The sequence below is a fragment of the Macaca fascicularis genome, chromosome 10 (genome assembly GCF_037993035.2).
Source record: "Macaca fascicularis isolate 582-1 chromosome 10, T2T-MFA8v1.1".
NCBI classification, from domain to species: Eukaryota; Metazoa; Chordata; class Mammalia; order Primates; family Cercopithecidae; genus Macaca; species Macaca fascicularis.
Window position 1 is genome coordinate 14,357,771 of NC_088384.1, and position 70,775 is coordinate 14,428,545.

The following is a 70,775-nucleotide window of genomic DNA, read 5'->3' on the forward strand; positions in this document are numbered from 1 at the left end:
TTCTATCTTTAGACAGCATTGCCTGCTGGAAAGTTCTTTTGCCTTTCCATGGGCTTGTCAGAACCAGCTTGCCTACCCCTGCTTTGTGGAAGCCCCATTGGCTGTCCAGCCCCTGGCGATGGCTCCTGTGCCAATGTCCCGGGGATGGTGTCCTAGGGCCCTCTGAGTGACCAGCTTCCCTGGCTGGCCCTCCTTTCCTCCACTGGGACAGGGACAGAGGTGGAGGGCCCAGGTGGGGTCAAGGTGGCAGCCGCAGTCACAGAGAGGACAGAGCCCACTCACGAGTTGGATCATGAGTTTTATTCTCTCTTTGGAGTGACTCTCAGAACAGCCATTTACGCCCAGAAAATCCATGATGCCATCCCCTCCATGATGGAGGAAGCTGAGGACCAGAGAGGGGAAGGGAGTCGACTAACGGAGTAGCCAGTGTATCCCAGGGGCAGGACAGAATCTCTGACCCCTGACCCCTAGCCCAGTGCTCCTTCCACCACCCCTGGCTGCTCCTTCATGGACCAATGAGGTGACAGCGGCAGGGCTTAGTTCCCAGGCTGACAAGAATCTGTGGATGTCCTCAAATGTCCCACAAGGTCTCCTCCTGCAGACGCCCAACCCAGACCTTGTTTGGTGCAACATCACTACCCGGTGCTTGCAGACCTCCAGAGACAGGAGTCTCACCACCTTGCAAGGCAGTTACTCCATCCTGACCCTGCGGAAGGTGTGCACATGTGGGGGTGGGTGGGGACGGAGAGGCGCCTCGCAAGCTGCGGTTCCTTCTGGGGGAGCCCCCTGCTTCCTCGCCTACTCAGGCTGGCAGTGGGGCAGAGGCGACATTTCCTGCTCCCCTGCCAAGGAATTTCCCTCTAGGGGCTCCCCTGCGCCTGTGTGAGGGGGTGAGAAGTGTTTCCTGTTAGTGGACTCCTCCTCCAGGCAGGCCTCCCTGGAGACAGAGCTGGCTGCTCGGGTACTAGAAGTCAGCTCTACTCTGACGATACTGCTGCAGAGGGTCTCGAGATGCTGGGACCTGCCGGTCTGCCCCTTATCACCATGGAACTGCTGGTCAGTGGTCTCAAAGGAAAGCCATGGCTAAAACTCTGCCTCTCCAAGCATGAGTTAGTTCTGTGTTACTTGCTGGCTCAGCCACTGCCTCCAGGCAGCCCTCCTGGTAACCACAGTGCACAAAACTCTCTCTTCTTGGCTTCTTGGATATAGCACCCATCCTGCTTGAGTCCCATCTGTCTGGGATGTTCTCCGTCATTTTCTTGAGGGTCCCACCTGCTCCTCTCCTCAAAATGAACATCCTTGAAGGTGGAGTCTATACTGCTCTTCTCTCCCCAGCAACCTTGAATCCAGGGTCTGCCCTGGCTCCGTAAACAAGGGCTGCCATCTCTAGCTGAAAGCTGGGGCACAGGGCTAGCAGGGGCCAAGAGATTTCTAGTCCAAACACTGCAATTTTGCAAGAACTAGAGACTGGGCATGACTTGGCAGAGGGCACACAGCGAGTCAGAGGTGGAGCTGGGACTGAGCTCGTGGGGTCCGGGCTCCTAGGGCAGTGCTCCCGGAGTTCTGTCCTGCGGTCCTGTCCGTGGGTTTGAGCTGTGTGTGTGCTGAGCTCTGCTTAGGCAGAGAGGGTCAAGCCCGACCTGAGGGCAGGGGAGGGGCTGGCAGAGATACCCCTGAAAAGGAAGAGCCTTGCCAGGGAGAAGAAGCACTTAGGGACCCCACAGCTCCTCCTACGTTGGGGCTGACAGCATCTGAGTGCAGAGAGCTCCTTCAGAGCCGAGGACACGGAAGTCCAGAGAGAAGAGAAGATCCAGCATTCTGGGGCTGGCTTTCCTCTGGCTGCTCTCATCACCCCTTCCTGTAGTGCATTATAGGGCAGGGGCTTGCAGCTCGGTGCCCAGGCCAGGGGGCCTCATTGCTGGACTCAGCCCGCTGCAGCTCCCACCCACCCTCCTGAGCTCTGCCTTCCCCACTAGAGTCAGCTCAAGGTAACGGGGTAGAGCAGTGATGTCTGTGGCCCAAAAGAGTGTGCTGGGGTGGGAAGTGGACCTCCAGGCACTGCAGGCGATGGGACTCTCAGGATGACCAGACCCCAGTGCTACCTCCAGGAATCTCACTGCTTGCTGGCAATCTTCTTCTTCCGAGTAGAGACCAGGTCATAGAAGGGGACACGGGTGATGCTGGCTCTAGAATGAGAGTGGGAGGAAAGATTTTAGGGCTGGACTGGCCGTCAAGGGGGTCTGGTCTCTCAGGGCTTGTATCAGGGGCATGAGACTCCCAGGGAGGCGTCAGCCTGCTCTGCCGCAGGGGAAAGGCCAGATGGCCCCAGCAAGGGCTGTGCCAGCCTTGCTAGCCTAGCTCAGGGTCCCATGGGCAGGGCCAGAGTGGGTGAGGCCTCTGATCAGGAGCCGAGAGCCTTGGGAATTCTATCCCCAAATGTCTCTGGGCCCCTCTCCAGGCTCCCATTGTAGACCTTCGGAAGGTAATGGGAAGAGCTTGGGGTGGAGCTGGCAGACCTGCCTGTTGGACCCTGCTCTGTCCCTGGTTCTGTGGCCTGGGCGGGTCCCTCCCATCTCTGGGCCTCAGTTTCCTCATCTGTAAGAGGGAGGTGAGAATGGGTCTGCCTGGCAGCCTCACAGGCTGTTCTACTACAAGGCCCGGGTGAAAAGAGCCTGCAAGTCCCCGGGACACGGCCCCTGCCCAGCAACCACTTCTGCCTTCCTCTGGCCACCAGGCCTCACCCTCGCCAATGTCTTGGGCTGGCTCAGAGTCAAGCCTTGAGTAGGTTTGCCATCTTGCCCTTTACCAGGTGCATCTTCCTCGTGTCTCTCCTGTTGGTGGCACCACAGAACCAGTCCCTACACTTTGGCTTTCCTCACCCAGCCACCCCTCCCTATTTATCAGTCTATGGCTCCTCAGTGCCCCAGGAGAAACCGAAGCTCTTCACCACAGTGGCTGTGGCTTTGCCATGCTCAGCAGTTTCAGCTCCCATACTGCTTAGCCTCATTTGGACTCCGGGATGCTGTGCAGGTGGCCTGCCTGCTGATTGCCCACACGGGTCCTTTTACCTGGAAGTTTATCTGGAAAGCCCGTCCCTCTACCTCCACCAGGTCCTTCCCAGGCCACTTTGGATAGTGAAGCCAACAAGAGCACTCACCATGTGCCAGGCAAGGGCGGGGCAAGAGTTTTATGTGCAACTCTGCTCTATTCTCCCACCAACCCCATGCAGTGGGTCTCTCCCTTCCCTGTGTCCTGGGGCCTGGCCTGGTCCCGGGCACACAGAAAGTGCCCATGGAATACGGGTGGAAGGAAGGGGTTTGCTGGCCAGAAACAGGAGGGAGAGACTGGAGTTAGCCCCCTTTAAAGAAAAGGAAGCAAGGCCCAGAAGAAGCAGGGCCTTCTGGAAGGTGATGGAAAGCCATCCCCAGACCTGGGCACCCCTTACCGGATGGCCTCGATCCACTGGTCACGCTCCTCGGCACTGGTGGCTGAGATCCGGTACGACTCGTGCTTGCCCTCCACCACCCTGCCGTCACCATCGGTCTTGCAGGCCTTGATTTTCTGGCCTCGGCAGCTGGGGTTGTAGAGCTCCAGGCAGAACTGTGGAGAGGTGGCCAGGCAGGGGTGGGAAGAGAGGGAGGCTGGGTGAGCTCTCCAGGAGGCTCAGACGCTGGTGTCCCTGATCGGTGTGACAGCCCTGTGACAGGCGAAGGGGCAGGAGCTGCTCCTGCCACACTGAGCACTCTCTCTGTGCCAGGCTCCTGAATCTGCCATCCTCCCTAACGTCTCTATGTGACACGTGGGCTCACTGAGGTTCTGAATGGCGTGGTGCTTACGCAGGGCCATCCAGCCAGTCGGGCTGTGTGGGACAACAGGGGACAACCACGTCCTTGGACCGACATTGATCTTTTCCCACTGTCCATGGGCCCAGGAGGGAGAGAAGGCGGCCCTGAGCCATAGGGAAGGTGTGAGGGACACAGCCTGGCTTCCTGGAGAGCCCAGCCTCAGGCCCTCTCCCCACATTCTGTTCAGGAAATTTCCCAGTGACTCCAGCCTCTGAGCCCCCCAGCCTGAACACCTACTGGCTTCTTGGGGTCATCCACCTTCTGCACGGAGAGGTTCTCAAGGGGTATGATTCCCCGTGGCTCCTTGTCCTACAGGGAAAGGGGAAGGAAGGTCAGGGTCAGGAAGTGGAACCCTGAGGCCCAAGACAGGGCGTGAATGTGTGGGGTTCCCCAGACTCAAAGAGGAGCATGCTCGTCTTCCGAGACTGTCCAGCCACGGGGAGATGGAAGTTAGAAGCAGCATGTGAAGAGCTCTGGCTGGAAGTTAGGAGGCCCAGCTTTAAGCCTGGGCTCTGCCTAGGACCTTGGCCCGTCCCTCCTCAGTGTACCCGTTTTCCCCATCTGTAAAATGGGCGTGGAGGGGAACTGAGTGATCTCAAAGGATCCAAAGCTGTGTTAGTCGACTGCTCAGCGGGCGTTGGGAAGGGAGTCGTGCGGGGAGAGGCGGGGGCAGGGGAAGGCCCAGGGGACCCCTGCTCACAGCGGTGAACTCGAAGTAGTACAGGCAGTTGTCAGTCAGGATGAACCAGCGCCGTTTCCACGTCTTCACGCGGCCCCCTGCGCAAGGCCAATGTAGCAAGCTGGTCAGTCCTCCTCCTGGGTCACTGACACCTCCCCCAGGGAAGGGCAGGGCCTCGGATGCTTTCCCCTGGACCCCCAGCTGAGTGCCCTAACCCTCATCCACCTTCCCCCACATCTATCCCTTTCTCAGACAAGAACCTTAGTGGCTCCTGTCACCCCCAGGCTTCCCTGGAGCTGTTTGAGCTGGCGTTTGGGTGGCCTCCGTGATCAGGTCCTAGGAATGATCTTCCTGGCTACCATGTTCCATTGCTTCATTCCTTAGCTTGATCCCTGCCTGGCACTGTGCTAGTGCTAAGCATTTCATCCTTCATTTGCCAGGCACTGCTCTAGAGGTTTTAAAAAATATTACTTATTAATCCTCATAACCATGTATGAAGAGAGGACCATTGTTAACGCCATTTTACAGACGAGGAAACAGTCATGGAGAGGTAAAATTGCCTGCCCACGGTTCAGCAGCAGAACTGGGATTCGAACCCCAGTGTCCTAGTACCAGAGCCCAACTCTTGGCCATTTTGCTGCACATTTAACCCTCCCAAAGATCATTCTTCCCATCTTACAGCTACAGAAACTGAGGCTGAAGAACCTGCCCGTCAGCACTTGGGTGAAGGAGCTGGGATTTGGGCCCAGGGCTGTGTGACTCTGAGACCCCCTCTCCCATCTGAGTTGGGATTTATGACATAGAGCTTCTCAGGGGCAGACAGCACGTGGCTGGGGCAGGACAGGAGGCCAAGTGCTCTGGAGGAGGATGGACTGGGGTGTGGTGTGGAGAGTCAGAGGACTCGGGGGCTCCTGGGGGCACTGGGCAGGACTGGCACAGGGCTTGGTAGACAGGAGGTTCTGGAGGCTCAACGTTGCTGGAGGTGAGCCAGGTTGAGACCTCTGCTTCAACGTGAGGCACCTGTCCTCACCTGCCCTGGAGGTGCTGTCCCCGGCTGGGCTGTCCCTGCTGGAGAGGCTTCAGGAAGTGTGTGTGGGAGGCAGGGGCAGATAGCCGGGCACTGGGGTTCCCCTGCTGGACTGTGCAGCCACTGTTACTGCAGCACCCACCCCAGCTGCCCTCTGCAGGGTGCAGGTCCTCCCTGCCCCCAGTCAGCTTGAAAGGAGCCTCCCTCTAAGCCACATCCTGTCATCCTTCCTCCCCTCCTTAGGGACACCTAACCCTCTGCCCCCTCAAATCTGCCCCTGGCTGGCTGTGTGGCCTCAGGCAGATCCCTGACTTTACTGTTCGGCTGTAGGGGGGACCAGCCAGCACCTTGCCTGAGCTCAGTAGGTTCTGAACAAATGGTACTTCTTGCTATGACTTCTCTCCCCATTCCTTTGGGGAGAGAGAAACAGAACTGCAGCTGAAGCGTTTGTCAGTGAGTCGGTCTGCCTCTCGCCCGGCTTACAGCTCAGCCCCCTCCACTGGCTCCCTTCATTCTCAGGACAGACGGATGGATGGGGCAGGCAGACGGCTGCACTGGGGGCCAGGAGACCTGGAGGCTGTCCAACTCCATCCCCCAGGATGCATGTGAGCCTCGTGTCAGTCGTGTGTCTGTGCGTGCATAAGTGTGCATGCAACGACGTGTGCTCACGCGTGTATCAGTGTGCATGTGACGATGTGTGCCCACGCGTGCACGAGTGTGTGTGTGACAATGTGTGCCCGCGTGTGCGTGAATGTGCATGCGACGACGTGTGTCTGTTGGCTTCTCACCCAGCTTGAGCAGCCAGCCCTCCCGGTCTGGGTTGAAGAAGGTGTGAGTGAGGTCATTGCCGTCGTCCTCAGGGATGGAGAAGGGCTCACTCTTGATGCTGTCGAAGAGGTTCTGCCCCAAGAGAATGGAGAGAAAGACCTGGCTGTGAGTCCGCCCGAGTCCAAGGTCTAGGCCTGGCCTGGCCTGTGTGGCCTTGAGCAGGTCACTCACCTGCAGGCATACTCTTTCCTCACCTGTTAGTTTATTGTGGCCCCCTAGGCTTTTCTTGGTGAGCCCCTCTCTGGTTCCCTTCATTCAGCCCGGGCCTGGCCTTGCCTCCCCGCCACCCTCGTCATGCTTCCCTCTGTGCTACTGCAGGGCAGGTGAGCAGGGCTCAGCCCCTCAAACACATACATATACAAACGTGCATGCTTACACACACACACGTGCACACTCACACACACATGCACACACACACACATGCACATGCGAGCACGTTCACACACATGCATGCACACTTATATAAATGTATGCTCACACATACATGCACACTCACACATGCACACACATGCACGCTTACACACATGCACACTTGTATGCATGCACACACATGCGCACACATGCATGCATACTCACACACAAGTGCACACTCACACACATGCATGCATATTCACACGCAAGTGCACACACACACATGCATGCTTACACATATACATGCATACTTACACGTGCGTGCATGCTCTCACACATATATGCACACATATACATGCATGCTCACACATATACATGCATGGTTATGCACACACATACATATACATACACACTCACACATACATGTACACACATGCACACTTACACACATACATGCACACTTATATACATGCATGCTCACACACATGCATGCTTGCGCACACATACATGCACTCTTATACATGCACGCACACTCACAATATACATGCACACATATATACATGCATGCTCACGCACACATGCATGCTTACACACACAGACACAGACACACACAAACACATGTATTCTCTCTCTGTCTCTGGGGCACAGCAACCTTGGCAAAAGCCATGGGAGGAGGGTCCTCTCTTGCTTAGGTGTAGCAGCAGGGACGTCCCTGAGTTGAGGGGCCACTGAGGAGCCACCAGGGAGGAGGATATAGGCCACTTCATGTTGAGAGGCCCAGCTGAGGGAGAGCCCAGGGTGGGATGCTGGCTGTGACTCTCAGAAACCCCTCTCCTAAGCAGACCTATTCTGGATGGGCCAGGGTAGGGTCTGGGGAGCTCCTAGAAAGCAGACTGCAGTTCTCCATGGAAGCCTTTCAGGCAGTAAGAGCTGGTGACATGTGTGAGAGCAGCCTTATAGAGTAATGAGCTCTTTGTCACTGGAAGTAAGTATGTCACTGGAAGTAAGTAAGCCAGGTCTGCAAGTTCCCTGTGGGCAAGGTGTGGCTGGCTGCTGGCGCCAGATCACCCCGTGTGCTTTGAATCTCCTGCCATGAGATACTGCGTTCTATGAGCAACCTGCCTAGGTTTCCAAGTGTTTGGAGAACCAGTCTAAACTGTCCATTTCTGCATATTAAAAGCAAGCGCAGTGTTGTCTCAGAGGATGAAATCATTTCCTTTCGCTGTGTTTGTGTGTGCTGCTGCTCAGATGTTTCTATTCAGATGCTTTCTTTGAGATTTTAAATGAAAATTCTCCCAAATACTGTCTGATTCTCTCAAAGTTTTAGAAATGGGGCTTGCTGGTTCTTTAAGGTCTTTTCTGACCTCAGAGCTCAGGGGTCCAGAGTCAGGGCTGGGGCTGGGAGTGGCTTCCCTGGGCTCAGTCTGGCTGTGGGGCTATGGGGGTGGGGAAGAGCGGGCACCAGTTTCTCTCTGGGGATCCCCTACATGCATCCCCGGGAATTCCCAGGTGGCACTGGCTGGTTGAACAAGGGCTTGAAACAGGAAGGCCCCATCAACAAAGCTGTCAGCACAGACAGATATTTGCAAGCCCAAGGAGCTCTGCAGGGGGGTACACAGCGGGTCTTGACCGCCACAAAACCCACAGGGGGACCCAGCAGCTTCTGCGGTCACTGTATCAGCCTGTGCATTCTGCCCCCGCAAAGAAAACGGCTGAGTCCACCCACATTTCCTGTCCCCTGTAAACACCAACCTCTTCTGCAAGAAAACGCCCTGCACGCACTGCCGCCAAACCCCTGGGCCCAGCTGTTTTCTCCCAGCTGGGTGGATGTGCAGAAATGCAAGGGCCTCCTCCTTCCAGTGGCCCCGCTGACTCAGTGTCCCTCCACCCCCACCTCCCCAGTTTCCCTCTGGGGTGTCTCTGCTCCTCTCTGTTCTGTTCAGGTCACTCGGCAGTGTTGACACCCACAGGTCCCCAGCCCCAGGCTCCAGGAGGGGGTGAATGACTCACATCTGGCTGATTAGAGCATTTCATTCTGCTAGCCGCGGTTCAGGGAGTTCAGTTCAGGCCCAAGCCAGCCAATAAGCATTAATCCTGGGACTTTAGCTGAAACCGCTGAGGAGGAGGACTGTGAGGGCACAGGAAGGCCAGGCCATCTCTGCCACTCCTGGGCAGAGCTGGTTTAAGAGAGAAATTAACACAGAGGAGGGGGTTGTTGAGAGATGGGGCAACTGGATCAGGCCCTGATGTCACTGGGCATCTGGATCTAGCTGAGCCTGAAGCCAACATTTCTGAAGGCAGATCGATCTCTGATCTTTTCAGTGACATGAATTAAGATTCCCCTAGCTAGGAAGTAACTGGTAGCTGGAAAGCACAGCCAAGTCCTCCATCCCCAAGTCTTGCCTTATGGCCTCTGCAGAGGGATAGGCTCTGAAGTCAGTCATGGGTTCCAATCAGGACTCCAACTATGAGACCTCTGGCCAGCTACCTCTCATGGAGCTCAGTGTCCTCTGCTGTAAACTGGGGATGGGATGACTTAATACGAACATAAAGTACTTAGCACTGTGCCCAGTCCACAGTCCATTCTGACCGAGGGGTCTGGGCAAGGACCCAGGAGGTGCAGGGCTGCCTATGGCAGAAGATGCCCAAAACTGGGAGACTGTTACCCTGTCTGGGCCTCAGTTTCTCCAACTTTGACATCAGAGAGTGGAGTTCTTTGTCCTCTCATCCCCTGTGCCGCCTCCACCATAGCTCCCCCTCCCACAGCCCTCAGGGTGGGTGGTTCCTCTTCTAGCTTTTCTCAAGGCCTGCTGAGTGCCAGGCGCCTGACAGCTTCTCAGAAAACGATATGAAGCCAGCATCATCAGCCCACTTTGCAGATGAGGAAACTGAGGCTCACGTCCAAGGTCACACAGACGTAAGGGCAGAGCTTGGATTTGACCTCCCATCCCTGTGAGTCTGAACACTGTGCCTTTGCCTTGAGCTTCTTGGGAACTCTGCCCCCTGCCCCATCTGGATGGCCAGAGCAAGGTTGGTTCAACCCTCCTGTCCCCCGACTACCACTGTGCACCTCTCCACAGCCTTTCCCAGCTGTGCATCCTTGTGGTCTGTGTACCCTTGGAGTGACCTCTCTGGGTCATATCTATGTAGACTTAATTTTGCAAATTGGGTCACTTAAAAGCATTGTGTGTCCTCCTCACTTAACGGGCCCAAATTGGAGAATCCTTCTGCCAAGTGGTGACCTTGGACTGTCTGAAGGTACTTAAAACTGAATCCTTGCTTCATATATGGGGAAAATGAGGCCTAGGCAGAAGGCAAGAGGATCCCCAAATCCACGCAGCTGCCTGTGTGGGAAGCTTCAGGATTGAGTAGCCACTCCAACTACACCAGGCACTTGGCTGAACACCTTACACTTCTGCACTAATCCTATGAACTGGGGCTCACAGAGGTCAAGCCACTTTCCCAAGGTCACACAACCAGAAAGTGGGGTAGCCGGGGCTGGAGGTGGTTCTGACTCTGGTGCTCTGTTCTTTCCCCTAGTCTGTGTCTGCCTCTCTGGGCTGCCAAAGAGGATAATAAGGGCTTCCTAGGCCTCCTGGGCAGATTTTGTAGCTAAATTGAGATAATAGACCCCAAAGCCTGGTGAGAAGAAACTTACAAGTTCCATACAAATGTGGTGCATTGTTATTAACAAAAGGCTGGAATTGGGAAAAACAGCTAAGGAGGGAGATGCTGAAGAGGGCTCACTGGGAGCTGGAGGCAATAATGTGGCACCTGGGAGAGCGGCAGGACCAGTGCTGGGAGGTAATTAACTCATTCCCTGCCAGACAAGGTGTGCCCGCATAGCACCACGAGGACCCCAGATGAAATGAGTCACCAATGTTCAAATGCCTTTTAAAATGTTTCAGGCATTTTACTAAGTGCTGGGGCTTTTTTCATTATTAATTATTTTTAATAGTGACATAAGCCACAGGCCCTGCTTTAGCTGGGGAGCCATGCAGGGGGCAGGTATTATAGACCTGGCACAGGCTCTGCCCGTAACATTTAAAACAGTTACTCCCCGTGGCAGATATTATTATCCCCACTCTCCTGGCAGAGGGGATAGTGGCTTTGACTCCAGTGAGTCATTGCCCAAGGTCACCTAGCAGGCAAATGGGGAAGAAGGGTATAGACCTGAGCTCCAACCAGCTTTCACGCTCTCATGCTGTGCAGTGGCTCCTCTCTGATGCCCTTTCTCCTCTTGGGACCAAGCAAGAGGTGGGTTAAGGGTGAGGCAGTTCTCAAACACCGAGGGGGCACCGGAATCATTCCAGATCCAGGATCCACCCCAGCCTTGGAGGCAGGAGGTATACGTATATTCGGTGCCGAGCTGGGACGTGGTGTTCGCGCCCCCTCCGCCCCTCCCCTGCTGGACTCTGACCATGGAGGAGATTGAAGCTCATGGGACTCTGGAGCATCTCCAGTCCTTGAAGTGAACTTGTCCATTCATGTTTCCTAAGCCAGGCTCTGAATCTCTCCTTCCTGTTCTTGTAAATTCCCCCTGGCTCCCTGTGGCCCGGAGGAAATAGGCAAACTCCTGAGGCTGTCATTGGAAGCCCTGGACACTCTGGCCCCACCCTGTCACCCACTACTGTGCATATATACCACACCTCGGCCACACTGGACACCTCTCCTTCCCCAACCAGGACACGGCTCCATTCTGGCCACTTCTTCTTTATGAAATCTCATTTCCCAGCTTCTTTGGGAAGCTCCCATGTAACCTTCAAGGCCCAGTTCAGAAGTCACCTCCTCTGTGGAGACTTCCAGGATGGCACCCTTCCCTGCCCCCAGAGCAATGACAGCCGCAGTGACAGCAGATCTGCGTCTCCAGAGCTCCCTCCCCACAGCCAGCACGGCATGAATCATGCAGCCTTGTAATTCACATGTGTACGGTCCTCCCACCAGACCCTGAACTTGGTCAGAGCAGCATATGTGGTTGATTCATCCCTGTGGCCCCTGTGCTGGGCGCGGAGCCTGGCATGGTGTGGCAGGGGTGCAGGCTATTTGAGGAAGCAACTGGAGGTTTGGTGCCTGCTGGGCTCCCCAGCTCAAGTAGGGCCTTGTGGGAGACCTCAGTTTCCTCCTCTCTAAAGGACAGAGGGCTTAGAGCAGAGACTGAGGGTTTCCAGGCCTGACACGCTGAGCGTCTAAGAATCTCTATTCTAATAAGTAGACCTGGGCTGTGTGAGGTACCCTTTTGGGAAGATGTGAACAATGGCTGCCCAGAGTCCCCCAAAGGCTTAAATCTGGGTGGACCTCCTGGGTGGTCTATCTCGGACATCCTTCTCAAAATGGGGGCCTCTCTTGGGCAGGTGGGTTTCAGCACCAACGTGCTTTGTGACGGTGCCTCTCAAGACTGTCATAGCCTGGGTGGGCCACATCAGCAGAGTCCCCACTGGAGGCTGTCTATCTCAGAGGAGCCCCTACTGGGCCGTCCACTAAGGACAGGTCCCTCCTGGATTCCCCGGGCCGGGCTGGGTGGGCTGCGCCTCTCTCACCCGCAGCTGGTCCTCAGGCAGGTCACTACCATTGTTGATGCCGCGGTTCATGGACACAAAGCGCTCAAAAGGTGGCCTGTCCCGGACGTTGGGGTTGTGGAGGCTGGTGTTGAGCATGATGATGGAGAAGGACAGCACGTAGCAGGTGTCTGCGGAGGGGAGAGCGGTCACAGTTCTGGCCCTGGCCACTCTCCCTGCCTCTGCCCCAGCCCCTTCTAGGGCCCAGAATCTGCCATGGCAAGTCCCCGAAGGTCCACCTTGTCCCCCTGACTTAGGCTTTGAGGCCCAGCCTCCCCTCCCCTCCCACTCTTGCTGGTCCCCACCCCCTCTTAAACTATCCTCAGCCTCTCCTTCTGAGTCCCTTCCCACCTCCACGCTTCAGCTCCTGCTGGACCCCCTGCCAGGCCTGCCCTTCCTTCCCTCCTCTCCACTTCAATCCTCCTTCTCGTTCAGCTCGGGGCTTCCTCCCCGCAGAGCCCTTTCAGCCCCCTTCCCACTCTATTCTCTGCGTCTCGGAACCCAGAGAACACTCATTGTTAGCAGCGCTGTTCAGGGCTGAGCCACTGCTGCTCTGTAATCTTGCTGGCCTTCCTCCTGAGCCTCAGCGCCTCTCCCATTATTCAGACTTTCAAGTGCTCAGGAGGGAGGGCTGGGCTGTTGGCTGGGGAGGGAGGTGATTGCTACTCTGACGGAGTCTTTTGTCAAGTATTTGGGCCCCGGATCCAGAGCCAGGGAAGTTCAGCTGCGTCTCCAACTCTCTGGTTGACCTTGGGAAGTACTTGACCTCCCTGACCTTCAGCTTCCCCATCCTTGACATTCAGAGGTTAATCTTTGAAGTAACTGCCTGTTCTGGAACATCAATGATTCTATCTCTGATGGCAGTGGCACCGAGCATTGTTGGTGCTTGCCCTGTGCTAAGCTCTCACATCCCCATGCCCAACCTATAAGGCAAGTCCTGTTGTTACTTCCACTCTACAGATGAGGAAACCGAGGTACAGGAGGTTAAGCTATATGCCCAACAAAATTAAGAAGTAATTGGACCGTGATTCAAATCTGGTGCTTTAAGATGCCTTCTTTCCTACCCACAACTATTTATTAAGTACATACTCTGTGCTGTGGGCCTGGGAGTCATTGATGATGAGTCTGATAGGGTCCCTGCCCTTGCAGGATGTTTAGACTTGTGACAGATAATAAACAAGCAAACACTAAGTGAAGATCTAACCACAAAGTAGAGCAAATGTGCTGGAGGGTTTGTCCATGGACACAGCCAGGAGACAGCGTGCTTGCAGACAAGTCATTTCATCTCTCTGAAGCTATATTCCATACGTCAGGGAGGGATGAGAAGACTACTGACCTCAAACGGTGGATGTATGGATTGAGTGACTTTGGCCGGGTGTGGTGGCTCATGCCTGTAATCCCAACACTTTGCGAGGCCAGGGTGGGCGGATCACCTGAGGTCAGGAGTTCGAGACCAGCCTGTCCAACATGGTGAAACCCCGTCTCTACTAAAAATACAAAAAATTAGCCAGGCATGGTGGTGGGCACCTATAATCCCAGCTACTTGGGAGGCTGAGGCAGGAGAATTGCATGAACCTGGGAGGTGCAGGTTGCAGTGAGCTGAGATCATGCCATTGCACTCCAGCCTGGGTAAAAGAGAGAGACTCTGTCTCTCAAAATAAAATAAAATAAAAAAAAATAAAAAATAAAAAAATGATTGAGTGATTTTGCCTGTGTAAAGCACTCAGTATATAGGGATTACTTAATACACAGGGTTGGTTATTGTTGTTATGATAACTAGATCCAGAGAAGAGGCCAGGAAAAGTTGGCCTTGATGGTCCCTCACCCACCCTGTCCTCTGGATGTCTTCACATGGGCATTGGGTTAGCCCTGGGAGAGAGGGCTATGGAGGACTGACCTTTGTGGATCTCCTTCTATGCCCCTTTTTGCCCCTACACCCTGCCCAGGCCGTTTCATGCTTCTGGGCCTTTGTTCCTACTGCAACTCCTGCCAAAAAGGCCCTTTCTCCGCTTAACCTCCTGGAAAACTCCTATTCATCCTTCAAAACCCCATTCAGACCTCACTGTCTCTGAGAAGCCATCTTGGACATGCTGATTGCCCTACTCCTGCCCTCAGACAGGGTTGCTGCTGCCTTAGCCTTAGCATCCTGTGCTATCATCTCCTGCCTCCTCTCCTAAGAACTGTGTCTCAAGGCAGCTCTGTCAGACAAGCACCCAGCAGCAATGAAGTTGGTGCTCAGCGAGGGATCATGAAGGGGTCTGGGCTGCCAGGATCTGGGTACTTGGGGGAAGCTTGAGGGGGTCTGCGAAATCTATGCCTGGCAATGATGAAGAGGTCCTAGAACCCTGGGTCCCACTCCCCTCCTGGCACCTGTGGACTGGAAGACGCCGGGGTTGCAGAGGCAGTATCGAGTGGCAAAGGCCTCCATCATCCGGTCTATCTTCTGGGCCTCGCCCGGCAGCCGGAAGCTCCACAGGAACTGCCTGGGGGAGAAACAGGGCCACGGGCAGTGGAGTGGGTGGGGGACTCTCAGGGGCCCCAGACAAGCTGCCCTGTCTCTCTCAGGTTTAGTCTCTGTATCCTGTAAATGGGGGAATCTGCAACTGTCATCTGGGCTCACAGGGAAGTGGGATTGGCACCAGGGAGTCCCAAGCACGCGGGCGGTAGCCAAGAAATGCCTTTTCTTGCAGAATACGGAACTAAGCACACGCCCCGCTCTGCACATCTGAATCCCAGCACTGACGGCAGCCTAGTCTGCCTCAGCTGGAAAGGCGGCCTTTGCCTGGCCTGGGGTCTGTGGTTCCCCACACCTGGCCTTTGGGCTCTGAGATCTGGCTGTGGGACACAGTCGAGGAGGGGTGAGGCGGGGTTTCCCCTTGCTAGGGCTCCCTTTCTTGGAACCTCGACTTCCCTCTAGCTCTGGAAGTTTGTGGTTTCCACAGCTTCAAGCTAAGTTCTCTGAGGGTGGGAACTGGGCCTGTATCTCTCACTTTCCTGGTGGGCTTCACACGGTCCTGGGCCCCTAGCAACGGCTCAGTAAATAAGTGAATGAATGAATGAATATGTGAATGAATGAATGAAAGAATGAATATGGGAGACTCCCAAGTCACCCACCCCTCTCCCTTAAAGAGCTGGGAGTTAGAGAACACTGGATGGTGATGGCTTCTTCCTTCTCTGTATTGTAAACTTCTAGTCACCCTCCAAAGCCCAGATCAGATGCCCCTTCTCGGAATCTGAGTTTTCGAGCAGCATCAAGACTTACTAAACACTTACTGTGGACCAATTCTAAACCTTTGCTCATTTAGTCTTCACAACCCTATGAAGTTGGTACTATTATTATCCCCATTCTACGGATGAGGAAACTGAGGCACAGGGAGGTTTACTTTTTATTTTTTTTTATTTATTTTTTTTTATTTGAGACGGAGTCTCGCTCTGTCGCCCAGGCTGGAGTGCAGTGGCGTGATCTTGGCTCACTGCAACCTCCACCTCCTGGGTTCTGGTGATTCTCTTGCCTCAGCCTCCCGAGTAGCTGGGATTACAGGCACCTCAGCCTCCCGAGCAGCTGGGATTACAGGTGCCTGCCACCATGCCTGTCTAATTTTTGTATTTTGTGCGTGTGTATGGCTTGCTCGATGTCACATGGGGGTGAGCAGCAGAGCTGGCATTTAAATTGTATAGTCTGGCTCAAGAGTTTGTGCTTCAAACTGATAATTGTACTGCCTCTGTAGTTGTAAAAATGAGTACCAACAACGGTACCCTAATTAGAAGCTAATAAGTAATAATAAATGGAATACCTACCAAGCAGTCTTATAAAATAAATAAAACATGCACTAATCCAAAAAGTAGGAGAATGACTGTAATAAAGTAATAATGATTAGAATGATTAAATACGGGCGTGATAGAATTCTAACGTAGCAAGAAGGCAGCATTTGCAAGGAACTAGGCCCTTTCCCAGGCGGTCCACCTCAGCTCTGTGAGGTAATACTATCATTCTTGTCATTCTTGTTCCTCGCCTCCTCTTCTTTGCTCCCAACCCTTTGTGCTATTAGCTGTGTGGATCGCGACACCCCCAGCCACTGGGGCTGTGCCAGTCTTGAGGGCCGGGACCCTGCTCCAGGACTACTCACCTGAGGGCCTGGACGAGGTTGAGGTTGGCGAACTCATGGCAGTCCACGAAGGCCTGGAGGACCTGCAGGTTGACAGGGTCCCTGGGGAGGGGCGGAAGGGAGGGTGAGACACACTCGGATACTGGCTGGCCCCCACCTCCTGGAGGGGGTTGAAGTAGGGGAGGGAGAGGAGCAAGACATCTGTCCTTCTGGGGTCCAGCTGCCATCTGGTGTGTTCACATCTGTCCCACCCGTATCACACCCCGAGGGCACACCCTTGTCCTCCCACGAAGAAACACACACCTTCACTGTTCACCAGCGCTGGTCTGGCCCGGGAGGGGAGCCCTGGCTTTGCAGCGGCCTGCCCTCAGTCCAGGCCTTCCTCATTTCCTATAACTTCCCACCTGGCGACCTCGCAGAAGCCACTTGACCTTCCCAGTCCCAGCTTCCTCATCTGTACAAGGGAGAGAAACTGACCTCCCCCATCTCCTCCCTCTCCTCAGCTCCTGAAGCAGGAAGTTGCCCTTCTCACCATCTGCATGCCCTGCTCACCCCAGGAGGGAGGGGTGTCCTTGGGAGCTGGGGAGAGGGCTGTTGACTCCCTGGTCCAGCTTCACCCCTATCCCCTTGACCGCCCCTCAGACCAGTCCTTTGCCCAGAGCCCTCTCACAGATCCTCACCTCCTCATCCACTATATCCTCCCTCTCTCCTCCCATCCAGCCTAGATTCTTGAGCCTGTTTCTGACCCCAGGGCCTTTGCCCTTGCTGCTCCTGGACTGCTCCTCCTCCACTTGTCTGTACTGATTTGGTCAAATGTCACCTTCTCCATGAGACGCTTCCTGCCCACATTATTCTAAATCACGGCCCCAACCTATGGTCCCCAGAGTGTCTTCTTTCCTCTCTCTCTCTCTCTCTCTCTCTCTTTCTTTCTTTTCCGAGATGGAGTCTCAGTCTCCATCTGTTGCCCAGGCTGGAGTGCAATGGCACGATCTTAGTTCACTGCAACCTCTGACTCCCAGGTTCAAGCGATTCCCCTACTTCAGCCTCCTGAGTATCTGGGACTACAGGCACCCGCCACCACATCTGGCTAATTTTTGTATTCTTAGTAGAGACGGGGGTTTCACCATGTTGGCCAGGCTGGTCTCGAACTCCTGACCTCGTGATCCACCCGCCTCGGCCTCCCAAAGTGCTGGGATTACAGGTGTGAGCCACCATGCCTGGCCGGTCCCCGGCATTTCTGACTTCCTTTCCCTGCTTGATTTGTATTCCACAGAGCTTATCATTCTCGAACATATTTTGCATCTATTGAGACCTGTCTCTCCCATTAGTGTGGACCTCTGAGGATGAGAGTTTTGTCTGTCTTATTCACTGGTGTACACCCAGGGCTTAGGATGGTGCCTGGAATGCCGTAGACCCTAAGCAACATGTATTTGTTGAATACATTACTAAATGAATGAAGGCAGTCAGGCTTTGACTCAGAATCTGGAGGGGATGATCCCTGAGCCCCTCAAGCCCTAGGAGTAATGACTTTCCTAACATAACTCATCCTCTCACCTGTACATTCACACACCTGTACACACCTGCACACCTTCATTTCCTGCCTCCCTTAGGCTCCACTCCTTCTTACCTCTCCCCCAAGTAGGTACCAATGGCTGTCTTGTTGAGGCCCTCGCCTTTATACAGGAACCGTGCGATGTCCTGGATGTCGGGGGTCAGCAGCTTGTGCTCAATGAAATACTGGATACCCTGGAGGGGGTACAGAGAAGCTGCTGCACGGAAGCAGGCCTGGGAGGGGGAAGGGAGGAAGGAGCTCCCGTGGCCAGAGCCCTGGAGCCTGGCATTCTGGTGTTGGCACAGTCTGTTCTGGGAAGTTGTGATCTCCTCCTTCACAGGAGCTGCCTTTGTGAGGTGGTGAGTTCCCCATCACTGGAGGTGTGCAAAGAAATTCAGGCCGGGCGCGGTGGCTCAAGCCTGTAATCCCAGCACTTTGGGAGGCCGAGATGGGCGGATCACGAGGTCAGGAGATCGAGATCATCCTGGCTAACACGGTGAAACCCCATCTTTATTAAAAAAAATACAAAAAACTAGCCGGGCGAGGTGGCGGGCGCCTGTAGTCCCAGCTACTCGGGAGGCTGAGGCAGGAGAATGGCGTGAACCCGGGAGGCGGAGCTTGCAGTGAGCTGAGATCCGGCCACTGCACTCCAGCCTGGAGGACAGAGCGAGACTCCGCCTCAAAAAAAAAAAAAAAAAAAAGAAAGTCACCCTTCCTGCCATGAACCAGATTCATGCCAGGTACTCCCCAGGGTCCCCTTCAGTCTGACATTCTTTGATTATATGCTTCAGTGATTCTAGGAATTTGTAATTCTGAGATTCAATGATTCAGCCATTTCTTTTGTTCCCCTAAAACTCATATTATTTAAAAATAGCGTTTCATTCTTTCACACAAGTAATCTATGTCTATTGTATAAAACTTAGAAAAAACCAGCTCAATCCAAAGGGGAGGAAATTGCCTGGGCCTTACCGCTCGGAGGCAGACAGCTTCCATTGTGGTGACCTTCCTCCCCTTTCTGTATGAAAATGGGCTCAGACCATGCCTGTTGCATTTAAATCTGCTTTTCGGATTTGACAATATCACAAACATGTCTCCTCACCACCGAGGCACTCAGAGTTTGTCATCCTAGTTTTAGGAGTTGGAGGTTAGGGTCTCTGGCTCTCCATGAAGATTCCTCTGTGTTCCACTGCTGGAAGGTGGGCACGGGCCACGAGGGCCGAGTGACAGGCAGAGGATGCAGAGGACACCCCGGGTGCTGGGTGGGGTGAGAGTGTGAGCCTGCAGGGGTCTCTGTGGATGGGAGCAGGAGTCCAAAGGTCTATGGCCATGAGAGGTGAATGGTTATAACACTTTGGGCCTGTGATGCTGACAGGGAGCCTTCTAAGCCAGAGAGAGAAATTTCCAGGGACCCCAGCTTGGTGCTCTCTGCTGGCTGCCCTGACTCCACCTCGGTGTATCTGCCTGCGGTTTCCTTCTGTCTCTGTCCTTTCAGAAAAGGAAGCCCAGCTGCTACCTGGCGGGGTGAGGGGTGGGGCTGGGGTTGCTCTGAGGCCAGGGGGCTTGGGAGTGGTGTGGGGGAGCGAAGTAACCCAGCCCTGAGCTGCTGCTCGTGCTAGCAGAGGAGTGGGTGGTGGGACCACAGGACTGGCCTTCCCTGAGCCCAGGGCTGGAAGTTGCTTCTGGAGCCTGAGCCCCAGATCCAAGGGCTCCACTGTCCCAAGCCACATTCATGGAGAAGGAAATGGAGGCCTGGAGTGAGGAAGGGACTAGGCCAAGTGCACGGATATCATGGCCTCCTCCATGCTCCTTGCTCCTCCTGCTCCGGGGCTCTTATGCCTTAGAGTAGACGGGGCCCCCAGCCACAGCTGGCCATGGGGCACTGGACAAGATGCTCAGCTCTGCTGGGCCCAGCTTCCTCCTGTGGAAAGGGGTCTTGTCGCCGAGGGGAGTGAGAGGACACCAGCCAGGTGCTCCCATGCAGTCCCCATACCCTGTGGCCTGGGCCCTCCACAGCCGCCTACCTTTGCAGGGTCCATGTTGAACTTCTTGCGTCCAGTGCACAGCTCCTTCTCCTTCTGGGCCATCCGGCTGTGGACATGAGGACGTCAGCTTAGGCTGCACCAGGACCCTGAATTACCCTCTCCACTCCCCAAGGACCCTTGCCTCAGCAGGAGCCCATACGCTCTAGGGACCTTCAAGTGGGGCCCCCAGGTCCTGCCTGGGAACCATCTAGCGGGGAGAGAGAAGTGCAAGGCCTGGCTCCTCCCAGAACTCTGCAGCTGACTCCTCTGATGGGCCCAGCACGGGTATTTAGCAGCTCTCAGGACCCCGGAGCTGCCGCGGAGGAGGGGCCCTGTGCAAGAAACCGGGGGAGGAGCAAGGGCTGAGCGCGCAGGCGCCAGAGCCAGGCTCCTGGATGCGAATCCGAGATGGGCTGCTTTGGTGGAGTCATTTCCTCTCTCTGGGCCTCAGTTTCCTCATCTATAAAATGGAGGTGACACCACCTGCCTCCCAGCGTTGTTGAGAGGTTAAAGCACCTAAAACAGTGAGGCTTACGTGTGTTATTTGTTATTGTTGTGGCTGGAACAGGGGAGCTGGAGAAACGGCCACTTTGTGTGTGTGTGCATGTGTGTGTGTGTGTCTGTGTGCATGTGTCGCTGGGGGAGGGGAGGAGGCTGGACAGGTGGAGACCTAACGGGTGGCAGGTGCAGGAGGGGAAATTCCTAGGCCCTGGGACCCTAGGAGACCGTGTAGCAACCAACCTTCTTGTTGCACAAATGGGGAAACTGAGACCCAGAGAGGGACAGGATCTGTCCCAGGTCACAAAACAGTGAGAATTTTCCATAGAGGCGGTGGGAGTGGCCGGCTCCGGGTTAGTGGTGAGACGGGTGGGGTGGGGCCAGGCTCCTGTCCTCGTGGGGCCCTGAGCTTCCTTGTCCTTGCCCTTGGGGCTGAGCTTCCCTTCTCCTCGCCCATCCCAGGATGGATGTGGCCAGTGATCATCCAGGGCTGGACCACAGTGGGTCCGGAGAGACTTTGGGTTGGGGGAGGGGAGGACGCCGTGTCTCTCAAGAGAGGGTCAGCCTGGAAGCAGGGACCCACGCTGGGATGGGGCCTGGGTCACCATGTTCCGGTCTCGTTGCTGCCTCCTACTCCCGGGCCAATCCTTGATTTCACCAGGCCCAGGGGTCGGGGGTGGCCCCTGCTCATTCAAGGTGTATGACATCCTTGGGAAGCAACCCTGGCAGTTTCTGGGGGTCCCCACCCACGCCCCTCACCTCTCCTCCGCGCTCTCGAAGCAGTCGATTTGGGCAAACACATCTGCGATCTCATCCTTCAGCTTCTGTGGGGTGGCAGGGGCAGGACAGGGAGAGTCAGGGGTGGAGGCCAGAATCCTGGGGGTTTAAGACCCTAGTGACCACTCCTGGCCCTGGGCGTGACTCTCAAACCTGGCCCCTCTCCCTGACCTCTGTCCTGAGTCCCTAGTCTGAGGGGCCCTCCATGGACAGGTCCCCTCCCTCGATGTCTCATAATTTCAAAGTCCCATGCTAAACTATCACTTCTGTCTGCACCCATGCCTCCACTTGCCTTGGGGAGGGGGAACCCCCAAGCCCCCACCCCTTGCCCATCCTATTTCCAACCTTCCCATCTCTCCCCTCTGCAGCCATGAAGTCTGTTCTCCAGCTGAGCCTACCCGACAAGCCGGCCTCCCCGCTGCCCACCTCCCCCCTGCCCACCTCCACCCTGCCCGCCTCCACCCTGCCCGCCTCCACCCTGCCTGCCTCCCCCGGCTGGTGTCTTTCTGGTGCACTGCATGGAGCCGGCCCTTCCCCTGCTCAAATCCCTCCCATGGCTCCCTACTGCTTCCTCAGCTTCTGCCCCAGCTTCTCTCTGGCTTTCCTCCACTTACTCTGTTGCTCACCCTTGACGAAGTGCCCGCTACGTGCCTGCCAGGTACTATGGGGACACCACGCACAGGCAGCATAGGCACTTTCTCCAGGGACTTTGCAATTCCCCTGGACTTTACAGAAGACACTGAGGCGTAGAGAGATGACACGACATGCCCACCGTCTGACTCCAAACCTGTGCTTCCCCCAGCTCGACCCCAAGCCCATTTCATCTTGACCCTGCAGGAGGCACCCAGTGGCAGAGGGGACCCCCTAACACCTCCCCCTGTCAATCACCAGCACCCCCTGCAGGACAGCAGCATGAGCCCCTGGCAGGCACTCCCAAGAGGCACCCAGCCCTTCTCCCCAGGATCTGTGGGGTGCTGGTGAGGGGCTGGCTCCAGGGGCTTGTCCTGAGACTCAAGGCCAGCATGGGACTTGGGAGCCTGTGTCTGAGCCCTGTCAGCTCCTGTTCATGCCATCTTGGCAGAGCCACTGAGTGGTTGCCCCACAAATACAATGGGGATTTATTTGCAAGTATCAACTGAGCACCTATTAATGCTGCACCCTGCAGGCGGGGGATGCAGTGGTGGGCAAGACAGACCTCGGCTCTGTGTTCATGGAGGGCATAGTCTGGTGGGGTTGGGATCATGGGTGGTCGTAGGGCAATGACCATGCAGAGCACCATCGGAGCAAGGTAGAGAAAGCCTGGTACATAGTGGGTGCTCAATAAAACACCAGCTGAGTGAATAATTTTGTGCCTTCATTCCTCACTGAAATCCTAAGTTTATGTGCATGGGAGTGGGGGTGGGTACAGCCGCTGCAGACCAGGCAGATGAGACTGCAAGTGCAAAGGCCCAGGGGCAGGGCTGAGCAAGGCACGTTCCAGGAACAGAACCCAGCCTGTCTCGGAATCTGCCGACCCAGATGAGCTGACGTCTGAGTCTGATTGGTGAAGTGGTAAGTGCCGGGCACATACTGGGAGTTATCATGACCAGGTGGTCTACACTCTGCAGGGGTGAGACCTGGCTGAAGCTCCACCACTGGGGTCACTGCCTGTCCTGTGACAAAGCGAGTAAAGGCCGGGATGGGGCTGGGCACACAGTGGGTGCCTAATTGGATCGCTGCCTCCCTCCCCGGCTCTCCTGGTCCTCCCTGGGTCTCAGGGTGTCTGTCTGCAGGCTTGCTGTTCTCCATGCTCCTGGCACTGGGAACAAGGCTGATATGGGCCAGAGTTGGCCACACTGTCTGACCAGCAGGAGCTGGTGGGGCATGTGCAAGCGTGCAGAAGTGTCTGCTTATGGACGCATGCAACGTGGCGTGTGTGGGCATGGACACGTGTGCAAGCGTGTGTGGACACGGGTGTGCGCTCACCTGGATGTCCTCCAGGAGCTGCTTCCGGTGCCACTTGATCCTCTGCAACTCTTCTGTCTCCCCGCTGCTCAGCTCCGCGGGCTCTACAGAGAGACAACCGGCCTTCCCCATCACTCGGCTGCAGCCACACCCACTTGCCCTCACTTCTGCAGGGCCTCCTTCCCTCCAGAAACCCAGGATTTGCCCTCTTCACAGAGGCCCACCTCCTCCAGGAGGCCTCCCCTGACTGCCCTGTCTAAAGCAGCCCCTGCTCCCTCCCCTCCTGCCCTGCTTCCTGTTTCTCCCACCCCCTGGATAGACACCCCCCGAAAGGATCTTGTTTCCTTTTATCTTTTCTGTCCCTCCTGTTAGACTCTTGGCTCCATGACAGTTCAGCTGTTCTATTCTTTTGCTCACTGCTGTGTCCCCAGCACCGAGAAAAAGTCTGACCCGTCGTAAGCACTCAGTTAAACACTTGCTGAAGGCATGCATTCCTTCCTCGGAACTTGAATCCCCTCCTCCACTGACTCACGGGCTCATTATTTATTCACTTATTTATTTGAACAACCAGGAAGTGGCATACCATTTTCCTCACATCCCATTGGCCAGAATGCAGTCATGTGGCCACACCTAGCTGCAAGGGAGGCTGGGAAATGAGCCTGTGTCAGGGTGGTCCTGATGTCCTTACTATGTAAAATGGGGAGGCTGGATTTGGGGGATATTTTGTAGTCCCTGCCCCCAGATACTGAGGCTCAGAGAGGTGAGGTGACTCAACCAAGGTCCCACAGGGAAGTGGTCACTGAGCCAGGATGGGATCTTGAATTGGGCTGACTCCAAAGCCTGTGCTCTTTCATCTCCACTTGGAAATGAATACATTAAATAAGATTTGTATGTGCTGGCATTCTATGCAAGGTGCTATGATGATGCCCACAACTAGGTCAGCTGTCCTATCTTCACGCTTCCTGGTGGCTTCAGTTTCATCCACAACACTCTCCTTCTCTGAGTAATATGGCCTCCCTATTACTCAGAGAGTCCTCATCCTGGGCCTGGGGACTCTACAACCTCTCCAGCCTTGGCGGTGAGACTTATTCCCTGCCATTCCCAACAAGAGCCTGCCAGTCCAGCCTGCCAGCTCCTCTCTGTCCCAGAGCCATCCAGGACTCGGTCCCACTTCCCTGTGTTTGCCCAGGCAGCTCCTGTACTCTGGCATGCCTTCTCCTGTCTGCCTGCCCAGATCCTCGCTGACCTTCAAGTTCCAGTGTCGGGAAGTGCCTGGCTGCATTTCTTAAAAGTTTTACAAGGATAGACATCATTTCCCCCAAAAGAATGCAGAGGGAATGTTGAATGCTCCCTTTCCCTACTTCTCCCTCTCATGACTAAGCAGGCATTGTGGATGTTGAGATTGAAGCCCCATGTGGAGATGGCAGGACACCAGGCTAGATGGAGCCCAGGTCCCCAGGCAGTGGTGTGGAGAAGACTCATCATATTCACCTGGACCACCTATCCATCTGAACTTTTCAACGAGAGAGAAATCAGTTTTGAGAACGTTTTGGTCACTGTTATTCTGAGTCTCTTTAAGCAGCTAAACCTGACATATATCTAATACAGCATCTTCATCTGTGGAATATGAACCATAACCCTTGCCTCAGAGGCAGCTTTCAGCAAGGAAAGAGCTAAACTTTGTCAAACACCCAGCAAGAATCCAACATATGCTGAGTCCAACATGCGTACAATGGGTGCTGTCTGCATCCACCCTCCTCTTCAGGACCAAGGCACCATCCCCCCAGCTGCTGGGAGGAAAGCCTGCTGATGGCTCCCAACTGACTCCCTCCCCAGACACTAGCCTCAGCCAAAGGGAGGTGCCTCACCCAAGAGTCCCCCCGACCAAGGGCAGGCCCTGCAATAAAAAGCCAAGACCGCTTGCCTGGTTTCAGGACCTGCCCCAGTTTTCAGATCCAGAACCTTGGGACTGAAGGAGAGGCTGGGTCCCAAAGGTAGAGTCCTGCAACACTGTGGCAAGTATATATGGCAATGACTCCCTGGTTCTTCCCTAAAAACACCTGTGGCCATTAACTCCAGTAACTGTATGTGGGGGAAAGGGGAATACCCAAACGTTCTGAGGATTGTTGGACACAGGGTCCAAGTTGACATCAGTGCTCAAGACTGAAGTGTCTTCAAAGCCACATTTGAGTGGGGGTGCATAGAGACCAGGTGATAAATGAAGTCTTGGCCAGGTCCAGCTCACTAGGGGTCTGCTTGATTCATGGCCACTTTCCTGGTCTACAGATGTAGAATTGGAATGAACATCCTTGGTTCTTGACCCCATATTGGTACCTTGGCCCACAGGGTCAGAATCATTGTAGTGGGAATAGCTATTGGAAAATTCATGAAGCTGACCCATTGTCCCCACAGCGAAGAGAGTAAACAAAAAACTATATCCTGAGGGGAATGTCAGGTGTGGATGCCACTCTTGAGACCTAATGGATGCAGGAGCAATGGCCCTCGTCACATTCCCAAGCACTTCCCCAGTTGGGAGGATGGCCTGCTTCTTCCAGCTGCTTCCTTTTAGCAGAGAATTATATACTATGCAGAAAACAGTTCCTGGAATGGCACCGGGTCCTGGTAGAGATAGAGTGCCAGCTTGCAGAACATCGTGTAACTAAGTAGCCCAGATGGCTCCATCTGACCCACTAAGTCAGAAGGTCAAGCGAGACCAATAGTAACCCTTTGTGAGTGGTACATCCAGGAGCAGGTGTGAGCAGAGACAGAGGGCTCCAGTAGGCTCCAGGGATAGGTGGCCCAGACCCTCGTGACACCCGCTGCTGGTGCACCAGGGCCTATCCCTCTGCTTACACCATGACCCACATGGGTGGGTCTCTTACGACTTTCTGACAATGGAGGAGAATGCCAAGGTTGGCTGCAGAATGAGTTGACTCAGAGTTTGGGCACAAGTGAAAACCGGGTAGCTACTGAATTACAGCCCTGCACAAAGGTGTCCTGGAGAGACAGTGGTGAGGGCAAGTCCTCCCAGGGGCCAGGGCTTCAGGCAGGGCACCTGGCCATCCACTTCTTGTGGAAAGAGAAATGGCTTCTTGAAGTCAGAATATCCATGCATCATGGGCAGTGGTGAATGGCTTGACTGCTTTGTCGGAGGCCAGAAAGAAGGAAGATGGGAAGATCAGAAAGTCAGGAGAAGAGGCAGGTGGATGACCCCATGGGAGCAGAATGTCCACTCTGCCGGCAACAGGGACGCATGCTGAGCCCGTCGTTTCTCCAGAAGACCAGGGAGCAAATTGATTCCATGAAACCCCTTCTATTCTGCAAAAGTGAACCATCCATCTTGCCTGGAGTCAACACGTGTTGGAAATGTGTTTGCCTTTCCTGCCCACAGGGCCTCAGCCAGCACCACTATCCAGAGGCTCAGGGTGTTTGACCCGCCAACACAGCACACCGCGTAACATCACAGAAGACCAAGGGATGCTCTCGACAGCAAAGGTGGTCTGAAGTGAGCATGTGGCCATGAGATCCACCGGTCCTCTCTGGCATTTCACTGGAAGGTGCTGGCCTGATGGAGTGGAGGGATGGGGCAGCCTTGGGAAGGTGTAGCGGAGGTGTCAGCCTGGAGGTGATATCCTGCTTGGATGGGGCACCATATGCCCTAAATCTACCACCACTGTGTGGTGCTCTGTCTCCAGCAGGCGGTCCACAAGGGTCCAGGAACCAAGGGGTGGGAGTGGGAGTGGCCACACCTGCCATTCTCCTAGTGACCCACTCTGGAGTTTCCTTTTTTATTTTATTTTATTTTTTTGAGACAGTCTTGCTCTGTCACCCAGGCTGGAGTGCAGTGACATGACCTTGGCTCACTGCAACCTTTGCTTCCCGGGCTCAAGGGACTTTCCTGCCCCAGCCTCCCCAGTAGCTGGGATTATAGGCATATACCACCACACCCAGCTAATTTTTTTTTTTTTTTTTAGATGGAGCCTTGCTCTGTCACCAGGCTGGAGTGCGATGGCACGACCTCGGCTCACTGCAACCTCCGCCTCCTGGGCGCAAGGGACTCTCCTGTCTCAGCCTCCCAAGCAGCTGGGACCCCAGACATGAGCCACCACATCCAGCCAATCTCCGTATTTTTAGCAGAGATGGGGTTTCATGGTGGCCAGGATAGTCTCGATCTCTTGATCTCACAATCTGCCCACCTCAGCCTCCCAAAGTGCTGAGATTACAGGCGAGAGTCACCGCACCCGGCCAATTTTTGTATTTTTAACAGAAACGGGGGTTTCACTATGTTGGCCAGGCTGGTCTCGAACTCCTGACCTCAGGTGATCCACCTGCCTCGGCCTCCCAAAGTGCTGGGATTACAGGTGTGAGCCACTGTGCCTGGCCCACTCTGGAGTTTCTTTCCTCTGAAGGTCTAGAGGTCCTGTTTCCAGGAGGGAGTTGGAGGGGGGAGGACACTTTATAGCAGGGGACAAAGCAAGAGTCTTGTGACACTTTAAGCTCACAAACACCTACTCCATGCCAGTCTCTGTATAAGTGCTGTCATTTAATCTTGAAGTAGGTATTTTCCAGTTTGAGACACTGAAGCTTAGGAAGGTGAGGCATGGGAAGTGGCAGTGCTGGAATCCGCACCCTCTTTTGCTGACCCCCACGCCTCTGCCCCAGGAGAGATGGATTCTGAAACTGTTTGGGACATGCAGGGATGGAAGGTGTAAGGGGCCACCTGTGTGGAGACGCAGAGCAGGGACAGCCGGCGAGGCAGTGCTAGAGGCTGGCTCCGGAACTCTTCCGGTAGGAGCTGGCGGGGAGGCCGTTGGTCTCATCCACAGAGAAAAACCAATCACCTCGGGTTGCCTTGGAGGTGGACAATCCGATTGTGCTTTGTTTGTTGGTTTTATACACTTTTCCTGTTGGCCTGGGGTTGTGTTTCTGCTCGGGGCGCACCTGCTGGAGGAGGCCGAGTGGATTCCAGACTGGCTGCTTGTCTGAGAGAAGCCAGCGTGGGCTCCAGCATTCCTACAGATGCTCCACGGTGCGGATGGCCAGAAGTGAGTGATGGGGTTCCTGAAGCTCCTCCAAGGCTGACCTTCCGGCTCCCTACGGGGTTTCACCAGCTCCTGGCTCCCACCTGCCCTCAGGGTCCAGGGAATCATTCACACATCCTGTGTTCCAGGCCCTCCTCTGAGCTTCAGATCCGACCATCCCCATATGTATTGGTCACCACTGCTCCTGTCATTGTGCCCCAGATTGAACTTCTAGAATGCTCCTTCCTCCCTGTCCTCTTCCTGAATTCCTGAGCCCTGAAAATGGTCCACATTTCCCCAGGAGGCACCTTGACACCCACCTGGCTTTCACCCCTTGGGTCTCCTCCACCACCAAGTCCTGCCTAATTCTTTCCCCTTCCAGGGTCCCACTGTCGTCCCGGCAACTATCACTTTGCTCGAGGGGACTTCAGGGCGTTCAGATGCCTCCCTGCCTCTTCTACCCATTCTGGTCCAGTTTCCCATGGCATCCCATTGTCCTGGGGACAAAGACTGCAAATCTCACCAGTCCTCCTGGTGTGTCCCCTCCACGCTCCTCTCACACTGCGCCCCTTTCCTGCCCCAGCTCCATGCTCAGCCTCCCTGGCTGCCCTTCATTCACTCCCCTGAGCTCTAGCCTTCCGAAAGCCTTTGCGCCGCCATTCCTTGCACCCAGAATGCCCTTCCTTCTCCTCTCTGCCAGCAGACCCTCCTTATCTCCTACTCCAGATCCCCTTTCAGGGGTCCTCCTGGGTTCCACTGAGGAGCCATCCCTGCCCCCACCCCTTCCCATTCCCCACAGCGTTTCTGGGATCTGCATGGCTCAATAACCAAGTCACGCCCTTGGTTAAGGAAGGCATGGTGGCTGAGCACCTATGGTGTGCCAGGCCCTGTGTGTTCCAGGCTCTTCCCATCCACTCTCTCACTGAATCCCACAACCACTCCGAAAGGAAAGGTATTTCTAAGCTCATCCTACAGGCGAGGCCCCTGAGACTCAGAGAGGTGAAGTGTCCTGCCAAAGGTGACACAGCTGGAGTGTGGCAGAGCTGGGATTCACATCTGGGCCCATCTGGGGCTTGGAGGCTACAGCCCTGATGTTGATCTTCCAAAGACTGATCTCTTTTCATACAAATCATCAAACACCTGTCGGACACTAATTCTGGGTTTCTGACAGGGTTACATGTTTGAGAATAAAGGCAAGATGCAGAATGATGCCTGCAGTTGCCCCCGCCCAACCCCTGCAAAGCCAACACTGTAGAGCTGGGGAAACTGAGGCACGGTTCCCAGGGGAGTGGGATTGCATGGGAATAGTGAGCAGGTTGCTTGTGTTTTTACCGCACATAGCTCCTTTCATACTCCCTTGTGGTTGACAAGTGTGTTCGTGAATCCTCAGTCCCCTGTCCCCTTCTGACGGGGGTCCTGTCCCCAACAGGTGGCAACTGCTCAAAGCATCTGAATCCACAGGAGGGTGGTGATGGCCCCGGGCTTGCTGTATCTTACAGGGTGCACATGGAGCCCACTGACCCCTCTTCTGTTTGTTAAAAAGAGGAGATTCCTCCCCATTTCAGAGTTTCAGGCACTGGTGTAGGCTCATGGGATATGTTTTTTTGTTTGTTTGTTTGTTTTTTTGAGATGGTCTCTCTGTCTGTTACCCAGGCTGAATTGCAGTGGCGTGATCTCGGCTCACTGCGACCTCCGCCTCCCAGGTTCAAGTGATTCTCTTGCATCAGCCTCCCGAGGAGTAGCTGGAATTACAGGCAACTGCCACCACGCCCAGCTAAATTTTTTTTGTATTTTTAGTAGAGACGGGGTTTCACTATGTTGGCAAGGTTGATCTCGAACTCCTGACCTCTGGTGATCCTCCTGCCTTGGCCTCCCAAAGTGCTGGGATTATAGGTGTGAGCCACCATGCCTGGGCGGGAGATGTATTTTTAATACTAACAATAATGCACACAAATAATAAAATTACCACCACCACCACCACAGACCCCGTTTCCTTCTCACTTATCTCTGTGCTTCTCACAGCCTCACAAGGTGTGACATGAACCCCCACCCCAAACCCACAGGCTGGTGCTGCCCTTGTGCCCAGGCTGGTGAATGTGCCCGTCTCCCCGGCTCCTCCCCACTTCCTCTTTGTCCTTCCTCTTTCCCATCGTATTTTTAGAAATCTTTGAGCTTGCAGCCCTGCTTCCAGAACAGCTGGCCTCACTTCCCCTTTCCAGGGCAGGAGGAGGACCCATCTCAGGGCCCTAAATAAAGAGGCCCCTCAAAGTCTCAGTAGGAGGGACCTTGGGGCAGAGGGGGTGTGGGCGGAGCTGCTCCCCTCCCCAGCCCCACAAGCCCCACAGGCTCTGCAGAGTGTGGCTTCCTCTCCCCGAGCCGAGCTGGCTCTATTTTTAACTGCACCTGCCTGTCTTATCTGCACCAGCGCAGTGCTCATCTTCGGCCACACTGGGGCTTTGCTGTCTGGTGCTCTCATCTTCCCGGCAGGCCTTGGGGGAGGGTGCCTTACCTGCTTCCGGACACAGGCCCACCTCAGGAGAGGAGGGGAGGCAGCCCTGGGGAACCCTGTGTCACCAGCCTGTCCATAATAAAGGTAGGAAAACTGAGGCCCACAGAAGGAAGAGACCATGACCACTGGCAGGGTGGTGCAGAGCTGGAACCTGAGCGAGGTCTGGCTAACTCCCAATCCCCGCTTCCCCAGGCCAGGCCAGGATGATGGCACCCACGTAGAGATGACAAATCGGAACTCAGAGAGGGGAAGTCACTGGGCCACGGAGAAGCCCGAATTAAGACCCAGTCTGGGCAACGGGGAAATGACCTTTCCTCCCTCCCGCTGGCCTCCTCCTCCAGGAGGTCTTCCCAGATCTCCTCTGCCCCAGTGGGAAAAGTCGCTTCCTCCCATCTCTAAGCCTGTGTCCATTTGCACGGCTGGGTCAGGGTCCTGCCGGATCTGACTCCTGCCTCTCCACCCCGCCCCCAACGTTCCAGACCAACACCCGTCCCCCAAGGTTAGGCCCATGGCTGGGTCACTGCTGTCCCCAGCACTCCTTAGCACACTGAAAGGTCGTTTGTAGAGTGAATGAATGAAAAGACCAACTACTCAATGGAGAACCAATTGACCCCATTAATCCATCGCTGCATTGACCCCAATTAATTCATTTCCTCCCTAGTACCGGCTGAAGCAAAGCAGATTCTCCCCTCCCGTGCCCTCTCCACAGCCCCGGCCAACTTGGGGCTTTCTCCCTCAGGTTCTCAGCCCTGCTCTGCCGCTGACTGCCCGTGTGACCTCAAGCAAGTCAGTCCTCGCCTCTAGTTCACCTCTGGGAGCCTCAGTTTCCTTATCTGCAATATGGGGACAGCCATCCCTGTAACCTTAGTATGTTAGGACCCCAAAGGACAAAGTGCCCTGCTGGACACACAGGCGGGGGTCTTGCATCTCAGTGGGTGCCCTCCCCGCCTCATCCCCACCCTCCTGTCTGCTGAGAGGCCTGAGTCAGGTGCTGCCCCTTGCTGGGTCTCCCTCCCTGTGCCGACCAGGTGTCCCCCAGCTGTGCTCACTGAGCTGTGATTTTGGGAACCTCCAAAGCCCACAGGAGAGGCAGGGGTCAGAGAGTGAGCCCGGGACAGGGAGTCACGGCACAGGGTTTGGTCCTGCCCCTGCCGCAGAGAGGCTGTTTTCCTCGCTTGGCCTCTTTTCTCCCTTCTGCCACTGGGGGGCTGTTGAAATGGATCAGTGGTTCTCTAACTGTGTTCCCTGGTGGGGGAGTGGGGGAAGGGGGATGCCCAGTGGGCGGGGCCAGGCTGCTCCATGTTAGGTGCATTTGAAGCCAGGGTGCTCCTGGACAAGGCTGAGGTCATCTGGACCTGGGGAGCAGACAGCTCCCACCAGCCTGTAGATTCTGGAATTCCAGCAGCCGTGTTCACCAGAACCGTTGCAGCTCTGGAGAACACTGACATCCAGGGTACAGAAACTTGGCCCCTCTTCTGGGCCTTCGATTTACCTCCCCAAACACAATCCTGATGTTCTTTTCCTCACCATCTTTGCAGCCTCCTTTCTCCTCTTTCTCCCCAGACACATGGTCCTAGTCCCTGGGGAGGGTTTCAATCAGAGCCTCTGTTGCTCACTCCCGGCCCTCCCCCGGCTCTAGGCTGCATCCTCAGCCTCCCCAAAGACCACCCCAACCCCCGGCCAGAAAGGGACCTCAAGTCCCTCGTATCACCCAGACAAGCATCGCCGTCACCAACATCACATCATCATCTTAATCACAAGTCACTTTTCTCAGTTCACCTCTGAGCCTTTGGACTGGCCATTCCTTCTGGCTGAAATGTTTGTTCCTTAGAAGGCCCCTTAGCTGATACCGTCCTCAGGTCCCTCATTAGACAGCATCTTGGGGCCTTTTCCACCATGCACTCCCCTCTTCCTTATCCTGCTTTACTGTTCTTCATCCTACCTGCCACCAACTGACGTAGGGCATCACATTAGAGTCACTGCCTGTTTCTCCCTCTAGAGGACAAGCCCGTGAAGGGGGGAACAGCGTCTGCTTTGCTCACTGCTGTGTGCCCAGCCCCCAGAACACAACTGGACACCTAGGCTGAGCCCACAAATGTTTGCTTCGCACAGCTGCATTTTCCGCCTGTGCTGTATTCCTTTATCTAGGACCCTGTGAGGCAGGGGCTGCCGTCCCATTCTAAAAGAGAGCACCCTGAGGCCCAGAGAGGTGGACTGCAGTTGCTTACCTGGGTGGCACAGGTCCATTCTGACGCCCCTGGGGAAAAGATGACCCGTGTTCCTGTCGCTTGTCAACCCAGCTGCTGCTCGGGCTGACCCAGCAAGGATGCGTCACCTTGACTGTAACGGGCCCCTTCCTGCTTGCCCCGCCCAGCCCTGTGTGGGGAGGAAGTCAGTCCTGGCCCACTGGGGTCTCGTGTGCAGGCTTTTGACACAACAGCACTTCCTAAAAACTGGCAGAGTTTTGAGCAGCAGGGACCTTTGCCAGAGAGGGACAGAGGTGGAAACAAACAAACAAACAAACAGATGAAGTGAGGGGAGGGCCACATAAAAAAGAGAAAGACAGACAGAAAGAAACACCCAGACGCATATGTACACACACACGTACACACGCACAGACACCGAGGGTGATGTTCACTGAGGATGAACATTTTCCAGGGAACCATGGGCATTTACCTGGCAACCTCCTCACATGAATGCCATAGGAGCACCCAACTTGGACAGTCCTAGCAGGGCCCCCTCTGTTCCACCCCACAAGCTCTCTTCCAACTCCCACTTAAGAAAAGACAAATGAATTCAGTGCTAGGAAGGACTTTCCTTCCCTTCAAAGAAATATCTGGCTTTTTCTTGTCTAGTGAACAATCGGGTAATATGCTCCATTTTCCTTCTCCCCCAGGCTGCTGGGAAACTCATCGTCAAATCAAAAGCTCATCAACAGCTTTTCTATGATGTCGTGTGAACTTTGGGGACTGACTCAGCTGTTTGACTCTCAGCTAGGGCTAGTCAGCCTCGCTTTGCTTATCTGTGAAAGGGGAATAACACTAACTCGGGGATATGGAAATGATGGAGTGAGAGGATGTGTCAGAGATGCTTGGGACATAGTAGGTGCTCAATAAACACTTTCTCCTTTGATTCTAATTTTCTTCTTTGGTTAAAATGTATCACGTTATTGCTTGTGTCTTTTCTGGCAGGTTGGTTCAAATCCTTTCTGGAAAAAGCTGTGCTGTAAAGAAACAGGTATAAATTAAATGCAAATTCCCTATAACTTCAGGACACATGCAGATTTGTTCATCTGCTTCCCCATTACTCTCCAGGTCCCATGAGGGCAAGGTTACCTTTTGTGCTCTGGTGTGTGGTAAAGTGCTGGGGACATAGAGGGTATGCAAGCGTGGAATGAATGAATAAAAGAATGAATGAATGAATGAATGAATGGAACATGGTGGAGATCACAGTGAATGTGAAAGCCAGCTACAAGTTCACCTCCTTTTCACTATGCCGCCACTTCTGCCGTCAAGGGGCGAAGTCTATTTCTCCTTCCTTGGAAGCTGAGCTGGCCTTGGGCGTGTCTTTGACCAAAAGCACGTGGCAGAAATGATATTCCGTGATGTTCGAGGCTGAGCTTTGAAAGGCCTTGCAGCTCCTGCTCTTGCTCTCAGTCCCCTGCCCGGCTGCCACGAGAACAAGCCTGGGCTGGCTTGTTGGAAGACCACAAGGAGATAGGCCGGGCTGTCCTGACTGTCCCCTGGTTGCTGCCTCATCAGTGAGGCCAGGGGACACCAGAAGAAGAACGATTAAGTGGAGTCCCACCCAAACTGCTGACCCATAGCACTGTGGGAAATAACACACTTTTGTAGTTTAAGCCACCAACTTTTGGGACGCTTTGTTATGCAGCCAAAGCTTGCTGATACAGAAGAAATCCAGTGCTATCATTTCCTTGGAGAGAAAACTGAGGCTTAATTCTGGGAAACATTTGACCAAGTCAGAACTTGAGTGAGTGCCAATTCAGGCCCAGAAGCCAGGCCTACTAAGTCCCCGTCTAGTGTGCTCAGGATTTTTGAACCCCACACCCCCGCTGCTTCTCCCCTGCCCTGCCCCCACCTGGGTTCTTGTATAACTCATGGTTATTTTCTGGAAAACTTGTTACAATTATTTCCATGGTAAACTAGGTTTTTCTCAACTGCTTTGGGCCTGAGGAACCACAAACCATGACCCTGGCCATTTTAAAACTAGAAATTTGGGCTGGGCGTGGTGGCTCACGTCTGTAATTCCAGCACTTTAGGAGGCTGAGGCGGGTAGATCACGAGGTCAGGAGATCGAGACCATCCTGGCCAACATGGTGAAACCCCGTCTCTACTAAAAATACAAAAATTAGCTGGGCATGGTGGTGGGTGCTACTCAGGAGGCTGAAGCGGGAGAATTGCTTGAACCAGGGAGTCGGAGGTTGGAGTGAGTCGAGATCGCGCCACTGCACTCCAGCCTGGCAACAGAGTGAGACTCTGTCTCAAAAAACAAAACAAACAAAAAAACCCCTAGAAATGTGGAGAAAGGTATAATTCCCTATGCAGAAAGACTTTACACTGCAGGCCGGAGACTGCTATCTTTAGAAAGTCATGCTTGCAAAGTTGACCCTTGGCTGGCACCTGGGAGCTTGGATTTGGGGAGGGCTCCCACCACCCTAACTGATGAGAGTGTCTTACTGAGCCTACCCTATTTGCTTAGCATCCCTGGTAGCATCCCATCTCACAGGTGTTTTCACGACTTGTTGCTGGAGCAATTGAGCGTGTCCCGTGTGACTCCGTTGGGAGAGGACTCTTGGAAGCTGCACCTGGTTTCCTCTGGACTTTGCCACTGCGCCTTTGCTGATTTTGCTTTGAGTCCTTTCGCTGCCATAGATCATAGCCGTTAAGTATGACCACGCGCTGAGTCCTGGGAGTCCACCTAGTAAACCACCGAACCTGGGATGGCCTTGGGGAACGCTGACCCATCTTGCGGCTGACCCAGTAAATGTTCCTTGCCCCGGGCCACGGTTTGGCATCCGGCACTTCCCTTTCGTCTGATGGATGGTCACGGTCGTGTGGTTCAGTTATTGTTACTGTCTTATTCTCTAAGACATACCTCAAATACCACCTCCTCTGTGAAGCCTGTTGCGATAACACGTCCCCTCCCTCTCTCCCACAACCCTGGTCGTGTTTAACAGCTTAGATGCAGTCAGCCTGGGAGCGAGAGACTTTTCACTGTGGGCAGCAAAAAGTTTGGCAGAACTGACTTCATCATTTTCGCTGTCACTCCCTGTCTAGGTTTGGCTGCAAGATTAGCTGGGAACCAATAGCACAGGCAATGGGAGAGAAGGAAGCTGGACCCGGGGGAGCCACAGAGAACTGGATTCGAATCCTGACTCAGCTCTTGTGAGCTGTGTGATCTTCTTCCTTCCCCTCTGAGCCTCATTTTTAATCATTTTAAATCATCTACAAAATGAAGACAGTTGAGGTTAGGTTTGCCTACATGAAACAGAAAACCCACATAATAATAATGGTTTAAAGAAACTAGAGGTTTATTAATCTCTTACAAGAAAGAAGCCTGAAGTGGGCAACACAGGGCTGCCCCGGTAGCAGCCTGGGCATGGATCCAGGATCCTTCTAACTTTCTGCTGCTGTCCTCAAGTTCTCCTCATGGTCCAAAGTGGCTGCTTGATCTCCAGCTATCATGCCTACATTCCAGGTAGGAGGAAGGATGAAAATGGGAAGGAATCCCCTTAAAACTCTTTCTGGCCTGAGATCGGTCCTTCTGCAGTACATCGGGCTTTGGTTCCCACCTGTGTATCTGGGACAACAAACGAGAGTCTCCAAACATGGGATCTGGGAGGTCCTAAAACAACCACCACTGCTGTTTCTGGAGTGCCTGCTATGGAGTGCCAGACACTGTGCTAAGTACTTGTCATCTCATTTAACCTTTTCCACCATCCAACAAATAACATTATTACAATCCCTCTTTTATAGATGAGGGAACTGAGTTCAGAGAGGTTAAGTCACTTGCCCAAGGTCACACAGCCAGGAGGAGGCAAAGTTCAGATTCAAGCCCTGAACTGTCTGACTTCAGATCCCCACACTCAGCTTGTACAAGCATCACTTTAAACATTTCAGAAGTTCACCGGCCTGCCCTCCTCCCTCCCTGCTCTTCCCTCCAGGGAGAGATAGGAAGGGCCTAGCACCTTAATCAAATCATAGCAAAACCATCTGGGTAACACTTTCTGTTTGTCCAAAAGCTCAGAATTCCTCACGTGATGCCAATGGCCCAAGGGCGAGAGCGATGGAAGAAGCTTAGAGGAGGTCTAATTCCATGGCTTCATCTTACAGATGGGAAACTGAGGCTGGGAGAGGGAAGGGACTTAATAGAGTGAGTTAGAAGCAAGCAGAATCTGCCCTTGAGCCCATTTTGGCTGCACAGTCAGAGTGCCTATCCATCCATTCGTCCGTCCATCCGTCCGTCCGTCCGTCTGTCCATCCATCCTTCCATTCATTCATTTATTCCTTTGATGTTTATTGAAGGCCTGCTATGAGCCATGCACTGTTCCTGGCATTGGCACAGACAAACGTTCTGCCCTCATGGGGCACATGGTTGAGTCACTAGGCCAGGTGGGAGGTGGCAGGTGGCGGGCAAGGTGTGTGTTGGGGGAGTGAATCCTCTCTGCAGTCTTTCCCCTGCCTCATTTTCTCTGATTTCCGATTTTTTCTCAAGGACTCAGAACTGGAGGCAGCATCCTGGAGGCTCGCAGAGTGGAGCATCCCAGCATCTTGAGGCTGCTGAAGGTCTGCCTGTGAGCCCAAGCTGTGGGTAGGGTTTCCAGAGCACAGACAAGATGTGCCTGATTTCCACCAGACCTGTCACTCCCCGTCCAGTGACCAAGAGCATGGGCAATGGGAGAGAAGGAAGCTGGATCCAGGAGGGAGGGTCTGAGACCCAGTAAGCCATAGGCAGGGATGGGGGTCAAGGGCAGTGGGGCACATGCTGATGTTCAAGTTCTAGGACTTGCCCCTAACACAGAAGCTCCTCCTAGCACCACTGCTAACCAGAGAATTTGGGGAAGAGCCCAAATGCTCGTCGGAGAGTGAATGGTTAATAAATTGTACTGTGTCTGGATGATGGGTCACTGTGAGTCATGAAAGAGGAATGATGATGTAGGATTCAAGCATCTACTTCCAGTTGTATGTAACAGTAACTCAGACTGATTTAAATGGGTATTTAGCAGCTCAGTCTCTGAACAGTCTGGAACAGGGTTGACCTTGGGGGTAGAGATACCAGAGACCTTTTTTTTTTTTTTTTTTAATGGAGTCTCACTCTGTTGCCCAGGTGGGAGTGCAATGGTGCAGTCTCAGCTCACTGCAACCTCTGCCTCATAGGTTCAAGCCATTCTCCTGCCTCAGCCTCCCAAGTAGCTGGGATTACAAGTGCCTACGACCACGCCTGGCTAATTTTTTTTGTATTTTTAGTAGAGACCGGCTTTCACCATATTGGCCAGGCTGGTCTCGAACTCCTGACCTCGTGATCTGCCCTCCTTGGCCTCCCAAAGTGCTGGGATTACAGGCGTGAGCCACTGCACATGGCCTACCAGAGACTCTTAAGTGTCCTTGTTAGTTCTCTCCTTCCCTCTCTGTCTCTCAGTTCCAGGCTCACATCAAATCATCCTTGATTTCAGAGCGCCTACCAAAAAGAAATTTCCCAGGGAAAGGCTGTGATTGGCTAGACCTGGGTCATGTGCCCCACCCCGGAACAACCTTTGCAACAGCGTGGAAGAAACACCATAGTGGGTCAGGCCTGGGTTATGTGCCCAGCTATGTAGCCAGAAGGAGGTGAAAGGGGATGGACAGGCCCACCAGAGCCACAAGGTAAGGCGCATTTCTCTAAAAAAAGGAAAGCTAGGCAGATTAAAAAAACGAAAAACAAAAAACGGACATTCATTCTTGCTATGTATTTATTTATTGAGACAGAGTCTCTCTCTGTCTCCCAGGCTGGAGTGCAGTGGTACGATCTCAGCTCACTGCAACCTCTGATTCCCAGGCTCAAGTGATTCTCATGCCTCAGCCTCCCGAGTAGCTGGGACTACAGGCATGCACCCCCATGCTTGGATAATTTTTTGTATTTTTTTTTGGTAGAGACAGGGTTTCACCATGTTGGCTGGGCTGGTCTCGAACTCCTGGCCTCAAGTAATCAGCCCACTTCAGCCTGAGGATAACATGGAAAGTTATCTTCAACATGGAACTGCGAATTTGTGTGTTTCCGTGGAGCATGGGGATCAGGAGCCCAGACTCGGCAGCCAGATGGCCTGGGCTCAAATCCTAGCCCTGCCACTTTCTTACCATCATCTTAGGTGATTGACTTCACCTCCTTGAGCCTCAATTTCTTCATCTGTAAAACAGGCATAATAATGGTGCTTGCCTCATATCATTGGTGACGGGTTCACTAAGTCAAGCCATGTCAAGCGTGTTGGAGTGGCACTTGGTGTGCAGTTGGTTTTTGATCAATGTTAGCGGTTGGAGAGGCCTAGAGCAGGGGTCGCCAGCTGGAATGCCCTGAAGGGCCAGACAAGAAGCGAATGAGGGGAGTGGGCCCACTTAGGCACACAGCGGGGAATGGCGGGGACTGTAGCAAAATGGAGTGGCTTGTCCCATATGAAGTGGGCAACTGGTCCCGGCCTTCGCTGACTGCCACCATGAAGGGACAAGAGTACAGGATGGCTGGTTTCTCTGTTTTCCAAGGATAGCTGCATTCATCTGCTTTTGTGTGAGATTAATCATCAAGTAGTTTGACAAAGTGGCAAAATGCTGAGCTGGAGAACATGGTGGAGGCTGATGCCATGGGCTGGATGTGGTTCATGGCTCGCCCACTCACTGCCTTCCAGGTAAGCAGATGATGGAAGGTGTTATCTGGAAAGGATGATCACCAATGTGGTGACAGTCACTGTCCCTGTGTTGTAGGTTTTACGGTGATTTGAATCTTCTTGGTATTTAGACGTTCATCACCACCACCAACAAGAGAGAGGGTAGGAGCTGTGGGGAAAGGGGTTGGGAGGAGCGTGGGGAGAGAAGGTGGAGAGGGTGGTGGCCACATTCCGGGTGCTCGAGGGAGCCCAGAACATCAGTCTCCACCTATTAACAGGCACCAGCCTTAATGACTAGCAGAGGCTGAGCAGGGTGGGGGCCAAAGCCACCTTCTCTGTTTCTCTGTAATGGTGTCCCATGTAGGTGACCTCCCTCTTGCCTGAGAACCCCTGGACTTGGGTTCAAATCCCAACATTACCGGTGTGGGATTTGCGACTTCACCTCTGCGTCTGTGTCCCTGTCTGTAAAGGGAAGGTAGTCATGCCTCCTTTCCTGTGTAGACGAAGGGATTGCAAAAACAAGCCAGGCAGAACATAGCCCAGCCTTGAGCAACAGGTGTGCCCCACACGCGGATGTCTGAGCACCAGGTCCTGCCGTCTGGAGATGGTGTGCATTCCGGATCTGTGGGCACTTCAACCCAGGCGTGGGACTCAAGTGCCAGGATTTCAAATGAAGGGACAATTTTAGGCGAGAACCACCATCTCACACCTCGTCGATGGCTACGAGTTCTGAGCATAGACTCTGAGCCAGGCTGACAGCTGAGTGCTGGGGACAGAAAGTTAAACAGCTGGCACCCATGCTCTGCAATAAGCCCAGGGTACAGAGGGGCTCTTAACCCATTCAGTGAGCATGAATGCCCATCCGGAGTCTTGGCTGTTTGGTCTGAGGATTGAAATCAGTAGTTTGACACTATCGAAGGTCAAACAGGATTCTTTGAGGGAGAAGGTGAGGAGAGGGTGTCCCTGGCTGTAGGAACAGCCAAGTGCAAGGGCTGGGCGGCTTGAGAGGGAAGGGAGAGGCACCTGGCGCGAGCCTGGTCTAGTTCTGTTTTGGGTCTCTCCCTCTCCCCCACGCCCCTGGGCCTCTACCCTCGACTCAGCTGCTCCCTGACTCCCACTTCCCCTTTCCAACCAGGCGGCTGTAGTTTTGGGACTGAGCCCTTTTCTGCTAGGGACAGGAAGACACACCTCCAGGTCCAGTGCATGCGTGCGTATCATATGCATGAAGAGGGGTCCTGGGTTCTGCCCTGCGCCAAAGTCACTGCAGTAGGGGCCTGGAGGAAGCCCAAGGTCTCCTGCGGGCCCAGGAGGTGTGTCATGGGGTGGGATGGATGGAGGTTCCGAACAAACCAGGGGCAGCCTCTTCCTGTGTCGCTCCTCCCTGAGGTCACAGATGGCTGCTGCAGTCTCAGGTGTCACATCCTGACTTGACCATTGCTCACCCTGGCTGTGCTCAGCCCCTGTGGCCAGGGCGGGTCCGTGCTCACATCTGGATGCAAGGGATCCTGAGAATATAGCCCCTGGCATTGGCAGCATCGAGGTGGGAGGTGGGGAGGAGAGGGCTGCTGGAATGAAGGGACCAGCCTGTGAGATCCTGCAGGGGCCACCATGGGGATAAGGGGGAGCAGCAGAGGGATGGGAAGGAACCCAGGTGTGGCCAGAGGCTCCCAGATGAGGGCCTTCCAGGAAGTGACTGGCTGTATCCCTGGCTGCTGAGAGGTCGAGATCTCCAATATCCATGGGGTCAGCAGCAAGGGGCTGGCGGTGAGCAGTGGGGAGGAAAGTGGGGGAGGAAGTGGAAGGTGTGAGGTAGGGCAGGGAGAGGGCTGTGAGGTGGGATCCGCTGCAGCCTAAGGGGGTGGGTTGAAGAGGGTGTTTTAAAGGAGGAAGAAACTTGACTAGAGTCAAGCTGCGAGTGGCTCAAGGCGTTTCTGAGTAGAGAGGAGGAGGAGGAGAGCAGGGCAGGGGAGGGGACGGCAGGTTGAGAGGAAAGTCTGGAGGACCCCCCTCCCTGTGGGGAGGGTAAGGCTGGAACCGGCAATCCTGCAATCCTGTTCTCCATTTGACAGAGCAGGAAACTGAGGTTCAGGGAGTCCTCGCTGACAGGCCAGGGCTCCAGGCCAGAGTTTGGTTGTGACTTCTGAGTGGTCATGGTTCAGACTGACTCATCTTTCTGGGACTTGAGTTCTAGCTCTTTCAGAGCCCACTCCTTCAGTGTTTGTGGGGAGTCCTTTAAAAGATTGAAACCAGTAGTTAAACCCATGTCCACTTCAGTCTACCATGCAGCCTCACTTTTTTGCCCAAAAGTATAATTGTAGAACTCCAACCAAATGTATTTACACATGATCTCCGGTTACGCATGCTTGCTGGGTCCCTCTGTCCCCGTTTCTACATTGCATTCTTGTCTCTTTGGCTTCTACATCCACATTCACGGGCCCTGGCGCGTGGGGGAGGCCAGGGCTACTCGCTGGACACCCTCCAGAACCAACCCCACCCCAGGGCAGCGCTGGGGCTCCCCGGGTCCTCCTGCTTTGAAAATCGAGTGCCCAAAACCACTTCTGTGGGCTCTGAGGGCAGGGCTGGGTGATTTTGTGTTTTGTGTTTCTTTGAGACAAGGTCTAGCTCCCAGGCCGTAGTGCAGTGGAGCAAACGCAGCTCGCTGCACCCTTGACCTCCCAGGTTCAAGTGATCCTCCCACCTCAGCCTTCCAAGTAGCAGGACTACAGTCACATGCCACCATGCCCGGTCACACGCCACCATGCCCGGTCACATGCCACTATGCCTGACCAATTTTTTGTGTGTGTGTGTGGAGACAGGGGGCTTGCCATGTTGTCTAGGCTGGTCTCTAAACCCTGGGCTCAAGGGATCCTCCTGCTTCGGTCTCCGAAAGTGCTGGCATTATAGGCGTAAGCCACTGTGCCGGGGCCAGGGCTGGGTGTTTTAAAACACACTCAGGGCCGGGTGTGGTGGCTGACGCCTGTAATCCCAGCATTTCAGGAGGCCAAGGTGGGCAGATTGCCTGTGGTCAGGAGATCGAGACCAACCTGGCCAATATGGTGAAACCCATCTCTAATAAAAATACAAACAAATTAGCTGTGCGTGGTGGTGCGTGACTGTAATCACGCACTCGTGAGGCCGAGACGGGGAATCACTTGAACCTGGGAGGCCGAGGTTCGGGGAATCACTTGAACCTGGGAGGCAGAGATCTCAGTGAGCTGAGATCTCACCACTGCACTCCAGCCTCAGCAACAGAATGAAAACAAAAACAAAAACAAAAAACAAGATACTCAGGATTTTGCCTTCTAGAGTGTAAAGCCAGACAGGGGCACCTCAGAATTGGTTGCTTTGCACATGAAAGTCATTTGCTCTCTCTAGGAATTAGCTAACCCTAGGAGAGGTGCTAATTCTTAGTCACGAGGTCCCAGATGCCAGAGCATCAAGAATATAGAAAGTAAGAAAATACAGTCAATATATTACATCTAGTTAGTACACTGGGCCGCTTTGGCTTCCTGCTGCATCTCCAGCACTTAGAACAATCTGGCACACAATAGGTGGTCAATACATGCTTCTTGAAGGAATGAGGCTGGGGTTGTGTTTGTGAAGGGCTGATGTGTGTCACATGAGGTGCCCCTGTCTGCCTTTACACTCTAGAAGGCAAAACCCTGAGTATCTTTTTTTTTAATTTTTTCATTCTGTCACCAAGTGGTGAAGTCTTGGTTCAATGCAACGTCCACCTCCCAGGTTCAAGTGATTCCCTTGCCTTGGCCTCCCAGGTAGCTGGGATCACAGGCACGTGCCACCATGCACGGCTAATTTTTTGTGTGTGTGTTTTTAGTAGAGGTGGGGTTTCACCATGTTGGCCAGGCTGGTCTCGAACTCCTGACCTCAGGCAATCTGTCCGCCTCGGCCTCCCAAAGTGCTGGGAGGAATGGATTCCCTCTGGTGTCAGCCAGCAGCTCCTTGGATTCCGATGAGTCACCCTGGCTTTGAACCTCAGTGCCTCCACCCGTGAGCTGCAGCAGCATCAGTCAGGCTCAGCATCCCCATCTGTAAAATGGGGACACCGTGGAATGTCTCAGCAGCTTAGGAAGATCAGAGAGAGCAAGGTCAGAAGACAGGGGCTTGCTGTGTTTTCTTGAGATTTAGGAAAGATGATCTTAGGGAGGGAAACTCAAACCTGGATACACACCAGCCTCACCTGGGGCATCTGTTAAGCTACAGACTCCCAAGTTCTGAGTCTGTCTCTCCAATGGAGGGACCTGGAATCATTATTTCAAACATGCTCGCAGATGCCTGTGACCCCAGTAAGTGCCATGCTGTCCTCCAGGTCCTGTAAAGATATCAGGACTTGCTCTGGGCTTTGGCCTTCAGTGAAGTTCTTTTAAGTAACACAGAAACCACTTATTTGCTTGTTATTGAAGGCATGACATCACCCAGTGCCTCTTACACCAGAGCATGTAAGAGCTTTCGTCTGGCACAGTGTTAAGAAAACCTATTTCACTAAGAAACTGACATGCTTCTCCTTTTCCAGTAAGGAGAACTGAGTAATGTATCCTGTTTCCCTTTTTGCCCCAGCTGCCAGGAAGCTCAGGCAAATCCGAATCTTATCAGCAACAACTCATCATTTGGCATATTTCCCTCTGCTTTTCTCCTTGATCTTGATCTTCCACTTTCGTATTCCTAGGTTTTTGTGTATGTGGGAGATGGAGATGCTCAATATAAAAGGAAAGGAGGAGGGAAGGAAGAAAGGCAGAATAAAGATCTCCATCATGGAAGACCACACTTAAAATTTTGGCCACCAGCCCTCTGTGTGCCCTCGGGTCACTCACTCTCACTCTCTGATTCCCTCTACCCTTCTCACCCCCACCAGTCTCCCCTGCAGCCTCCCCTTTCTCTGTCTTTCCTGAAATGTTTATTCCCTTATTCATTCAACACATATTTATGGAGTACCTATCTGTTCTGCTCCATAACAAACGACTTTGAAACATCTTAGTGGATTTAAACAGCATTGATTTTGCTCACGAATCTGCAGTCTAGGCAGGTCCCCCTGGGAGAGCCGGTCTCTGCTCTTCTCGAGGTCGGCTGGGGTGTTAATATCTGAAGGCTCCAACATGCGTCATTTCTTGGTGTTGGGGGAACACTATTTTCAAAATCTTCCCATTTAACTATTTTGAAATATACAAAAATCGCCCGCTATAGACTTCCTGCTGTGTTATAGAACAATAGAGATGATTCCTCCTATCTGGCTGTCATTTTGTACTTGTTAACCAATCTCTCCCTCCCCTCTGCTGCCTGATCCCCTTTCTATCCTCTGGTGACCACCATTCTACTTTCCGCCTCTGTGAGATCGACTTTTTAGCTCCTACATGTGAGAGACAATATGCAGTATTTGTCTTCCTGCGCCTGACTTAATTCACTAACATAATGTCCTCCAGACTCATCCGTGTTGTCGCAAATGATGATATTTCATTATTGTTTATGGCTGAATAATATTCCACTGTGTATATATACCACACTTTCTTTATCCATTCATCCACTGATAGACACTTAGGTTGCTCCCATATCTTGGCTATTGTGAATAATGACACAATAAACATGGGAGTACAGACATCTCTTCATTTTCTTTCCTCTGGACATATGCCCAAGAGTGGGATTGCAGGATCACGTGGTAGCGCTAGTTGTAGTTGTTTGAGGAACCTCCGGGCTGTTTTCCATAACAGCTGTACTGATTTACATCCCCACCAACAGTGGCCGAGTTCCCCTTTCTCTGCATTCTTGCCAACATTTGCCATGTTCTGTCTTTTTGATTATAGCAGTTTTCACTAGGGTGAGATAATATCTTACTGTGGTTTTATTGCATTTCCCTGATGATTGGCAATGTTGAGCATTTGTTTTTCACATATCTGTGGGCTATCTGTATGTCTTCTTTTGAGAAATGTCTATCCAAGTCTTTTGCTCATTTAAAAACTGTATTTTTTTTTTTCCTGTTGAGTTGTTGGAGCTCCTTCTGTGTTCTGGATATTGATCCTTTGTTGGGTGGATAGTTTGCAAATATTCTCTCCCATTCTGTAGGTTGCCTCTTCTCTCTGTTGTTTCCTTTGCTAAGCAGATGTTTTTGGTTTGTTGCTTTGTCCATTTGTCTATTTTTGCTTTTTGTTACCTGTGCTTTCGAGGTCTTATAAAACCAAACAAAACAAACAAACAAAAAAACGCTTTGTCCAGACCAATGTCCTGAAGCATTTTCTCTATGCTTTCTTCTAGTTTCATAGTTTCGAGTCTTACATTTGTGTATTTAATCCATTTTGAGCTGATTTTTGTGTGTGGTGGGAGATAGGGGTCTAGGTTCATTCTTCTGCATGCTGATATCCAATTTTTCTGGCACCACTTACTGAAGAGACTGTCCTTTCCCCAATGTATATTCTTGGTGCCTTTGTAAACAATCATTTGGCTGTAAATACCTGGATTTATACCTGGGTTTTCTCTTCTGTTCCATTGGCCTATATGTCCATTTTGTTTTTGCTTTTGTTTTCTGAGACAGAGTCTTACTCACTTGCCCAGGCTGGAGTGCAGTGGCGTGATCTCGGCTCACTGCAACCTCCACCTCCCAGGTTCAAGCAATCCTCCCACCTCAGCCTCCCGAGTAGCTAGGAATACAGGCATGAGCCACTATGCTTGGCTGATTTTTGTATTTTTAGTAGAGACGGGGTTTCACCTTGTTGGCCAGGCTGGTCTTGAACTCCTGACCTCAGGTGAACTCTTGCCTCGGCCTCCCAAAGTGCTGGGAATACAGGTGCGAGCCACTGCACCTGGCCTATGTGTCTATTTTTATGCCAGTACCATGCTGTTTTGGTTACTATAACCTGGTGGTATATTTTGAAGTCAGGTAGTGTGATGCCTCCAGCTTTCTTGCTTTTGCTCAAAGGCCCTGAATGCTTTGTCCATACAGATTGCATACAGATTTTAGGAGTTTTTTTTTTTCTATTTCTGTGATGAATGTCATTGGTATTTTGGTAGAGATTATATAGAATCTGTAGATCCCTTTCGGTGGTATGGACATTTTAACAATTTAATTCTTCCAGTTGATGAACATGGGTTATTTTTCCATGATTTGATGTCCTCTTGAGTTCCTCTCAGCAGGGTTTTATAATTTTCATCATAGAGCTCTTTTACCTCTTAGGTTAAATTTATTCATGGCCAGGCGTTGTGGTTCATGCCTGTAATCCCAGCACTTTGGGAAGCCGAGGTGGGCAGATCACGAGGTCAGGAGATCGAGACCATACTGGCTAACATGGTGAAGCCCTGTCTCTACTAAAATAATAATAATAATAATAATAATAATAATAATAATAATAATAATAATAAAATTAGCCAGGCATGGTGGCGGGCACCTGTAGTCCCAGTTACTTGGGAGGCTGAGGCAGAAGAATGGCGTGAACCTGGGAGGCGGAGCTTGCAGTGAGCAGAGATCGCACTACTGCACTCCAGCCTGGGCAACAGAGCGAGACTCTTGTCTCAAAAAAAAGAAAAAAATTATTCATAAGTGTTTTATTATTATTTTTTCAGCTATTATAAATGGGATTCCTTTCTTCTTTTTCAAATTGCTTCTTACCGGTGTAAAGAAACATTTCCGATTTTTGTATGTTGATTTTGTATCTTGCAACTTCACTGAATTTATTACTTCTAACCATTTTTGAATGGAGTGTTTGGGTTTTTGTAAATATAAGATCATGTCATCTGCAAAAAGGGACCATTTTACTTCCTCCTTTCCAGTGTGGATGCCAGTTTTTTCTTTCTCTTGCCCAACTGCTCTGGGTAGGATTAGAGTTTCAATTTTGCAAACTTAAAAAAGTTGCACATTGTGAATGTACTTAATGTCACTGAACTTTACACTTCAAATGGTAAAAATGGTGCATTTTCTGTTATGTATATTTCACTACAATTAAAACAACACAAACGAAGCCCTATAGAAAAGTTTTTAAAAAGGCCACCAAAACCCCTAGAAAGTTCTGGGAGGCACCCAGAGCGAGACCCACGCAGAGGGGCTAAGGCCTGAGATCAGGCCACCAAGCCGGGCAGACACGGCCAGCTCCTCCTCGTTACTGCTGGCTGCCCCACTGTAGTGAGCGTCCCTCTCTGGGCGTCAGTTTCCTTTTCTGTAAAAATGGGGTTAGTGGCCTGGCGCGGTGGCTCATGCCTGTAATTCCAGCACTTTGGGAGGCCGAGGTGGGTGGATCACCTGAGGTCAGGAGTTCGAGACCAGCCTGACCAATATGGAGAAACGCCATCTCTACTAAAAATACAAAATCTGTACTAAAAATTCTGGTTAACAAGGCGAAACCCCGTCTGTACTAAAACCACAAAAATTAGCTGGGCGTGGTGGCGGGCGCCTGTAGTCCCAGTTACTCAGGAGGCTGAGACAGGAGAATCGCTTGAACTCGGGAGGTGGAGGTTGCAGTGAGCAGAGATCGCACCACTGCACTCCAGCCTGAGTGATGGAGCGAGACTCCGTCTCAAAAAAACCACAAAAACACAAAAACAAAAAAACAGGGGTTAGTGACGATGCCTCCATCAAGGGAAAGTTGTTTTTGTTTCATTTTTTCAAACAAGGGAAGTTTTGCAGAATGTGATGAAATAATCCATGTAAGGCAGTCAGCACAGAGCGCGGCCACCGAGGGGAGTGGGCCTGAGGTCTCTCAGCTCTCCAGAGCCGGGGCCACAGGAGGAGCCAGACCCGAGAGACCGGTCGGGGTCTGGCCCTCCTGCCCCACCCCTCGTCGGTTTCCTCGGTGACCAAAGCCAGCCCGCGGGCTCCCCTGCGTGGTCGCCGCGGGGATGGCACTCAGAGAACCCACCGCCTGGGGCTCCCCTGTGAACCAGGGGAACTTCTGAGGGTCCTTCAGCCCCAACACCCAGGGATCCGTGGGGCTGGATTCTGGCTGGGGACAGGGCTGGACCCCTAGGAGCCCGTCACATGGGGCAGGCACTCTAATCCAGGATGATTCCGCTGACACGTAACGAGTTCTTGAAGCAGTATGAACCGGAGCCATAAGGATGGATTCCACATGGGGAGAACTGGGGAACGGGTTGTCAGGTGTGGGGGTTGGGTTAGGAGAGCTGGCTTGGAAGTGGGAAGGGCACCAGCTGGTGGAGACTGGGCGACCTCTGTGTACAGTGGTGGGCAGGAGCACACGCTTAATGCTGAGTGAGTGTATGTGTGTGGCTTTAGCAGGAAGCAGGGGGGATGAACCTCAAAAGAGAAATGGGCCAGGTGCCCACACCTGTAATCCCAGCACTTTGAGAGGCTGAGGTCAGCGGATCATCTGAGGTCAAGAGTTTGAGACCAACCTGGCCAACATGGTGAAACCCCGTCTCTACTAAACACAGAAAAATTAGCTGGGTGTGGTGGCGTGCCCCTGTAATCCCAGCTACTTGGGAGTCCCAGGCAGGAGAATCGCTTGAACCTGGGAGGCGGAGGTTGCCGTGAGCTGAGATCTCACCACTGCACTCCAGCCAGGCCATAGAGTAAGACTGTTTCAAAAAAAAAAGAAAAAAAAAAAAGAGAAATGGGAGCCAGGTGGTGAGAGGCTCTGAATGCCAGAACACCATTTACTCTTCTTATTTTTTTTGGATTGGCAATAGGTAAGAAGAAACCCTCCTTGGTGGGAAATGTCTCTTGTGCCAGATGCCACCGAGGGGTCTTTCAATGCCTTGTCCCAAGTGCTTCTCAGTGCAGCCCATCTGGGTCACACGCCAGATGGTGGGGAGCTGAGAACCAGGAACCAAGGTGAGCCCTGATTTGCAGTTTAGAAAGGTCACTCTGGCTGTCATGTGAAGGAAGGACTTGATGGACAGATTAAATGCAGACAGGCCTGTTAGGAGGCTGTTACAGAGGCCCCGGACAGGGATGCTGATGGTTGAGGGGAGGCTCACTCAACAGCTATTCTCAACTCCCTCTCCTTCCTCTACTGACTACAGAGTCTGTAAAAGCTAAATTGTTATTTCCCAGCCTCCTTTGCGGCCAAGGATGGCCATGTGACCTTTCTGGCCAACCAGGATGCCTGTAGAGGGTGGCCCTTCCTGAATAAAAGGAAATTCTCATGAGGAGAAGTCAGTGTTTGGCCTCCTTCCCTGCTGCTTGGAAAGTGGGTGTGAGGCTGGTAGGTGCAGCCAACTTGTAGCTCTCAACAGTAAGCATGAGGGGCAGAGCAAGTGCTGAGGGTGATGGAACCAAAACACAGAAGGGCCCAGGTTTCTGACAGTACTGCTGGGCTGTGGCTCCAGTCCCTGGCTGCTTCCTGACACCCTACTGAGTGAGATCAACTAACCCCTGCCTGTGCAAGCCCTGCTGCTTGTTGGCAGTGGAGTGTAAGTGTGCTGACACACGGAGTGAGGTAGAGGAGCCCAAACCAGTGCAAGGAGAGGACTGGAAAAGTATTGAAAAAGGGAGGGAGTGGCCCTAGCCAAGTGATGCAGAGAGGCAGGGTAGGAGTGGGCTAGAGCCCATGGTTGACTCACTCACCTTCCATTCTACCCCTGCCCCACCCTCCTATACTGCAGAGGTTAGCAAGCTAAAGCCACCCTTTCTCCCGGATCCCTTGCAGCTATGATTCTGGATGTGAATTAGATCCTACCAATGAGATTTGCTCCCATGAGATCTGGAAAGCAGCTGTCTTCTTGCTGCTCTTGGCAGTCATTGCTGGCAAGTGACCTTGTGGGTGTCAAGAAGCAGTTGTATTAGAGGAGGTAGTGCTGGACCCTGTGTCATAGTGTCTGGACTCCCACTTCCTGAGGCTTAAGATTCAGGTACAGCAGTGGTGGAAGCATCCTAACCCCTGGGTGGCAGCTGCAGTGGAGGGTTTGGGGGTGGCCCCTGACTCCTCACCTTCCTGTCTGTGGCCTCGGTGGAAGTCCCTCTTGGTCAGTTCTGCAGTGTTCTGGGAGTCATTTCTGGAAACCTGCTCTGGAGCATGCTCCCTGAGGACATCTTATGATGTTGTAGGCACTGAATTTCCTATGTTCAATCTCTTTCTGCTTAAGATACCTAATGTGGCTTCTAGTCCTTACACTGAAACATGACTGATATAAGGACCAAGAAGTGACCTTTGGATTTAGAAATCTGGATGTAATATGTAGGTAAGCCTTGAGGGAGCATTTTCACTGGAGTGGTGGTGTACGGCCGTCCATTGTGGGAGCCCTGTTAGCACCTGTTTTAATTTTCCAGGGCTGCCATGTCAAAGGACCACAGATTGGGAGGCTTCAACAACAGGAATGTACTTTCTCACAGCTCTGGAGTCCAGAAGTCCAAGATCAAGGTATCAGCAGGGTTGTTTCTTCTGAGGGCCCCCCTTGGCTGATAGTGGCCGTCTTCACCCTGTGTCCCCACGTGGGCTTCCCTCTGTGTGTGTCTGTGTCCTAATCTCCTCTTCTTATGTGGACACCAGGCATACTGGGTGAGGGTCCACTTTCATGAACTCACTCTACCTGAATCATCTCTTTTTTCTTTTCTTTTCTTTTCTTTTCTTTTTTTTTGGTTTTGTTTTGTTTTCTGAGACCGAGTCTCGCTCTGTCTCCCAGGCTGGAGTGCAATGGCGTGATCTCGGCTCACTGTAGTTTCTGCCTCCTGGGTTCAAGCAATTCTCCTGCCTCAGCCTCCTGAGTGGCTGGAATTATAGGCATGCACCACCATGCCTGGCTAATTTTTGTATTGTTAGTAGAGAAGGGGTTTCACCATATTGGCCAGGCTGGTATTGAATTCCTCACTTCATGATCCACCCGCCTTGGCCTCCCAAAGTGCTGGGATGAATCACCTCTTTTAAGACCCTGTCTCCAAATACAGTCACAGGTGGAGGTACTGGGGCTTCAACATATGAATTTTAGGGGAACACAATTCAGTCTGCAGTTCCCCTAAAAACACACTCTAATCCACAGAAGTGGGTCAAACCCCAGGAGGACACTGCTGTGGCAGAGGATGGAGATTCAGCTTCCAAGGTTTTGGCTCCCTGGGGTTCCTGGTCCCCAGCCCTCCTTGGCCCAGTCTCCAGATTCCCCATCTTTGTGTGCCAATACTGGTGTCCATTCTCACTCTCACTGACCATGGAGGAAACCAGACTGCATTGGACACTTCCTGGAGGCAAGGGCAGGGAGGAGAGGTAGGGCGGGTGGATGGCAGCCGGAGGGGTCCCGAAGACAAAACCCCTGGGCTGCTTCTTTGTAAGATGGGAGAGACCGGATGTGAGATGAGGGAGTCAGTAGAATGAGGTTGAGGACATTGGAGAAAGAGCAGAGTAATACCCTAGAAGTGGGGAGAGGAAGGAGATAAGCCAGACCCACCACACTCACGCTGACATTTATCCAGTGTCTGCTATGTGCCAGTTTCCTTCTAGGTACATGACACACATACTTGTACCCCATGCTCATGGCTATCCAGAGAGGGAGGTGCCCCCATCAGCAGTGGGAGAGCAGTTTGCAGAGGCGAAGCCACTCGCTGGGGACACATGGCCAGTTAGCAGAGGAGGCGGGTGGAGACACAGCCTGACCCCAGAGCCCATGAGTAGGAGAGGTAGGAAATTGGAGGAAGAGGACACAGTCATCTTGAGATGGGCTTGAGCAGAGTGGAGACTGAGGTCACCTCTGGAAGGAGAGGTTGGTGTTTGAGAATGGGGTTGGTGGGAGGTGGGGAGTAGGGGTGAGAGAGAGCCCCTAGCATTCAGTGAGGGTCCTTGCTGAGGCTGAAAGTGGAGTCTGCCCCCTAGACTTTCTCCCACTACTATCTGCTGCTGCTGGGCGGATGGGGTGTTAAGCTGCATTCCTTCCCTGGGTGGCCTCCTGCTGCTTTGAATACTGCCTTAGTCTCTGGAGTCATAAAAGAAATGGAAGAAAACACAAATAAGCGGAATGACACCTTGTGTTCATGGAATGGAAGAATCAGTATTGTTAAAATGTTTGTAGCACCCAAAGAGAGCTACAGATTCAGTGCAATCCTCATCAAAATCCCAATGTCATTTTTCACAGAAAAAAATACCCTAAAATTTGTATGGAACTACAAAAGGCCCTGAGTAGCCAAAGCGATCTAGAACAAAAAGAACAAAGCTGGAGGCATCACACTACCTGATTTCAAAATATACTATGAAGCTATAGTAATCGAAGCAGCATGGTGCTGGCTTAAAATCAGACACATAGACCAAATGGAGCACAATAGAGAGTCCATAAACAAGTTCATGCATTTCCAGTCAATTAATTTTCAGCAAAGGTGCCAAGAACACACAATGGGGAAAGGATGGTCTCTTCAATAAATTTTGCTGGGAAAACTGGATATCCACATGCAGAAGAATGAAACTGGACCCTTACCTCACATCATATACAATATCAACACAAAGCTTAAACGTAAGACTTGAAACTGTAAAACTACTAGAAGAAAATAGGAAAAAAGCTGCTTGGCATTGGGAGCCATAATTTTTTTGGCTATAACCCCAAAACACAGGCAACAAAAGCAAAAATAAGCAAGTGGTATTGCATCACAATAAAAAGCTGCACAGCAAAAGAAACAATCAGCATAGTGAAGAAACAACCTGTGGAATGGTTGAAAATATTTGCAAATCATAATCTGATAAGGGTTTAATATCCAGAATATATAAGAAACTCAAACAACTTAATAGCAAGAAAACAAATAACCTGATTAAAAAATGAGCAGATGACATGAATAGACATTTCTACAAAGAAGACATACAAACGTCCAACAGATATATGAAAAATGTTCAACATCACTAATCATCAGGGAAATGCAAATTAAAACCAGAATGAGATATGACCTTGCCTATTAGAATGACTGTTATCAAAAAGGCAAAAGATAACAAGTGTTGCCTAGGACACAGAGAAAAGGGAACCCTTGTATACTGTTGGTGGGAATGTCACTTAGTACAGCCATTATGAAAAACAGTATGGAGTTTCCTCAAAAAACTAAAAATAAAACTACCATATGATCTAGCTATCCCACTTCTGGGTATGTATCCAAAGGAAATAAAATATTGAAGAGATATCTGCATGCTCGTGCTCATTGCAGCATTATTCATAATAGCCAAGCTACGGGAGCAACCTGAGCTTCTATCAGTGGATGAATGGATAGAGAAAATGTGGTACATATACACAGTAGAATATTCTTCAGCCATAAACAATAATGAAATAAGGCCAGGCACAGTGGCTGAGAGGTAGAGGCAGGTGGATTGCCTGAGGTCAGGAGTTCGAGACCAGCCTGGCCAAGATGGTGAAACCTCAACGCTACTAAAAAATACAAAAATTAGCCCAATGTGGTGGTGCATGCCTGTAATCCCAGCTACTTGGGAGGCTGAGGCCGAAGAATTGCTTAAACCCGGGAGGTGGAGGTTGCAGTGAGCCAAGATAGTGCCACTGCATTCCAGCCTAGGTGACAGAGGAAGACGCCATCTAAAAAAAAAAAAAAAAAAAAAAAAGAAATAAATATCATTATTCGTGACAACATAGATGAGGCTGGAAGACATTATACTAAGTAAAGTAAGCCAAGCACAAAACGACAAATACTGCATGACTTCTTTTATATGCATAATCTAAAAAAAATTGAACTCAGAGAAGCAGAGAGTAGAATGGTGGTTGGCAGGGGTGGGGTGGAGGGTGGAAGTGGAGAGATGTTGGTCAAAGGATACAGAGTTTCCTTTAGACAGGGTTAATAGGTCCTGGTGATTTCTTGTACATCATGGGACTATAATGAAAAATAATGGGCTATATAAGTGAAAATTGCTAAGGGAGTCTATCTTATATGTTATCATCACAAAAAAAATTATGTGAGTTAATAAGCATGTTAATTAGCTTGATAGAATCACTTCACTATGTATACATATATCAAAAGATCACATTGTACCCCCTAAACAGATGCATTATTTATTTATTTATTTAGCTATTTATTTTTAAGATGGAGTCTTTCTTTTGTTGCCCAGGCTGGAGTGCAATGGTGTGATTTCGGCTCACTGCAACCTCCGCCTCCTGGGTTCAAGTGATTCTCCTGCCTCAGCCTACCGAATTACAGATGCCCACTACCATGCCCAGCTAATTTTTTTATTTTTAGTGGAGATGGGGTTTCACCATGTTGGACGGGCTGGTCTTGAACCCCTGACCTCAGATGATCCACCTGTCTCAGCCTCCCAAAGTATTGGGATTACAGGCGTGAGCCACTGCACCCGGCCAATAGATGCGTTTTTTATTTGCCAACTATACCTTAATAAAGGTGCAGTTGGGAGAAAAAGTAAATCCCAAACATCATAGCATTTCACACAAACAAACAGAAATAAATACTGTCTTAGTCTGTTCTGGCTGCTATAACTGGGTGCCATAGACTGGGTGGTTTATGAACAACAGAAACAGCCAGGTGCTGGTGGCTCGTGCCTGTAATCCCAGCACTATTGGGAGGCTGAGGCAGGCAGATCACCTGAGGTCAGGAGTTTGAGACCAGCCTGGCCAACACAGTGAAACCCCGTCTCTACCAAAAAAATTAGCAAGGCAGGTTGGTGTAGCGTATGCCTGTAATCTCAGCTACTGGGGAGGCTGAAGTGAAGAATCACTTGAACCCGGGAGGCGGAGGTTGCAGTGAGCTGAGATCTTGCCACTGCACTCCAGCCTGGGCGACAGAGTGAGACAGTGTCTCAAAAAACAAAACAAAACAACCCCAAAAACTCATTTCTCAGAGTTCTAGAACCTGGGGAGTCCAAGACCATGGTGCTGGCAGATTCAATGTCCGGCGAGACCTGCTTTCTGGTTCATAGATGGCGATCTTGTCACTGCATCCTTACGTGGTGGAAGGGGCCAGTTAGCTCTAGGGACCTGTATTATAAAGGTGATAAGCCCACTTACGAGGGCTCTTCCATAATGACCTAATCATCTCCCAAAGGCTTCTCCTCCAAATGCCATCATGCTGGAATTAGTTTTTGACATATGAATTCAATATATAAATTCTCAGGGATGTAGACACTCGGTCAATAGCAAATGCCATCTACATTGGGACAAGTCCATGCTCATGCCTCCAGCCTGGACCCTTCCCCTTTCCCAGAATCTTCTATCCAAACACTCAACAGCTCCATGTCCAACAGGCTTCTCACCCAAAACGTCCAGGACAGAAGCTTGATTCCTGGATGCTGCAAGCCCGCTCCTCCCGCGACCACCCTCTCCTAGTTAAATGGTGCCTCCATCTGCCAAGGTGCTAAGAATGAAACCCAGCATCACTCTTGACTCCCTCAGCAAGTTCTAAAGGCTCTACAGTACCAACTCTCCGTCCAGCCACTTCTTACACTTCCCACCGTCACCTCCCTGGCCCAAGCCTCCCTCCCCTTGCCTAGACACTGCCATGGCCCCGCCAGGTCTCCCAGCTTCCCCGCTGGTGTCACTGTGGACTATTCCTCACATGGCCACCAGAGGGTGCCTTCTTGATCTGGATTTGCCGGTTTTTCTGCTCACACCCAGAAGAAATCCAAAGTGTGTGAGTGAAGGCTACTTGGTTCTTTTTTCTTTTTTCTTTTTTCTTTTTTTTTTTTTTTGAGACGGAGTCTCGCTCTGTCACCCAGGCGGAAGTGCAGTGGCCGGATCTCAGCTCACTGCAAGCTCCGCTTCCCGGGTTTATGCCATTCTCCTGCCTCAGCCTTCCGAGTAGCTGGGACTACAGGCGCCCGCCACCTCGCCTGGCTAGTTTTTTGTATTTTTTTCATGGCGCTTTCACCACCTGTCATTATGATTATACTTGTTGCTAGCTTGTTTATTGTCTGTCTCCCAACTGGAATGTGAGCTCTCTGGGGGCAGGGACTTGTATTTGTACATTGCCATTTACCCAGAGAAACGGACCCAGAACGAGCTTGTTAACAATGGCGTGCTGGCCTGACAGGGGACTTGCTGGCGGGGGCCACTCTTCTCCACCCTTCTCCAAGACTATTCAAGGAGCCTTTTCCTCCAATCTCCATGTCCAGATGCCCAGCATCAGAAGCCCCTGGCCCACCCAGGGCTTGAGGATGGACACCTGTGGCCAGGGCTGGAGGATGGACACCTGTGGCCAGGGCTGTAGGATGGACACCTGTGGCCAGAGCTGGAGGATGGACACCTGTGGCCAGGGCTGGAGGATGAACACCTGTGGCCAGGGCTGGAGGAGAAAGGCAGGAGCTGCAGGGCCGTAGGGAAGGGAGGGTGATTTTTTTGAGTGAGAATCAAGCCCTGCCCAAGACCTGTCCAAGACCTGCCCATGGGAGATGAGATGAAATGGGGACCGAAGGGTGCATTGTTTGGAGAGGAGAAGCCGCACCACGTCTCCCTGCCTCTGTGGACTAGTGTAGAGGTCCCCAGCGAAGCTTCATCTGTATTTACAGCTGCTCCCCGTTGCTCGCATTATTGCTTGAGCTCCTTCTCCTGTCAGATCAGTGGTGGCATAAGATTCTCATAGGAGCACGAACCCCATTGTGAACTGCGCATACGAGGGATCTGGGTTGCAGGCTCCTGATGAGAATCTAATGCCTGATGATGATCTGTCACTGTCTCCCGTCACCCCCAGATGGGACTGTCTAGTTGGAGGAAAACAAGCTCAGGGCTCCCACCGATTCTACATGATGGTGAGTTGTGTAATAATTTCATTATGTATTATAATGAAATAATAATAGAAATAAAGTGCACAATAAATGTGCTTGAATCATCCCAAAAGTATCCCCCCAAATCCATGGAAAAATGGTCTTCCACGAAACCAGTCCCTAGTGCCTAAAAGGTTGGGGACCGCTGGCCTAGAGCAATGGCGGGTGCAGACCTCGGGGTGTTTGGTACCTGAAGGTGGACAGGCAAGCTGGGGCTGGGACTCTGTTCCTACCCTTCCACGATAAGGTTGGGGTAGGCTAAGAAAGGGAGGGGGTGAGTGGTGACTGCTGAGGGCCTAAAGGGGTGCACCCCAATGCCCAGTCTTGGAGGAGGAAGAGGATTTGGTTGGGTAGGAAAGTGAGGGGGCTTTGTTCCAGGGCAACGGGGAAAACAGGATGCCATGTGCAATCTGGAAATCTCGCAGCGCCCTCTCCCGGCACTAACGCATCTCTACATTACCAGGGAGAAACGCAAAGTTCTGAAAAAACCTTCAAGGTGGAAGGCCAGAGAAGGTGGACGATCATGAAATGTTTCAGAGAGAGGAGTCACGGGGCCCTGAGAGTGGCAGAGGCTGCCGAGAGGAAAAGCACCAAGAGCACCACCCAGCCCGGAACTAGCTTTAAATCCATGCCCAGGTTTTGTATGAGCCTTGCTAGAGGAATATACATCCAGGTAAATTGTGTTGGTCAATAGGTACCGTTAACTGAAAAAAACAACAAACAAACAAAACCCCACAATTTATATATTTAGAAAGGAGATTTTATTTCTTTAAAGAGTTACAGCCTGCAAGGTGGCCATCCTGCACATGGCATGTGGCAGGGCCGGAGACAGGCACTTCAAAAGAGGAGGGGTTGGGGCAGGAGCTTTATGCTAAAGGAGTTGGCTAAACATACATATTCAACAGGCTACAGGAGGAGCTATGCATATTCATAAAGGTGACCCTGACGGATGCATATTGAACAAACATGCATGAAATATATGACCCATGTTCACTTTGGGGTGGAAACTTAACATTTAAATGCATTACACTGAGGTCCTATACCACTAAAGGTCTTCAGAACACAGGTGCGGAACTTCTGTAAACCGGCCAGAACTGGTCCATGGTCTGTGGTCTTCTGATCTGGAGAAAGTTACTGAAATCAGTCTCTTCTCCAATGAAGGCTGGAATTAGGGCCTGGAGCTGGGGCTCAGTTGCTCAGTGTAGGGGCCCTGGATGAGCTGGGATTGTTTTCATCTGGCTTATCTCGAGGCAGTGCTTGTTTAACTGCTAGCGCAGAAGAAGCACCTTGTGGCGGACGGAACAGAGTTTACGGTTTAAGTGTGGGGTGTGTGACCTCACCTTTGCCTGGCAGGGCTTGAGGTCCTGGTTATAATCTGGTATTGTGATGCCACAAAGTCTGTTCCGTCCATTTGATGGTTCTTTTTTAAATTTATAATTCTGTTTTAACATTACTGTGGTCAGTTGTGTCTAAACTGCGAAAGGGAGGTATATAATGAGGCGTGTCTGACCTCCCCTTTCATCACGGCTGGGATCTCAGTTTTAAAAGTTTTCCTGTGCCGGGTGCAGTGGCTCATGCCTGTAATTCCAGCACTTTGGGAGGCAGAGGCAGGGGCGTCACTTGAGGTCAGGAGTCCGAGACCAGCCTGGCCAATATGGTGAAACCCCGTCTCTACTAAAATGCAAAATTAGCTGGGCGTGGTGGTGGTGGGTGCCTGTAATCCCAGCTACTCAGGAGGCTGAGGCAGGAGAATCATTTGAACCTGGGAGTCAGAGGTTACAGTGAGCCGAGATAGTGCCACTGCAGCCTGGGTGACAGAGCGAGACTCCGTCTCAAAAAATTAAAAAAAAAAAAGTAAATAAATAAAATAAAAGTTTTTCTGAGGTCCCTTTGGCCAAGAAATGGTCCGTTTAGTCAGTTGGGGGGCTTATAATTGTATTTTTAGTTTATAGTTGCCATCTGGAAAACTATAAAGTTGAATCTACCTTACATTGTGCAACGGGATAATGAGTCATGTCAAATAATTCAGTGTAACAAATGAAACCACAAAACTGTAAGAAGAAACGATAGTGAACTGTTTGAAAAATGTAATTTCAGAGCGGCAAAGACCTTTCTGAAAATCACAAAGAACCCAGAAACCATAAGAGAGAAGATTGATTAACCAAACTATTTAAATATATAGAATTCCACGTGACTCAAGTCACCATCCGTTAAGCCAAAGTGCCAGTGGCCATCTGGGAACACATGGCTGTAACTTGTGACAGACCAGAAGTGAGTTCCCCTAACATGGAAATCAGTGAAAAAGACCAACACCTATTAAGAAAATAGGCAAAAGGTAGGAAAACACAGTTTACAGGAAAAGAAAATACAAATGGTTTTTGTTGTTGTTGTTTTTTGAGGTGGAGTTTCTCTCTGTCGCCCAGGCTGGAGTGCAGTGGCGCGATCTCCACTCACCGCAATCTCCACCTCCCAGGTTCAAGCGATTCTCCTCCCTCAGCCTCCCAAGTAGCTAGGATTACAGGCGCCCACCACCATGCCTGGCTAATTTTTGTATTTTTAGTAGAGATGGGGTTTCACCATGTTGGCCAGCCAAGTCTCAAACTCCTGGTCTCAAGCGATCCAAAGTGCTGGGATTACAGACATGAGCCACGGCGCCTGGCCACAGATGGCTTTTAACCTTCCAAAAAGATGCCTATCCTACGAAAAGAAATGCACATCAAAACTCAAGTGCAATGTCATTTATTGCCTACTGGGATGTCATAAATAAGAACGTTGCCCAAAACACCATATTCGTGGGGAAGCCAGTTTTCCTACACACCGCTGGTGGGAGGATGGATGGATAGAACCCCAGTGGAGGGCAATTTGACACTGATGCATGCATTCTGTCACCCAGCAAACCCCCTGTTGGGGAAGGCTGCTTTCAGATACTTGTGTCTGGGCGAAATGGCATGTGTGCACTGTTATTCGTGGCAGCTTTGCCATGTTAGGAGAAGGCGGGGAATCCTATCCTTCCTTCAACAGGAACTAATCAAATTAATTCTAGCAAGTCTACACAATGGACTCCTGTTCATATAGAGGAAGTTCTCTGTCAACTAATGTGGGACAAACTTCAAAGTAAATAGTTACTGGAAACTAACAAGGTACAGGACAGCTTGGGATGAGAGACAGGAAGTGGAGAATGCTTCCACTGGAACAGCTCTGGAGGGACATAGATACATCAGTGACAGAGGTGGCCTCTGGAAGGGGAATTGAGTGCTGGGCAGATGGGCTGCAAGGTGGACCTGTGCCTTCTGAATTTTGGACCATGGGATGCATTACCCATTCAAAAGCAGTATGAAAATATGTAAATGTAACAAAAAAACTTTAACAACTTTGAAAATGTTTGCCGTCTAGGTTCCAGTTTAGGGGGCTGGGATGATTGTATTGTACTGGGATAGGAGAGACTGTTGGATTCAAGAGGACGATGGGGTGTCCCAGGTGGGGGTAGGAGGCATCTCCAGTAGGCAGTGGAGAGAGATCTAGGAACCAGCCTGACTGAGGCGACCTCAGAGGGTGTACAGAGAAGGGACTGAGACCGAAGCCTGAGGCACAGGTATAGGAAGCAAGGGTGGTGGTGGTGGGGTGCACCTGCTCAGGGATGGGAGGGGCAGCTCTCATCAGCCCGTCAGTCAGAGAGTGGCCTGTGGGGCCTGCTGGGAGGGCCTCCTGGGACCTGGGGTGTGGGGCAATGGGAACTTGGTTCTGTTCAGTATCTGGGTGTGTCTGGGGCACAGAACCTGGCTTTAGGGGCAGAATCCTGGTTTTCTCATCAGGAAAGTCCCTGATGGAGACAGGGACCTGCATTCTTCATGGGGGATCTTCTAGGAGAAAATCCCCTCCCAGAGGTAGGGAGGTGACTGGAACTGAAGAGCGGCCTGGCGTGGTCAACTCAGGGAGCTGGTTTGGGGATTGGGTAGGGGTAATCAGCGGGAGTTCCATCAGCTCCTAGGAATTTGACCTCAGAGCCCAGTCACTCTGGGAAAACCCTGTCAGGCTGGGGACTCGACTCCAGCCCCTGGGGACTTCCCAGAGCTGGCCAGCCCTCTCTGTCACCTCTCTTGGTTGTGACACTGAATACAGGATGACCCCCAAGGCAGAGTGGACCTGGATGCAAATATTTCCCAGCTCTGACTCCAGGGTGCCAGCCAAAGACATCCTGGGCACCCCCTCAATCCTTCCTTCCTTCCTTCCTTCCTTCCTTCCTTCCTTCCTTCCTTCCTTCCTTCCTTCCTTCCTTCCTTCCTTCCTTCCCTCTTTCTCTCTTTTGCTTTCTTTCCCTTCCTTCCTTCCTTCCTTCCTTCCTTCCTTCCTTCCTTCCTTCCTTCCTTCCTTCCTTCCTTCCTTCCTTCCTTCCTTCCTTTCTTTCTTTCTTTCTTTCTTTCTTTCTTTCTTTCTTTCTTTCTTTCTTTCTTTCTTTCTTTCTTTCTTTCTTTCTTTCTTTCTTTCTTTCTTTCTTCTCTCTTTCTCTCTTTCTCTCTTTCTTTCTCTCTTTCTCTTTGTTTATTCTCTCTCTTTCTTTCTTTTTCTTATTTCTACCACATTTTACTGAGTGCTAGCTCTGTGTCAGATCTTGGAATATAGTAAAGGTTTTTCAAATGTTGGCTGCTATTTCAATAAAAGGTTAAAATTTTAGCATGATCTAATAATTCCAAAGCTGCATGCATTTGATGACATAACCTAAGGGTTTAAAAACAAAAATAAAAAGTGACAGAATGACAAGGAGAATTGAAAAATTCACCTCCATAGAGGGAGGTTTAACCTCCTCTTCTCAAGAGCAGATAAATAAAAGCAAGGTAAATATAAATTCATTTGTAATGATACGAAAGTCTAAACAATGCAATGAACACCTTTGATTTATTAAACATATAGGGAACACTGACTATAGACACATTTATGAAAATAACACTCACCATAGGTCATAAAGCAAGTCTCAACACATTAAAAGGAGTCAGTGTGACACCGTCCGTATTCTTTGTCTTCAGTACCACGAGGTAAGAAAACGAGATAACAGCCTCTTTCCCCAACTCTTGGAAATTAACAACACACTTTCCAATGACTCATTGAGTGGAATGGAAATCGTAACGAAAGTTTAAAAATATTTAGAACTAAAACATAATAAAATATTACGTATCAAAATTGTGGGTTGTGGTACATTTTATGTTATGTCTATTTTACCGCAATTAAAAGAAAAGCAACTGCAGGTCGCAGCTTAAGTCGTATTGCCTTAAGAACTTGTATTAGGAACAAAATGAGACTAAAAGAATTCATGAACTAAGCATTCAAAATCAAGAAGTAAAGTAAGAACATCAGAACAAAGCAAAAGAAAGAAAAGAAACAATAAAGAATAGAAATTAATTAAATGGGAAACAAATGTATAGTAAAAAGGATTAACAAGGCCAAAATTGGGCTCTTTGAAAAGATGAGTAAAATTAATGAACTTGGGGAGCAATTGATTAAGAACAAAGTTTGAAGGCATAAATAATCAATATAGGATGAAAAGAAGGGAGATAACAGAAATTAGGAGAGATTTAAAAGATATAAAATAGTACTATGAACAGGTTTATACTAATGAATTTGAAAACCCAAGCAAAATGGGCAACTTTCCAGAAAAATATGTAAAGGATGACTCAAGAAGTAATAGTGGCCAGGCACAGTGGCTCATGCCTGTAATCCCAGCACTTTGGGAGGCCATGGCGGGTGGATTGCTTGAGCTCAGGAGACCATCCTGGCCAACATAGTGAAACCCCATCTCTACTAAAAACACAAAAATTAGCCGGGCCTGGTGGCGCATGCCTGTAGTACCAGCTACTTGTGAGGCTGAGGCAGGAGAATCGCTGGAATCCAGGAGGTGGAGGTGGCAGAGAGCGGAGGTCCTGCCACTGCACTCCAGCCTGCGTGACAGAGTGAGACTCTGTCTCAAACAAACAAAAAAATAGTAATAGGAATTCCAAATAGTCCTATATCCCTTAAAGAAACTGAATTGGTAGTTTAAAATCTACCCCTGTCCCTACCAACCCCCATAATTCTGAAACTAGGTCCAGATACAGATGGCTTTATCAATTTTATAAAATATTTAAGGGAGACATAATGTAATATTATCCAAACTTCTCTAAAAATAGAAAAAGATAATATTACCAACTCTCATAATGAAACTAGTATAACCTTGGCAACAATAACAACAACAACAACAACAAAAAAGTCAAAGACAATATAAGAAAGGAAAATTACTGGCCAATCTCCCCACCCTACATGCAAATATTGGCAATTTCAAGCCAGCAATACACAAAAGGCAATGCATCATGACTGACTGAGTGAGGGTATGAGTGAAGCTGCTGTAACAAAAAGACCTGAAAACACAGTGGCTTAAAGAAGCAAAAGTGTGTTTCTCTCTCAGGTCTCGAGCTGAGTGGTCCAGCTCTGTGTTGTCCCCACATGGTTCTAGGATTGCTCTGGAGTTTTTATTTCCTACTCCGTGGGGAGAGGGAAAATGCTGTGCAGGATAAATGGTTTAGCTTCCAGGGAGATGATGCAGGAGTTGCTGACATCACTTCCATTTGTACCTTTTTCCCCCAGACATGATCACAGGGCCAACTCTGCTGCAAAGGAGACTGAGAAATGTCTTTAACTGGGTGAGCGTGTGGCTTGCCCCAATTCTGGGATCTCTGTTATTAAAAAGAAGCAGAGAATGGTTGCTTAGGGATACTCAGCAATAGTCCCCAGGTTAACTAAATTCGGCTTATCTGGGAATGCAAGGAGAATTGGACATCAGAAAATGCGTTAATATAATTGACAATATTTCCATGGATACAGAAAAAGACATTCAATCGAATTAAACCCTTAATAATGATAAAACAAAACTGCTGTTTCTAAGAATAGTAGGGAAACTTCTTTTACTGACAATAATATTTGCCAAAAGCCTGCAGTAGACATCAGGTTCAATGGGGAAATATTAGAAACAGTCTCTTTAAAATCAGAAATAAGACAAGGATGCCTGCCAGCACTGATTCCCTTCAGCCCTGTAATAAAAGATCTAGACAAGCCAAGGAATTAATGTTATAAAAATTGGGAGGGAAGAAATAAAACTGTCACTTTCCATAAATGATAAGATTGTCTATAAAGACAGCCGTAGACTTGTGAGTAGCAAAATCTTTACATGAATTAGAATGAGAATTTCCATCCAGATTTCTATATAAGTTCAATATGCAAAATGTGACATTCTCCCTACATATGGGCAACAAATAGAAAATTCAATTTAAAAAATATTAGTTATAATGGCACTGAAAGTAATAAGGTATCGAGGAATGAATCTTTTGAAAAATGTGCGTGACATTTCCGGGGAGAAATTATAAAACCTTATTGAAAGTTATAAAGAAGCAATATACCATGTTAATGGACAGGAAGACTCAATATTATAAAGATGTCAATTCTCCCCAAATTGCTCTAGAAATTGAATACAGTTCTAATCAGAATCCTCACACAGTTTTTTTTTGGAACTTGACAAGCTTATTGTAAACTTTATATGAAAGAGCAAAGAGTCAGTGGTAATGATAACAGTTTTGAAAAAGTTCAAGAGTGGATGATTTGCCCTGCTGGGTCTAAAGACCTGATATAGAACTTCAGTAGTTGGCCGGGTGCGGTGGCTCACGCCTGTAAGTAATCCCAGCACTTTGGGAGGCCGAGGCGGGCGGATCACCTGAGATCAGGAGTTCGAGACCCGCCTGGCCAACATAGTGAAACCCCGTCTCTACTAAAAATACAAAATTAGCTGCCTGTGGTGGCAGGCACCTGTAATCCCAGCTATTTGGAATGCTGAGGCAGGAGAATCACTTGAACCTGGGAGGTGGAGTTGCCTAGACCCAAGATGGTGCCATTGCACTCCAGCCTGGGCAATAGGAGCGAAACTCCGTCTCAAAAAGAAAAAGAAAATTGCTGTAGTAATTGAGGCAGTGTTTTACTGACTTGAGGGTGGACCAAGAGGCCAATACACGGAGAGGCTAGGAAAAGACTCATGCAGTTATAGACTCTTGGCCTGTGATATGGTTTGGATCTGTGTTCCCATCTAAATCTCATGTCAAATTGTAATCTCCAACACTGGAAGTAGGGCCTGGTGGGAGGTGATTGGATCATGGGGGCGGAGTTTGCATGAATGGTTTAGCACCATCCCCCTTGGGTACTGTATAGTGAGTAAGTTTTTGTGAGATCTGGTTGTTTGAAAGTGTGGGGCACCTCTCGCCCCCTTGGTCCTGTCCCTGCCATGTAAGATGCCTGTTACCACTTTGCATTCCACCACGAGGCCTCCCCAGAAGCAGATGCCACCATGCTTCCTGTGTGGCCTGTGATACCGTGAGCCAATTCAACCTCTTTTCTTAGTAAATTACCCATTTCCAGATATTTATAGCAATGCAAGAACTGTGAGATGCGAGATGGCTCAACCACAGCTTACTGGGCAAAAAGCAGGCAGAGCTACTCAATAAATGATTCTGGAACAATTGGTCATGGAGATAATGATGTTAAATACATATCACACAGGCCGGGTGCGGTGGCTCATGCCTGTAATCCTAGCACTTTGGGAGGCTGAGGCGGGCAGATCACCAGAGCTTGGGAGTTTGAGATCAGCCTGGCTAACATGGTGAAGCCCCATCTCTACTAAATATACAAAAGTAGCTGGGTGTGGTGGCAGGTGCCTGCAATCCCAGCTACTCGGGAGGCTGAGGCAGGAGAATCGCTTGAATCTGGGAGGCAGAGGTTGCAGTGTGCTGGGATCACGCCACTGCACTCCAGCCTGGGCGACAGAGTGAGACTCGGTCTCCAAAAAAAACAAAAACAAAAAAACAAAAAAACCCAACATATCACACAAAAACTAAAAACAGTCAATAATCTCACTACACCCTAAATTCCGTCTGATGTGTGTAAAGACCTACTCGTATTTATTTTCTTTCTTCTTTTTTGAGACAGGGTCTCACTCTGTTGCCCAGGCTGGAGTACAGTGGTGTGATCATGGCTCACTGCAGCATAGACTTCCCAGGCTCAAGTGATCTGCCCACCTTAGCCTCCTGAGTAACTAGGGCTACAGGCATGCGCCAACACATCTGTCTAATTTTTGAATTTTTTGTAGAGATGGGGTTTCACCATATTACACAAACTGGTTTCAAACTCCTGGGCTCAGGTGACCTGTGTGCCTTAGTCTCCCAAAGTGCTGGGATTGCAGGCATGAGCTACCGCACCTGACAAGACCTATTTATGAAAAGCAAAACTTTAAAAGAAAATGAAGATATTCATCTTCATGAAATTGGGAGAAGGAAAGGAATTTTTAAGTAAGATTCACTCAAAAAACACAAGTCATTAGGATGCAGGGCAGGTGAGCCTCCAAATTGGGGTTTAGCTTTGGAAGGTTCTTGGCTTCTCTCAGGAAAGAATTCCATGGTGAGCCAATGGTGGAAGAAAACAGCTTTATGGAGGCGGCAGTGTTGCAGCTCCGTGATTACTCCTGCAGAGTAGGACTACCGGACAGGCAGTGTGCTGAGAGCAGCAGCTCAGGGGCAATTCCGCAGTTTATACCCACTTTTAATCACATGCAAATTAAGGGGTGAGGTATTCAGAACTTTCTAGAAAAAGGGTGGTAGTTTCTGGGCTGTTGCTAGGGAAGGGGTGGTAACATCCGGGTGTTGCCATGGCAACTGTAAACTGACATGGCACTGGTGAGCATGTCTTGTGGAGAGGTGCTTTCACCTCGTCCCCATTTCTGCTAGTCCTCAATCTGGTCTTGAGTCGAGCCCTGCCTCCTACCTCAATTAGGAAAGAAAGTGGAAATTTGACTAGATGCAGATAAAAATTGTGTCTATTAAATGTCACAACATATTAAAAGACATCCCATGGACTGGAAGAAAGTATGCAATGCCTCTAGCAATTCAAGCTTGGAAATCAGAATATGCAAAGAACTTCTCCAAGTAACTGTAAGAGAAAGATAAATACTGGGCCGGGCACAGTGGCTCATACTTGTAATCCCAGCACTTTGGGAGGCAGAAGTGGGTGGATCACCTGAGGTCAGGAGTTCGAGACCAACCTGGCCAACATGGTGAAACCCCATCTCTACTAAAATACAAAAATTAGCCGGGCATGGTGGCATGTATCTTTAATCATAGCTACTAAAGAGGCTGAGGCAGAAGAATTGCTTGAACCTGGGAGGTGGAGGTTGCAGCGAGCCAAGATCGTGACATTGCACTCCAGCCTGGGCAATAAGAGTGAAACTCCATCTCATAAAAATAAAGCAAAACAAAATAGATAAATACTCCAATAGAGAGAAATGGACAAAAGTGAAGAAAAAGCAATTTATGGAACAGGAAACACAAGTGTCCAATAATCACTTACAAAGTTGCTAAATACCACTGGGAATCAGTTAATATAAAGTAAAGCCACAGTGAGATGCTAATTCACACCTACCTAGTTGGCAAAAGTATAAAGTCTTACAGGCCAAACATGGGCTAGGGGGTAGATGAGGAGGCCCCTGGAAATGGGTGTAGCACTGTCTATTGAAGTGCAAGACGTGTGTGTATACTTTAAACCTCACACACCAGCCCAGGAGCACACGGACGTTCACAGCAAAATCGTTTGTAGTGCAAACATCACAAGCCACTTACAAATCCTGGCCTGGGAGGTCTAGGCTACAGTGAGCCATGATCGCACCATTACACTCCAGCCTGGGCAACAGAGTGAGACCCTGTCTCAAGAAAGGAAAAAGGAAATAAGTATGAGTAGGTCTTTACACATTTTGGACAGAATTTAGGGTGTGGTGAGATATTGACTGTTTTTAGTTTTTGCGTGATATGTATTTAATGTCATTATCTCCATGACCAATTGGATAAATACATTTCGATACATTCATATACTGGAAAATTTACCAGACAAAGAACTAACCTAGAACTCTAAGTTGAACATTTCCCAGCACGCTGCTGGGCAGGGTTGTGGCTCCCAAATTCTAAGGCCTGTGGTGAGGAGAAGGGTTAGGCTGACTGACCCTGAGCGACCCCAGAACAAGAGGTAGCACCTCTGTGAGGACAATCCAAGGAGAAGGATTTGGGCTGAAAATGAGGAAGGGTTTTCTAACAGGTCAGGCTAGGCAGGAGTGAAACAGACTGCCCCTTAAGGGAATGAGCTCCCCGTCATTGGAGATATGTAAGCAGGGACTGGCAGCTGCGTCATGGGCAGTAAACCAATCATTGTCTATCAATGACACAAGAGTGGGTTGAATACAGATGGCCTTAGGTCCCTTCTAAGCCTGCCCAGAGGCCTCGTGGTTCTGTGATTCAGTAAGTTTGCAAAGTGGTCAAAAGAGGATGGGACTAAATGAATAACCAAATGTGACACATCCCTGCAGTGGGACACTACTCATTAATAAAAGGGACATACACACCATGACACATGTAACAACAAGATGAATCTCGAAAACATGCTGTGTGAAAGGGCCTTGGATGAGACGCCACTCACTGTGTGATGCCGTTTATGTGAAATCCTAGAAAATGCAAAGTAATCTACAGAGGCAAAAAGCAGCCCAGAGCTTGTGTGTGTGAGTTGGGTGGTGGCTGGAGGGGTGGGGAGGGAGAAACAGAGGAGAGGTGGGCTGCATGGGGGTGCAAGGAAGCTTTCCAAGGTGATAGAAGTGTTCTGTGATGTTCCGTATCTTGGGAGGTTTCATGGGTGCGTGTATCTGTCAAAATGAATGGAATTATATGCTTTAAATGGATCAAACTTACTGTATGCCAATTATACCCCCATATAGATACCTTTTTTTTTTTTTTTTTTTTTTTTTTGAGATGGAGTCTTGCTCTGTTGCCAGGCTGGAGTGCAGTGGTACGATCTTGATCTCAGCTCACTGCAACCTCCGCCTCCTGGATTCAAGCGATTCTCCTGACTCAGCCTCCCGAGTAGCCTAGTACTATAGCTGTGCGTCACCATGCCCAGCTAATTTTTGTATTTTTAGTAGAGACAGGGTTTCACCATGTTGACCAGGATGGTCTCGATCTCTTGACCGCATGATCTGCCCACCTCGTCCTCTCAAAGTACACCTCCCAAAGGTGAGGAGGGCTGGAGCAGAGGTCAGAGCTGCTGCATTACGGACTTGGTCACATGGACTTGAGCCTGACTGCTGTCATCTAGGTGGCTTCACTCCTCCATCTGGCCATCCTGCCAACCCTGGTCTGTCCACACAATCCCAGGACCACCTGCAGATGGGGGACATTCCCAGAGAGTGGCTCCAGGGCTCCTGTGTCATTCTCGGTGTGGGTGAGAGTGCTTCAGGGATAGCTTTCTGTTCTTCCATATTTTGTATTCGCTACAGTACCAAGCCCAGAGCTGGGTATTTAGGTGGTGTATCATTGATGCATGCAGAATGAAGGAGAGAATCAATAGCTTAAGCTAAGGAGAATTTTTGCTTGGGATCTCCTGGAGAAGGGGCTTTCTTGGGATGGAGAGCAATTGCAATTTTAGGACCGCCATGGCCATGTACAGTTGAGTGAGTTGTGTACTGCAAAAATTAAAAATAAAAATAATAAAATAAAAAAAAAGGCCAGGTGTGGTGGCTCACGCCTGTAATCCCAGCACTTTGGGAGGCCGAGTCAGGTGGATCACGAGGTCAGGAGATCGAGACCATCCTGGCCAACATGGTGAAACGCTGTCTCTACTAAAAATACAAAAAATTAGCTGGGTGTGGTGGCACATGCCTATAGTCCCAGCTACTTGGGAGGCTGAGGCAGGAGAAATGCTTGAACTCGGGAGGCGGAGGTTGCGGTGAGCTGAGATCATGCCACTGCACTCCAGCCCGATGACAGAGCGAGACTCTGTCTCAAAAAAACAAAACAAAACAAACAAAAAACAAACAAACTAACCCCCAAAACAAACAATCTCTGCTCTAGTGGGTGAACAAAGGATAAAACTCAGTACCTACACTGCTTTCCAGGTCAGGTGGCTGCACCCATTGGCTGTATATTCCTAGAGAAGTGCATTATTCTTTTCTCTTCCCTTTTTTAAACAAAAAAATGTTTTATTCTGGAAGAATTTTAGATGTACAGGAAGGGTGCAAAGATAGTAAGAGTGTTCACGTACAGTTTTCACCCACTTTCTCTGTGTGCTAACATCATTTGTGTAACCACAGTAGATTTGTCAAACTAAGAAATTACTATTCTTACAATACTCTTAAAATTTTCAGACTTGATTTGGATTTTACTACTTTTTCCACTGATGTTCTTATTTTATTTTATTTTTATTCATTTATTTATTTTGAGATGGAGTTTCACTCTTGTTGCCTAGGCTGGAGTGCAATGGCGTGATCTCTGCTCACCACAACCTCTGCCTCCTGGGTTCAAGCAATTATTTGCCTCAGCCTCCTAAGTAACTGGGATTACAGGTGCCCGCCACCGGGCCTCGTTAATTTTTCGTATTTTTAGTAGTGATGGGGTTTCACCGTGTTGGTCAGGCTGATCTCGAACTCCTGACCTCAGGCAATCCACCTGCCTCAGCCTCCCAAAG

The 70,775-nt window shown here is 50.9% G+C and overlaps 1 protein-coding gene across 2 annotated transcripts; it reads right to left on the reverse strand.

Annotated features, from left to right (window-relative positions):
• Window positions 1–285: 285 nt before the first annotated feature.
• CYTH4 (cytohesin 4) lies at window positions 286–33,057 on the reverse strand. 2 transcript variants are annotated; one of them, XR_012418767.1, is made up of 14 exons: window positions 32,942–33,057; window positions 23,205–23,287; window positions 21,222–21,286; window positions 19,965–20,031; window positions 18,019–18,137; window positions 16,413–16,493; window positions 14,656–14,768; window positions 12,268–12,416; window positions 6,340–6,451; window positions 4,785–4,972; window positions 4,546–4,622; window positions 4,083–4,154; window positions 3,446–3,600; window positions 286–2,186 (listed from the first exon to the last, which is right to left on the reverse strand). XR_012418767.1 is itself a non-coding variant. In XM_005567376.4 (13 exons), the coding sequence occupies exons 1-13, from the start codon at window positions 32,958–32,960 to the stop codon at window positions 2,114–2,116; spliced, it is 1,185 nt and encodes a 394-aa protein (XP_005567433.1). In that variant the 5' UTR covers window positions 32,961–33,057; the 3' UTR covers window positions 286–2,113. The 2 variants fall into 2 exon arrangements, 1 of the variants encoding a protein (XP_005567433.1); XM_005567376.4 differs by lacking the exon at window positions 4,785–4,972.
• Window positions 33,058–70,775: the final 37,718 nt, after the last annotated feature.

Excerpts from the sequence above, each read along its gene's own strand:
- CYTH4 (XM_005567376.4), bottom strand. Across the intron at positions 14,769-16,412 it reads AACCTCGTCCAGGCCCTCAG|GCAGTTCCTGTGGAGCTTCC; the intron begins GTGAGTAGTCCT and ends TTTCTCCCCCAG. Across the intron at positions 4,623-6,339 it reads GGGCTGGCTGCTCAAGCTGG|GGGGCCGCGTGAAGACGTGG; the intron begins GTGAGAAGCCAA and ends GGCCTTGCGCAG.